Genomic DNA, 72,089 nt, shown 5'->3' with positions numbered 1-72,089 from the left:
CCAGGAAGTATCAGCCAGAGTCAAAAAAGTGGAGCTCATTCTCAATGGTACAAATGCTTTCAAGTCATCCCTTAATCAGTGCCACAACGAACCATCAATAAGGTATAACACCAATAAGTTTTTAGATAGTTATTTACTCAAGCATTAGTGAGCAGGCCCGAAGTATCATTATCCATACTTAAGCCATAGTTGGTCAAAAAGAATTCCAACCAGATGTAGTGAAAAAAATAATAGATTTATCCCAACAACCTAAGTACCAAGCTGAAGGTACCAAATCCGGGTACAACCAATTACTCAAACCAAACCAGATCAGTAACAAGGCTATATCAGATTTTTAAGCAAGTTCTCTTTAAAACCCGATTATGTATAAGTTCAAACCAAAAAAAATCCAAACCATACTCCTAGTAAATGGCAGCAAGCTGCATGTCAAGGTCAGTATGACAAGGTCCAGCAAGGCCAACAAGGAGAAAAAGATCTAAAAACAGCCCAGAGCAGTATAAGCTAGAGCCAATGGTATACCAGTCAAAACCAGAGCCAAATCCAGTTATCTCCAACCATACCCAAATACAGCTAAGATCTAACCAGAGAAAGATCATGACTAAACCAGATATCCAAAAAAGCCAAACCATACTCCTAGTAAATAGCAGCAAGCTGCATGTCAGATTTTTTGCATGTCAAGGTCAGCATGACAAAGTCCAGCAAGGTCAGCAAAGAGAAAAGGAACTTGCTAAAAAATAGCCTAGAGCAAGTATTAGCCAGAGCCAGAGAACTGCAAACAAGACAAAGTCCAGCAAGGTCAGCAAAAAAGAAGTGAAAGGATCTTGCAAAGAAACAACTCCTCAGAGAAGTATTAGCCAGAGCTAGAGAAGTCCCAGCCAGAGCCAGAGCAGGCCAAAACATTTTATGGTAGTAACCCCAAGAGCTAGCTCAATAGAGAAATTGTGCCAAATACCGATAGATAGTCATGGTATTTATCGGTAGCAAAGCCAGAAAAAATAATAACTTTTAAGGCAGCAAGAACTAGTTGTAGTGGAATGTCTATGGTCAAAAAAGCCAAATCTAAGCCAGCCATCCAAGCAACAGACAGTAGGTCAGTGTTGACCTGAGTTTTTTAAGGTCACGAGGCTCCCCGCTTATACCATCATAACCTCATCAAGTAATAGTATTCAGCAATAGGCTAAAGGTTAGTTATTTTGAAGATAAACAGACTTTCCATATCATAATAAAATAAACCAGATAAACAGATGAACCAGTTTATGTATAAAGCCAAAGCAAAAGGCCAACCCTTAATCCTTGTTATTAGTAGCATGATGTGTAAGATTTTATGCAAGTTAAGGTCAACATGACAAAGTCTAGCAGGGTCAATAAAGAAGAAAGGATTTTGCTTAAAAATGGCCAAAGCAGTATTAGCCAGAGCCAAAGATGTACCAGTCAGACCTAGAGCCAGATCCAGCCATTTCCAACCATACCCAAATATAGCCAGTTTTATGATAGTAAGAACTAACCCGAAGCTTAGGACAAATTTTGGCTGTAAAGCACTAAAAAGCAGATCAGAATCCATAGATTTTATGTCAAGCAACAAACCTAGACTATGCATGTATGTATAAGTTTATATACAATTGATGGCAGTACCCCTCAACAGCTAGCTGTAGTTGAAAGAACCAACTTTCATGTCTAAGCGAGAGACCAAAAATGCTAACCAGCAATCAGTAGGATGTAAGTAAGTCAAAGTAAATTAGCATCTAATCCTAGTAGAGAGATTTAAGCCAGTCAATCAAATATAATCATGGTTTTATTTGCAAAGTGTATTTATCAAACCTAGTTTAGAACCTGCAATTCCCAAGCATAGATTCCATCAGTACATCAATGCTTATGGTTTTGTAAAAACTAGTAAGCCGAAATCCTTTCTCAACAAAATCCCAATGTAGCTCACTGTCAGATTAAGAACCACCACATAACCCATCGGAATACTTACTGAAGGAATATGGACCATCACATAATATTCCAGAGTATCCACCACTTTTCAGCATAATCAGAACAATTTCCTTTTATAACACATTTGGGTAGTAAAAACCCCATCAGTAACTTACCTCATTAGAAATAGCAAGTCAAATACCCATTATGGTAATATCTGTGGAAGTATTAGTAACCAGATAAAATTTGCAAATTTACCATTTGAGTGAGTTACTCCCTTAACCAGATTCATCAAAATACCAATCATTCAACCATCATTTACACATAATAAGCACGAGGTTCTATCAAACCTTGATTAGTGGTAAAAAGCCAGTGAGGTAAACAAGAAAGGTACACATTAAGAACAGTGAATAAACCTTTGAAGTGGAAGCCATCCTAATCATCAACACAGTGGTGGTGGACTGCAAAGCCAAGCACCCCTCGGTAATAATTACACAAACCCAAGTCTAAGTGAAGGGAAGAACCCCTCACCTTAATATAGGGGCATGATAGTAGTCGTCACAGCGATCCAGGTAAGGCCACTCCCTGCAAGCCATTCATGGCACGTAATCTTCATCGGGATCGTGTACAAGCCCTAAGGAGGAGGATATTTTATGAAAAAGGAAGAGCAGCAGGCATCGCCGGGCCACCAATCATCATCAGAGGGGGATCGGTGGCGACATGAGGAAAAAATGGAAAGGTGACCCATCACTTGATTCCAATAGGTTAAAATCTTACAGGACTAGTCCCACCAAGACTTTTTGTGGTGCATACTTATGGGTTTAAAGATTTTTTAGGGATTGCTCCTACTGAGCTCATATTCAAAAGATTGGTCCATATTGAACCATGCTAACCAAGACAACTATGTAGGTAATAGTCGGAATCAAGGATCACCTTATGAGGTAGTTACAAGTGTGGCAACAAATATTCATGAATAAAAACCTTGCATTGGTTTATGCCAGGAGGCGCTTATAAGAGGCATTCATATGACCATGCTCACCAATTCAGCATAGTGGGCGAACAACAAGGAGTTCAAATCTTAGTTTTGTGATTATTCTTATGGTGGAGAGCCTTATGCTAAGAGTAGGCTACTTGTAATTGTGCAGCAAAAGGGTTAGTCCACTACCAGAAGTAAGTTGGGACAGCATGAGCTGTATGCATAGTCTAGGTAGCAATACTACTGAGCGTAACTAGAACTAGCCATCATAGTCAGATGCAGTGACCAAGAGTGTGTGTGTGTGTGTGTGTGTGTGTGTGTGTGTGTGTGTGTGTGTGTGTGTGTGTGTGTGTGTGTGTGTGTGTGTGTGTGTGTGTGTGTGTGTGTGTGTGTGTGTGTGTGTGTGTGTGTGTGTGTGTGTGTGTGTGTGTGTGTGTGTGTGAGAGAGAGAGAGAGAGAGAGAGAAAGAGACTCGGTGAGCGCTGGCGACTCTAAGAGTCTGATGAGCAGCTCTTTGTGGAGTCCATGAGAGTGCTTGCTTGAAAAGAACCTAGGTTTAGAGTAATCCCACCAACAAAGTTTGACCTCTACATTTTAAATATGGGAAAATTACCAAAATACCCCTCTAATTTGTGGAGATTCCCAAAATATCCCTCAAATCTCAAAAGTTCCCAAAATACCCCCAACATTTTGTCATAAATTCAAATCGACCCTCAAATTTTCCAAAGTTCCCAAAATACCCCTGGTTGTGAGATTAAATTTCTCCAAAGATAAAACTTGTTTATAGCTTTTTATAAGAAGACTGATTGTCTATCAATACAATATGCTAAAACTAGAATTTGAGTTGGTTATGTAGGCTTTGGAGATGAATTGCTTCATTATTTTTGGACATAATTGCCCCTTGCTGCTTTCGAGCTAGTTCCAAGTCGTGCTCTCTCCCTTGTTGGGTGACTTCCATCTCCCTCTTAGTGAGAATCTCCTGACATGCCCTTGCCTCCTCCCTTTCCAAGCATTGACCCTTGCAGCATCTCCACCTTGTGCACGCAATAGCATGCCTCCATGTTTCCTTGTGTCGCCTGTCCACTCTCGTTACAGAGATACATCGGCTGCGTTTCCTGGTACAGACCATCACGCAGAGTATTGGCTCCAAAATACCTCCATAGATCATGCGCGTTATCACTCCGTGGTTTTGTTCCCATGCTTCATCTGCTAAGCAAAACACACATTCTCTTGCTCCCATTGCAGGCAATCTCCTCTCACTACACCACTACACCATAGTGGAACAGCACAAGAGAGAAAATATATTTCCCTCTCTCTCTCTCTCCCCAGGGATGACGCACTCTTTCTCCACCTTTCCCTCTCCCCTCCACATACTATCGTCTGCTTTTTTGTCCTCAAAACCAACTAAGCATCTCCCTAGATTCCTCTTAATACAACAGCTCAAACAAAATTGGCATGGCCTACTTGCCCTTTTTGCAAGGTAATTTGTGACAAATTACATGCTAAGCACTCAAAAATGGATCTCAATTTTAAAAAAGGAATAAAGATTAGAAAATCTTGAACAATCCAACCAAAATAGATACAAGGGTATTTTGAGATTTTGAAAATTTGAGGGGTATTTTGGTAATTTTCCCTTTAAATATTTTTAGTGAGAAAACCTACAAAATTTAGAACATGGTCATGCAAGGCATAATTATCCGTTAGGTTGTGCCTATGTGTGTGTAAGAGGGAGACACACACACACACACACACACACACACACACACACAAGATGACACACTTGGAGTACGTGTCTATTTGGATGTCAATAGTGTGCAAAAGATAGAGAGAGGGAGAAAGAGAGCGATTGAGAGTCGATGCTTGAAAAAACTTTATTCCAAAAACTTGAAAAACCTACAAATCAGAGATTTTATCCTGGTAGAGTGATTATATTGAAAGATTTTTACAATAATTTCTCTAAATTCTAAAATTTTTCTCAGCTTCAAATATAAAATTAGTAGTATTTTGAGAAGTGCTGGTAGTAGAGAAAGAGGGGGCAAGGACCATGCAGAAAGAGCAAACCAAAGGCATGATTGGGTTGTGCCACTATAGGGGACTATGCCGGTAGTAGTCGAGCAAGGTCGATAGCAAACTCGAGCAGTTTGGACAAGATCGGCAACAAACTTGAGCATTTCTATTGTATCTCCAAATTCCTCGAGAGGAATTTTGACTCTTTTAAAGGAGAGAGACATCTACTATGAAGCAATAAGACTTGAACCTTGTAAAGAGAGTGCTACACTGCATTGTCAAAATTTTCTATCGAGCTTGGTCGTTTATTTGCATTGCACCTCTTGGAATAATTCTGCAAAGAGAATCATTGATCATACCAGACGTTGAGTGGATTGAGGGAGGCATAGAAGATTGGCTCCAACTTGAAGAAACGACAGAGTGGAAGTAGGCAAAGAAGTTCATTCACATTGGTAGGGTGAGATGGATGGATATTGTACCCATCAAGAGATGGGGCATTGCTTTGGTCAACATGTATACCATCATGGAATGTCATTTTTTTGAATGCATTGTTTGTAGGAGATGTCCAGTAAGTAAAGGGTGGGAGTGCATGCAAAGAAGCAATGGGATCTTTTTGACATTTATGAAGTGCAACTTTACCCATATGGGATCACCTATTCTTGCAACTAGAAGGCATGTTGCATTAAGCAAGAAGTTGACAAGGAAAATAATTCATGTTGAGATTGTTAGTTTGCAAAAAAAAATCGTTCTTGGTGTTGCTTTATCTGCACCACGGTGGGAGGACACATGCTAATATTTGTGATGGAGGTGTATAATATGTCTTTGGCTGCCCTATGTCAACATCAGTTTCATGGCTAGGATGTTGACTCTTAAATCACACTTATGACTAATCATGTTGAGGGAAAGAATCTCTATGTTCTTGGTAAAAAAAATGTTGTATTTGTATACTATCAAGAATGCCATCTCTTAAAATGAACACATTTTATGTAGACATGTTGAACAATCTCAAGCATAGAAGTGTGCCAAGAAACAATGGGTTGTTTTCAGCAAATAAGGGTTAGGTTTTTTCATAGATGCAATCACATGGGCTTGCAACTTAAAGGCACGTTACATTGTTCAAGAAGTTGACATGGCCAGATAAATTCATCATGACGTTGTTAATCTAGGGATCTTGAAAGAAAACATCGTGTTTGGCATTGTTTTGTTTATACAAAGGTAGTAGATACATGGTGCTATTTGTGAAAGTGAAGTGCAAAGTGTCTTGGAATTCTTTACTCGCATCAACTTACAATTACATGTTTCTTGGACTACACTTATTGGAGGGTATCTCGAGGGTAATCAAGCTATAGATTGATGCAAAGTGAGGGCTCCTATGTGTGCATCCTAGGTGAGCATATGCATGGTGAGATTATTACCAAAGGTAATTCTTTAATCCACATGTATGTGAGTGTGGTCCATTATTGAAAGCACAAAATCCTTGATGCGCTTCCCATCCACAATATCATCTTTTGGAATGCAAGTATGTCCAGCAAGGGCAGGGATAATGAAGCAAGAATCTGACATGGGGAAACAAATTCTAAATGATTGTTAGTGATTTGGCTTAGCATTGATTTTTCTAACATGTATGCCGAATCTGAGGCACTTTTGAATTTTTTTTTCGACAATCTTGTTGTCCAAGTTCTTCTCCTATCACAATCACCTTTGCTTGCACATGTAGCAACAAGCAAGGTTGATTTCTAGCATAAAAAATCATGTTAATGTGTTTATGCATCTTTTTGCCACAAAAAAAGCAGTGTTTAACTTGCTATACCAAGACATTGGGTCACATACTAGCTTATATTGCCGTATGGCAAGTGGTACATAATTTCAAAAGCTCAAGATTTTATGTTTTTAATGGAGAATTCTATCTCTTGAACTACATTGATAGCAAGATATGCCCAACAAGGGAAAGACCAGGAAGCTCAAGGCTATTTTTCAAGTGATTGTGGAACTTGAGCTTCTCTTTAAAGGTGATCACACAAGGTACAAGTTGATGCAAAGTGAGGAACATTCAAAAGTGAGGAACATTCAAATGCGTGGATCACATACTAGTTTATATTGTCGTATGGCAAGTGGTACATAATTTCAAAAGCTCAAGATTTTATGCTTTTAATGGAGAATACTATCTCTTAAACTACATTGATAGCAAGATATGTCCAACAAGGGCAAGACCAGGAAGCTCAAGGCTATTTTTCAAGTGATTGTGGAACTTGAGCTTCTCTTCAAAATATGCTTCCATTATGAAGGGTGTGGCAACATGCAAGGCCTTGATGTGGCAAACATTTCCATGATGAGATTTTTATTTAGGGCCTATTGAAAAAAGGTACCATGCCCAACATGCATGCCAAGTGTAGTGCACTTTTGAAAGCACAATGAGTTTTTGACAGACTCCTAATGTGGCATGCCACTTTTAGGCTACATTGATTATATGATATGTTGGACAAAAGCGAGGAATCCCTAAGATGCATTTAGTGAATGTGAGGACAGGGGTTCTCTCCAAATACAATCACATATGCTTGAGTGTTTCATGGACATTGCATCATGCAAGACAATGAGGTCAGTAAACAAATCAATGATGGGATCGTTAGTGAGGGGCTGTTGAAAAAAAGAGAGCATTCTTGGAAATTCTTTGGGCCAATATTTACGCCGAGTGTGGTTTGTTTAGCATGAAGACATTTATTAATGTTTCTCTTCTTCGTTCGGAGGAAGCAGTTGATATGGTTGTCTTTTGAGAGTTTCGAGATGTTATCTCTTCCATTCTTCTACTTAAGATGTGACTAGATGCCAAATGGAAAAGCTTACTAGAGCTTAGAAGGATCATTTTATTTGATAATGAAGCATGGATATAATTGTGACAACCTCAAGGATGCATATGTAATGTTTTAAAAAATTATTACCTTATAGGGGAGGCAATCAGAGTTGGGCATTGCTTCCTCTTCGCCACAGCAACGTGCAGGTCACATACTAGTACACTATAAACAAGGCCTTTCTAGGTCTTACGAATTTCATTTTGAATTCGGGAAAGGCAGCTCTATGTCGGGTGCCAAACATAAGGACAATTGCCAGCAAAGAAACCCGATGTTTTGCTTCGTTGCAAGGCGCCCTGGTTCGACATAGGAGTCTCTCTCTCTCTCTCTCTCTCTCTCTCTCTCTCTCTCTCTCTCTCTCTCTCTCTCTCTCTCTCTCTCTCTATGTGCATAGTCGATGTCCGCATGTGACGTCGGGCTGCAATTAACACCTACCAGAGTGAGGAGGTAATGCCATGTGTCCAAGGATAGATAGTATAGATAGATAGCTCTAGCACATGGAGCCGGTGCGGCCAGCGAGCCATCAACGAGGAGGAGAAGGTAGACGGCTGCCTTTGCGTTGATCTTGAGCACAACAAGGCTGCGTGCCGAAGGATCAAAGGTCCAGAAAATGACAGCTAGGAGAGAACGACATGGAAAGAGAGTGCACTACGTGCAAAAAGCCTACCAGGTGCAAGCGATGACATGACAAGCACTTTTTGTGGCCGGACCATGGCTGGCTGGCCGGTGTAGCCCAAGGCTCATGCCTCATTTAGCTAGCTGGCTGGAGCTTATGTGCTCATCTATACTATCTATTAAGCAGATAGACATTCAGGGGCCACGTGGCACAGTTTACCTCATCCGGTAGTGTGGCTCTGCAGCTGATCCGGTAACACTGAGAACAGTGCGAGCGCAGTTAGAGAGAGAGAGAGAGAGAGAGAGAGAGAGACGTGCAGCTATAGAGAGAGAGAAACGTGCAGCTATAACTGCTCTCTCTCTAGGTACTACAATCACCCGTAGCCTCCGCTCAAACATGCGTATCTAGGGTCCTAGCCAGCGTTGGTGACACACACACAGAGAGAGAGAGAGAGAGAGAGAGAGAGAGAGAGAGAGAGAGAGAGAGAGAGAGAGAGAGAGAGAGAGAGAGAGAGAGAGAGAGAGAGAGAGAGAGAGAGAGAGAGAGAGAGAGAGGGAGGGAGGAGGGAGGGCTGGCTAGGCGACAAAGAGAGAGAGAGAGAGGGTCCTAGCCAGCGTTGGCGACACAGAGAGAGAGAGAGAGAGAGAGAGAGAGAGAGAGAGAGAGAGAGAGAGAGAGAGAGAGAGCAGCTCTTAACTCGCCTCTCGACGTCCTCACCAACCCTGGCATTGAGGCCTTCTCAGCACCGCACCCGCTTTGGGGTCTTCTGGGATTGGTTCGCAATTCACTGATCTTGATAAAGGTTTGAGATCAAGCTGGCTTTTGCTTCTTACACTCATCGCCCAAAATTATTGCCGCAGTCGTATCCTGGAGGAGCTTCACATTTGTGACAATGCAAGCGAGGACTATCACGTAGCGGACGGTGCAAAGACTACATTGAATATGGAGGCATCCTTATTTCCAACAACCCTTTGTTATCTCCACATCAGGGGCTACTACTTCCTGCGGCCGCAACCTCTTGCTCTTGCCAAGTGGGGGGAAAGCCCCTTGCTAACCATGCTTGACCACCTTGAGGTAGGCGGCCCACTGTATCACATGGTGATCTGTGTGTGTGTGTGTGTGTGTGTGTGTGTGTGTGTGTGTGTGTGTGTGTGTGTGTGTGTGTGTGTGTGTGAGAGAGAGAGAGAGAGAGAGAGAGAGAGATTGCCATCGTCGAGCTGCCAATTCCCCTCCCCCCTTCATGGTGAAAACACTACAACCTTGCTTTGGTCAACGTTGTGATTGTGATCAAGCTTAACCTTAGACAAGACCCCACATTAATGTAACTCTCTCTCTCTCTCTCTCTCTAACCAACTAAATAACTAACGAAGGGTTGACAGTGACAATTTCTTTTGACAGGCAATTTTCCAAGCCCCCTTTTGTATCCTTTGTGTAATTCAATCAGCTTACATAATTTGTCATATATAGTGTAAGTTTAATTTGTCATATATTGCAATTTCGAGATTCTAGCATGTTAAATCACATTTGAAGCACCTACTCTGAGAGACAAAATAGCCTTTGCGGGAAAAAATAGGTGTTAATTTTAGGCCCTGGCCCCCGTTTTCTCTAGGTTCTTGGACATCATCTTCGAAAAAATGCACACAAAGTCTTGACATGGTTGCATCTAAAAAAGCTAAAGAACAACCTAATAGGCTTTGTGAGTAGAGTAGGTTTCAAAGGGTTCTTTTGAATTGGACAAGAGCAGACCGAGGAAGAGGTCGAAGGAAGGCCTCTCAAGAAATCTCAATTGCACAAGTGGAAAAGGCCTAGAGTGTGGGATGCATTGATTGCAAGATATGCCCAACATGGGCAGAGAGTCGGACAGACAAGGAGCTATGTACCCCCTCAACCCTTTTGAAATTTGGCGCTCAAAACCACGTTGAATTCTGCCATGCAACAACCTTCACAGCGAGTAAGGGTATGGTCACACGAGGCTTAGTTATTAGTTATTAATAACTATGCCAACTATGCAAAGACAAAGCATTAAATGAATAACTAAGCCTCTTGCATGGTCACACGAAGCTTAGTTATTTATTCATCCTCCCAACTATGCCTTGAACTTGACAACTATGCCAAAATTGGCATAGTTACAAAGTGTAGGCTTAGTAACTCATTTAATGCTCCCTTCTGCGTGTGACCAAGAATGAGGCTTAGTTATTTGTTCAAATAACTGATAACTAAGCCTCGCGTGACCATTGCCTAAGATGGTGCCCAACTGCAGAGATTAACATAAAGAACTTGCCATCTATTCCGTCGACCCAGCTTTAAAAGATCTACATAACAAACCCTTTTGTGCCCAAGCAGAGCGTAGACGTCACACGTGATGAGAAAATTCAACCTACACGAACAGATCCCTTCAGCATGGAAACTCCACGGCCAATGAGCTCTTGAGTCCCCGCTGCTACATTTCAGCTTTTTTCACTTTCCCTTTCGAATGTGGTGGTTGCATTCTAGGATCTCTACTTCTCATGCCTCATTGCGGGATATGCCCACCAACTTGGGCAGGGTCAAGGAGCGCCTCTCCGCCATTTTCAGCAGATGCGACGTCATGCTTGGCACTACCTTGGTTGAGATGTATGCCAAATGTGGTTCACTTCATAAAGCACCAAAAGTGCTTGAGGAGCTTACTGTTCGGGATGTCGTCTCTTGGAATGCACTGATTGCAAGATATGTCCAACTTGGGCAGGACCAAGGAGCTTTGGGAATTTTTAGCGGATGCGAAGTGAGCGTATCTATCCAAATGCAATCGCATACATTGTAGGCTGTTTTTAGGTCATGCAGAGAGAGGGCATCTCTCATGATGCAATGTTGTCTCAACGAGTGCACTGATTGCAGGATATGTCCAACTTGGGCAGGGCTAAGGAGCTCTGGGCGTTTTTTAGCGGATGCGAAGCGAGGGTGTTTATCGAAATGCAATCACATACGTCGTAGGCTGTTTTTAGCTGATGCAGAGAGAGGGCATCTCTCAGGACGCAATGTTGTCTCAAGGAATGCATTGATTGCAAGATATGCCCCAACTTGGGCAAGGCCGGGCATTTTTCAGCGGCTGTTAAGCGAGGGTGTCTATCGAAATGCATACGCTCTAGGTTGTTTTGAGCTAATGCAGAGAGAGGGCATCTCTCATGATGCAATGTTATCTCAAGGAGTGCATCGATGCAACAAGGTTAGGTAAGGAAGAGAAATATCTTTTTTTAACGTTTGTAGAGAGAGGGCATCTCTCCAAATGCGATCAGGTACACTTGCACCTTGAAGTCATGTGGCATTACACAAGATGGTAATATGGACAAAAGAATTCGGGATGATATTGTTACTCAGTAGTTGTTGAAACAAAATATCGTGCTTGGCACTACCTTGGTCATCATGCTTTGCACTACCTTGGTCGACATGTATGCCTAATGTGGTGCACTTCATAAAGCACAGAACATACTTTAGGAGCTTCCTGTCCAAGATGTCGTCTATTGACATGCACTAATTGTGGGATATGCCTCAAGGAGTGCATTGATTGTAGGATATGCCCAACTTGGGTAGGGCCAAGGAGCCCTGGGGATTTTTCACTTCTCTCTCTCTCATTGAAGGTAGAGAGAGAAAGGAAAATCCGTATGAAATGTTTGCAAGCATAAATGAAAATGCACAATAACTCGCACGATATCTTCTCCCTCCCCCTCTCTCTCTTTGTCTCTCTCTCTCTTGCACCCAACATGGAGTGGAATAAATCAGCAATTGACATCATGTAATCAAGTATCATTAAATTAATTTAATTCGTGTCATAGTAAGAGCGCCCGCGCGCAAGCTAGTGCTAATAAGGTACCTATAGATATGTGTGCTCACCCTTTGCTCATTGTCAACCAGCAGATGCTCCTCTATTCTCGCCTCTCATGTGCAATTCGTTACCTTTCTCGCTTGGGCCGAGAACCCAATGCACAGGTGGATGCGTCTCTCTGAATGTGTGACGTTTTCTAATTTTGCACACAGCGCAATGACGCTCCCTTCTGTTCCTCTCTCCTTCCCCTGCTCTCGTCTCTCAAACGCTTCTTGCAGCTCCCATGAGCTTAAACACTCAGCTTGACAATGGCGACCATGAAGCCCAACGCTTGGAGCCGCTTGTTCAGCCAGCAATGGAAGATGAGAAAGCGAAGCCCGTCCCTAAGGTTCCCTACTTTCCCACCTTGCCTGGTGCTCGTAACCGCCGCAACTCCCTCTGTGCTCTGCTGCTATCCTTTTCCCTGCTTATCCTTTTACTCCATCGCTGTTGTCTGCGAAGGACCCTGCCAGCTGTTTCGTCTCCTGGTGTGAAGCTCTCCATTCTTCCATTCGAATCCTCCTTCGAAGAGGAAAGCACTGCTTTCTGTTCGGCAGGTCGCATCTATGTCTATGATCTGCCTTCAAGGTTCAATGCAGATCTGCTTATGCAATGCTCTTCACTTGTTCCATGGACGGATCTCTGCCCTGCTCTTGACAACAATGGGGTTGGAATAGCTCTTGATTTACCCTCATGGCTCGGGGCAGGCTTCTGGTACTATACAAGCCAGTTCGGGGGCGAGGTTATCTATCATGCACGCATGCTGGAGCACCCTTGTCGGACTCGTGACCCAGACAAGGCAACTGCTTTCTTTGTGCCTTTCTATGCAGGCTTGGATGTGGCAAGATATTTGTTTGTTCCTTCAACTCCGAAGCAACGCGATGAGCTTAGCCACATGCTGCTAGAATGGCTCACATTGCAAGAGACATGGAAGAGACACAATGGACGAGATCACTTCTTGATGGTAGGGAGGATAACATGGGATTTTCGAAGAGAGGAGAGCTCCATGTGGGATAAACTATGGGGTAGATCAGGGTGGGGAAGTGACTTCTTTCTTACTTCAGAGATGAAGACTCCGCTGCGTCTCATCATAGAAAAGAGTATCTTTGATGGCCAAGAGGTGGCGGTGCCATATCCAACTAGTTTTCATCCCCGCACGGATTCACATTTAGTGCAATGGCAAGCAATAGCAAGATCAGCAAAGCGAAGCCTTCTCTTTAGCTATGCAGGGGGGCCTCGCCCCCAGTTTGTGAATGATTTTAGGAGCTTGCTGCTTGATCAATGCCAGCAAGCAATCAACAGTTGCAGGTCTTTTGATTGCTCTAAGCAACGCTGCGAACATCCCTTGCCTGTAATGGAGCTCTTTGTAGACTCCATTTTCTGCTTGCAGCCTCGAGGCGATAGCTTTACACGGCGCTCCATCTTTGACTCACTCATTGCGGGCTGCATTCCGGTTTTCTTTTGGCACCGTACGGCATACCTACAATATGGCTGGCATCTTCCTGCCAACAGTGAAAGCTACTCTGTTTTTATAGAAAGGAAAGATATAAGAGATGGAAAGCAAATCAAGAGTATATTGCAAGGGTTTTCGCAGCGTCGAATTGAGAAAATGAGAGAGACATTGATAGCTTCAATTCCTCGGTTTGTATACAAGGTACCAGGGAACTCATCAGCAAATTTTAGGGATGCGTTTGATGTAGCTGTCGATGGAGCTCTACGACTTACACAAGAAAGGATCCAAAAGCAGAGGTAGCATTTGCTCCTCTACATACACATTCTGGTAAATATGTGTACTGTCTATCGAAAATTTGTCAGAGTGTATTTACAGAATTTTTATGAAGGTAGAGGTTAGTTCAAATTATGAAATTTTGTTGAATTGCCTATGATGTCTGATTATTTTTAAGGTTTGTTGGCCTACATAAGGCCTTAGAGAAGCAATGGAATTCTTGGGAGCAAATATGATCTGTCGGATAAAGCTTGTCGATAAGTGCCATATGGCAAGTTAATGATGGCAAACATTTTGTCTTTCTATTTCTTTTAAGAGAGGCATCAACTTAGGATTGTCTTTTGTTTGTGTAGGTCACTGTGTGTGTGTGTGTGTGTGTGTGTGTGTGTGAGAGAGAGAGAGAGAGAGAATTTACATACCTTGTATAAAGAGGGACATTGAGTAGTGGGTCACACACTTGTTCATCTTCTTATGGAGGCCACTGTGACTCTTCACCTTGCTTTTTGAAATTGAATTTTACATTGATGAAGATGATGGAATGTACTTAAATACAAAGGCCCTTTGTTGATACTCCAACCTACGTTTTTATCGGAAGAGACTTTACCGTGTCTTCCCATCCAAAATTTTAACCTGGTATCCATCTTCCTAGTAGAGCTCTATTGGTTGGTCAATTTGCGCACAAGTTTGGAGCCCAATGCCTGGCCTTTGGATGTTCTGTTTTCCCTCCCAATTTTACCCTTTTTGGCTCACAGTGAGCTTGCCTGGTCACCCATTTTGGCACAAACTAACTGATATATGCTCATGTTTAGGGAGTATGTCTGATTGTGCTTTGTTAGATATGAATACATAACGTTATTTTGATTGTGGAGAATCGAATATAGCAGTAAATAATGCAATTTGATAGTTGACAGTATTGTAGTTTGAAAATGTTCTCCTATTGTGCTTCCTTGAGAAGGGGTTGGGAGTTGAGAGTATCTATACTATTTGTTGTTCCTACTGTGCTCTTATTGCTATTGATTGCCTTATGAGCTAATTAAGTGTATTGTATTGCCGTAGAAGAAAACTCTATTTAGAAGGTAAAACGGATTCGATCGGTGCGACAACATTGGCAAAATGGTGTTGAGAGTGAAGCTCGTTTGACTAGTAGTCAGTACCTCAAAGCAACAATCTGCCTATATAATGCTCGCACCTCGAGACTTTGAGCTGGCACATTGTGCATGTAATGAATAAGTGCACACTTTTATTTATTCTAATTTCACTTCTAGATATCCAGGATGGCATCCTCTATGCCAATTGGTTGTCAAATGGAATATAATCGCGAAGTGAGAAGATAAACCTTTAACATTTTTTGAATCACAATCACATTAAAAATGCCAATATGGAGTGGTGGAGGCTCCATCTCGTGAGGACGAACAAAAGTTTTAAGCTCTCTGGTATGAGAGCTACAAGCAACTATATGGTGAGCGCCAATGAATGTTTTTTTGGAGGAATCTACTCTTCTACCAAGAAAGGAGATATTGAAATACATACATATATACATGTGTGTACATTTTTGTCAAGATATTGAAATACATGCATATACATGTGTATACGTCTTTGTCAAAGGAAAGGGGAAATTGCAAATTATATTACTATAACAACCCGAGTGGGGGGAGGAGAAGATGCAAATATGTAGTCTGTGAACTTCAATTCAGATGCATTGGAATTAGTATCAAAAGCACATGAATTTTCCCAAAGAACTTATTTAGAGTGCAATTTACAAGACATTGATTTAGGTCACCCTCTAAATTTTACATCACCTTGGAGTGGATAATATACTCTCCGAGCTAAGAAGGATTGTACTCATCACATGTATATGCATTTTCACATATCAAATCAAAACAAAATGGAAACACACACTACCCGCACACCCAATTATTTTTCACTACAATAGGATAGTGGAAATCAAGATCTGGTAATGATCATACAAATAGACAGGTTTATCGTTTTCTCTTCTAAAAATTGATTCACTACAAGATATAGGGTCTACATATAGTTATTAACCACCAACAAAGATTGTGCTTAACATACTCTTGTTTGTATGCATATTGCCATTGAAGTGTTGGTACATGAGTAAGCATTGATGTTAAAAAATGACAGGGATATTGTAAGAACAAAGGGAGAACATAACCTCCATGCCCAACATAGTCGGGCCGTGGTGTTAGGTGCAGCGGAATGAATGTTGTATTTTCTCAAGATTAGTGATCTTTATTAATCAAGGTTCTTTTTAGTTCTTAGGGAAAGAGAGAGTTTTCCGTCTTATGGAGAATGCTATGATCACGAACAAAGTGAGTGGATATTGTGCGTGCAAGTGAATGAGTCTGAGAGAAGGAGAGAGAAGAGATACGACACCCAAGAGGTTGTAAAACCTTCCTCCGAAGGCCCCACTCTCGTCGATGAGAGTGGTCTACTCTTTGATTGCACAAAGGTGTACAATGCGTATGCAATGGACTATGCAACTTGGTCTATGCCGATGACGACGACGGTGACGACGACGATGGCTGAAATCTGAGATCTTCTAATCGCTGAATTTTGGGACTGTTTCGGTGGCTGAAAATAACTGTTTTGGCTGCGTTTTCTTGGCTGAAAAATGAGGTTTCTTAGAGCTGAAAACTGATGGTCTTTACAGGATGAATCTGCTACACTTTAGGTGAATAATGCCGGTCTTAATTTGCTGCTGAAATCCAAAAACGCCAAGGACTGAAATTGGTCCTTCTGTCTCGCCGGGGTTCTGCAAATGCAAAAACGCTAGGCTGATCTGCTGTGTCGTGATGACGTCGGGACTGATCTGCTGTGCATAAATCGCCAAGGCTAATCTGATGCAAAAACGCTAGGTCTTCTGTGGAGAAAACGCCAGAGTAGTCGCGGGGATTGGTCTTGCTAAGAAGTTGTCTGTTGAGCAAGGTGCTCCTGCTGCCTCTTCTGCCAGAAAGTGCTAACTTGGGTTTGCTTATATAGAAACTTAGCAAAATTGCCCTACCTACTTTTGTTGGAAAGTCACTTAAAAATAATAAGTGAAAATAACCAAAAATAGGAAAATAGGCTAAGTGAATTGGAAAATTTCCCTAACTGATGCTAATGGATTCTGATGGGAATTCCGATGATCATGCTGTGTGCAACCGGAGAATATGCATCTATGCTAAGTGACTGGGCATGCACGGTCTACGAATAGACTCACAAAAGTACCAGATCACTGCTAATCTAGACTGACTGAACCCTGTTGTGGTGTAGCTTGTCCACGGACACATAGGGTTGGGATGTGTCACGTGACATCCCCTCCTTTTCAAAGTGAGGTACTGGTACCGAACTGTATGGCGTTGAGGGAGATCGCCGACAGCATCCGCAATCTTGGAAGAGACTCTTCACCGGCCCACTCTGATATGTGGATCGTGCGGTACTTGAACTTCATAAAGGTCTGCAACGCTTGCTTCTTTGGGCCGCGCCGAAAGCGACACAAAGTCTTCTGAATCTCCTTTCTTGCGTCAACTTCGTCTAGAGTCCTGCTTCTTTCATCTTCAAGAATCTCCATGGCTGAAAATTTCTGAAACAATCTCCAACACAAAACCATGAACATACCCATTCCATGTATAGTGAAGGAAAAAAATATTGTCTTCTTTAAAGACTGTGTATGCAATGTAGATGAACATAAAGACTGAGTTACAACCCGTTCACCAAACACATGCAAACAATGAGGTCGAATCTTTTCTGTTTGATCAAAATCAATCAACTGTGGCAAATCACAATGGAAATGCCCATGCTTGGTGCTCATACTATCATGTGCTCTTTCAAAAACTGTGTCATGCCAAGGAAGAGACATGAAACGTGACTTCCTTACATACAAACTTTTCAACTTTTCATGAACAATCCGCATACATTCGTGCTCATCCATGAGAGAAACGTGCTCAACATACAATATGTCATGCCTAGTAAAAGGGATCACATAACGATGCTGACTAAAATACAGGAAACCTTCACGAATGAAACATTCGAACAATGCGTGCGTATCAATCATGCGAACACATAATACTTCTTGTAAGGGCTCTTTGGACCAAGGCTCGAGAGCCAAGATCGCTTCTTCGGGATCTATCGAATCTTCTTGTGGGGGATCGGTGGACCTTGACTCGAAAGCCAAGATTGATTCTTGGTGATTGATCGAATCTACAACGAGGTTAGCTTCGCTAGAAAAAGCATCAACTAACACATCATCCTTGTGAACAATCACATCTTGTTCATGCAACTCATCATGCTTGTGAGAAATCACATCCTGATCATGCAAATCATCATGCTTCTCATTGTCATCCAAATCATTATGCAAATCATTGGCATCCAAATCATCATGCTTATCATTGTGCTTCAAATCATCATGCAAATCATGATCATTCAGTTCATCATGCAATTCCTGTGTGTCATGCTGTGGAGAAGAAGACACGGAGACAGTCTCCTTTTCCCGAATTTCGTGCATCGGTGCCGGTACTTGAGAAAAGAGTTGCAACAAGGCGGCTTTCCTTTCTTTGTACTCATGCTTTATGGCTGCCATTCTTTCTTCGTGTTCACGCTCTCTTTCTACTTTTCTTTCTGCATTTCTTGCTTCTCGTTCTAACTTCTGTTTCATAAAAAATTGCTGCAAAGCCTCCATAGGAGTTAGTGCAATCTTTGTCGTTGATGGGAAAGGGGGAGGATCAGAAAAACCTCCTGATGGGGAAAATTCTTCTTCGCCTCTCTCATGCTCATCACCTCCAAGCGAAGTATCCATTCCGCTTCGAGTGATGATCATCCTGCAATCGTGGGTTCTTGGGTTCTTGCGGGTCTTGAGTCTTGAGGGTCTTGGGTTCTTGAGGTTCTTGAGGTTTTCTTTCGCTTGCAAATCGCGTTAGAGAAGGATCTTCTCTTCACCTGAGTTCTACCCTTTTCTGCGGACGCACCCCTTGGCGGCCTTGCGCTCACACCAAGGTTGCTTTTTCCCACCTCACGTCGATTGGCCGGCCGCTAAATGCATGGTCCGCTCTCAATGAGTGAAAAGAGACACAAGGGGAGGCTGGACAAGCCCTTCTTTCTTGGGATTCCTGTCACTCTTCAACAAAACACGATTAGAAATCGCCACGCCCAAGTAAACTTGGGTTCGTGCGATCGCAACCAGCAAAAAAAATTCTTGTGGTTCTTGTGGTTCTTCCCTTGAGTAATGCAGAACACTTCCAAAGCTCTGATACCAATGTTAGGTGCAGCGGAATGAATGTTGTATTTGATAGATTAGTGATCTTTATTGCTCAAGGTTCTTTTTAGTTCTTAGGGAAAGAGAGAGATTTCCGTCTTATGGAGAATGCTATGATCACGAACAAAGTGAGTGGATATTGTGCGTGCAAGTGAATGAGACTGAGAGAAGGAGAGAGAAGAGATATGACACCCGAGAGGTTGTAAAACCCTCCTCCGAAGGCCCCACTCTCGGCGGCGAGAGTGGTCTACTCTTTGATTGCACAAAGGTGTACAATCCGTATGCAATGGACTATGCAACTTGGTCTATGCCGATGACGACGACGATGACAATGACGACGACGACGATGGCTGAAATCTGAGATCTAATCGCTAAATTTCGGGACTGTTTCGGTGGCTGAAAATGACTGTTTTGGCTGCGTTTTCTTGGCTGAAAAATGAGGTTTCTTAGGGCTGAAAACTGATGGTCTTTACGGGTTGAATCTGCTACACTTTAGGTGAATAATGCCGGTCTTAATTTGCTGCTGAAATCCAAAAACGCCAGGGGCTGAAATTGGTCCTTCTGTCGCCGGGGTTCTACAAATGCAAAAACGCTAGGCTGATCTGCTGTGCACAAATCGCCAAGGCTGATCTGATGCAAAAACGCTAGGTCTTCTGTGGAAAAAACACCAGAGTAGTCGCGGGGGTTGGTCTTGCTGAGAAGTTGCCTGTTGAGCAAGGTGCTCCTGTTGCCTCTTCTGCCAGAAAGTGCTAACTTGGGTTTGCTTATATAGAAACTTAGCAAAATTGCCCTACCTACTTTTGTTGGAAAGTCACTTAAAAATAATAAGTGAAAATAACCAAAAATAGGAAAATAGGCTAAATGCACTGGAAAATTCCCCTAACTGATGCTAATGGATTCTGATGGGAATTTCGATGATCATGCTGTGTGCAACCGGAGGATATGCATCTATGCTAAGTGACTGGGCATGCACGGTCTACGAATAGACTCACAAAAGTGCCAGATCACTGCTAATCTAGACTGATTGAACCCTGTTGTGGTGTAGCTTGTCCACGGACACATAGGGATGTGTCACGTGGCCACTATATATAGGTACCCTTCCATGTGTGCATCCCTAGGGATAGCTGCTCCATATCCTCTTAAGATAGGCCCTAGCCCCTAGGCTCCTAACATCTAGACTCCTAGCCCATGCTTAGCCATCATAGGAGGCACTCCACGACCCGTGTCCTGACATTTACCCCCAATTTTAAAAAATCTTTCATCCTCAAAAAAGAAGAGTTTAAAATCTCACTTGGAGAATACAAGTCTTTTGCAAGTTTTTGGGAATCACTATGAATAGTACTTCCGTCAACATCTTAAGTTGTACACATCATATTCTACAAGTATTATGAGCGTCATGCGGTGAAGATTCTTGGATTGAAAAACCTTAATCATCTTGTATAGAGTGGATCACAAATAAGGCATACCCTACTACCTCTTGTAGAATTAACATTGAGAAGAATTAGGTTAATGAACTGTCTAAATCCACCAAATATGTAAGTTGTTTAAACTTGGGGGAACTATGGCTAGAGCAATTTGTGGAAACCTTGTAATTAAGCACTCAGGGGTAGGAACAATAGTGGGATGGATGACCTCCAGTGAAGTTGTTCCCCCATACCATATCATTGCACATATTAATATTGACCTTCCAAAAAGTTTTTCCCCATGCCATATCATTGGGCACATCTTGAGGCCAATTCCAACAATTGCATGTAGAAAACGTCCTGCATTTTGGGGAACAAAATTGCTCCATGATCCATTTTGTTCAGCAAGAAGCCCCTACCTCCATAATTTTACACCATGGATTATTGTTAGCTCTCCATTGAGACACTCATCATTGTTAAGGCACCATAAAAATTATTATCAAAATTGAATTTGGTTGGCCTCTAAAATGTAAACTAGTGATTTTTTTACAAGTTATAGTTCAAGTGAAAGACGTGCTTGAAAATCAACTACTCTAGACATCTATAAAGAGGTTGAAAATTCAAGAAAAGGAGATATTGGACAACCCACAATGTGACATTTTCTATATGAAAGAGATTGAAATCTTCTTGAAAGCTTGCATGAGGTACAATAACCCTTTAGGGGATAGCAATGTTCAGGAAAAATCATTTTGACAAACATACAAAAATCCCTCCAAGACAAATCCGAACCGGAAATTTTACAATACTAGCAAGTATTTTTGCAAAATTACACTATTTTTCATGTATTTTAAGCAAAATTTCCTCCTTCTTGCCCTTCCCTTTGATTTTGCAACCGATTCAAGGCTAAGTTGAGGCACACTTTTCCCGAACACTGGGGGATAAGTAGATAGCTCTTGAGAAATTAGGATTCACAATTAAAGAGAGACAAAGTGAACACAAAATATTTGGTCAGTTCTCATTAGAAAGTGACGTATCTATACAAGTATGAGTAGCAATCTAAATATGCAATGATGTATGAAACCTACGACCTAAGAGCTTACATCATAGTCTAGCTAGACATAGAGGAGGTTTTCCATAGTGATGTGAGTTTATACCTCAACACCCTCACTCAAACTCAACTATCCAACTTGCTGGTATAAAATGCTACCACCTAATCATGCTAAGTGTAAATAACTACATTGGCACTCCATTAGAGGATGATGCCATGGTGTGCTACTTATTCAGAAACTTTTGAAACATCATTTTCTATTCTCCAAAGTCCCCCCAAAACTATTCCATACCTTAAAAGTGATTTCTCACTCTAGAACCCCTTGTCCAAGCCCTCCTTGGTTGCAGCATCACACTCACTCTCTACTCCAACACTATCTCTCTACTGCCATGTCCATTGTAGTAGCAAGGAAGCTCCTCTCTCCTCCCCTCCCATTGCCAAACCAAGCAAGGGTCATCCACCTTTTCCTATCTCCATTGTAGCACCAACCACGCTCCTCCCCCTCTCTGCCATTACCACCTCCCATTGGCATACCAAGCAAACTCATTCCCTTCTCCCTCTTGCATGGTAGCAACAAGCAAGGTCCTCCTCCTCCTCATTTCCCCTACTTACCCATGGCAAGCTCTACTCCGCAAACGTGCCCAAGGATGAGGTCACAACACTTGTATGCCACAACATAAGAGGTATAGATGGTGAGTGTGGGCCACAAGAGTTCACTAAAGGTGCTTCGGTATACATGCAACCACCTCCTATGGGCCCTCACCGTGTTTGAAACTGTGCAAACTTGGATCATAATTGGAAAGAAAAGCTCCTTGGTTTCAAGAATTGCAAGAACAAGGAGACTATATGGAATTGGAGTTGATCTCTTGAGATAGCTAATTCCAGTGTTAGAAGATTTCAGACAATAGACTGGACAAAAAATCAGAAACTGAACTGGAATTTAGATACTGGAATAAGAACCAAACTATGTTCTGAGAACAACATTCAGATTCAGATTCAGAGTACTAAATATAGAGTAAGTGTAACTAGAATATCTGCCATGATTGGAATTAGAGATGAAAGATTACAGTGAGTATGATGTGATTTACAGATAGAATACAGCCGACAACAACTGCCAATGATTGACAACTCAAGTACAAATGCCGCCAAAATGCTAATCCAAATGCCAACCCCATTACAATGTAATGGGCCCTATTTATATACCTTGGGTTTACCATGGTAATTACCATAGTAATTACTGACTAATTCACTGCCCGTCTCATAAGAGAACGTTCCCACTTAGTGAAATTGTCTCAGCAATCTACATCCTTCCCTTCTTTCTTGAATTTTGGCAAGATTCCAAAAATTTTGAAAAATTCCCCTGTCTGATTCTGATTTGAAGCTGAAAAATCTACCGTCTGCTTCTGATGTTGGGGATTGGACTTGACCAATGATAGAGTGGCCATACAAAGATTATGAGAGGCAGATGAAAAGGCCAAGGTAGAGCTCTCATCGTCTACACAAATTGATATCAACCTTCCAGCTGAGGAAGAAAAGTCGCCACTGAATTCTGAGATGGAACTACACAGTATCCTTCCATTGAATCAGCTTCCGTTTGCCCTTTGACCTGGATGGCGTCTGAGAAGTCCCAATACCAGCATTCTCCTTCTGAATGAGTCGGTAAATGGCCTCCTGCTCAAGCTGATCCCGCCTTTCTGTGGTCATCTCTACTTCATAAGGCGTGAGGGAATGATAGGTTTTGGTGTCAGGATCATAGAGTGTGCAGACGCCTTTGGTGATCCTGGTTCTGGCAAGCTTGTGACAATGCGAAACAGTATGGATCCATCCTTCTGGAAGAGGCTGATTAGTTTTGACGCGAGCTTCAAAAATAATCTCAGCCTTCTCCCTATACTGTGGTGCTAGGCCCGCCTTAGCTGCAATATCCTTTTCAGGCAATTTAGAGGACTCAACAGTAAGTTGCAGCAATTGATTAGTGATCTTGGTCAGGCCCCTGATCTGAATCTTCCACTGACCCATACATATCCGGATCCTCTGCATCTCTTCTTTTAGCTCATGAATATCATTGAGTTGGAGAGCATCATTGAACAATGTTTGCCAAGTTTTCCATTCCACGGTCGATCGCTCATACCAATCTTGGAGCTCATCAATAATCTTGAAGTATGTAAGGCGATCAACTGGTTCTCGATGTTGAAGATAAAGTGCTGGAAAAAATCTTGGTAGTTCCGTCTCTCTTGCTGGAAAGGCATACAAGAGAACTGGAGAATCAGGCACGAATTCTAAAAATTTGAGAACAGCTTGGTTCTCTTGCTGCATCATCTTTCTGGTGATTCTCACTAGCTGAAACAATTTGCGAAGAGCAGTTGCATGTTCTCCAACTGACATTCTAGTATGAGGTCCTTTACTAGTGGCTGTCTGATCTTCAAGAATTACCCTTACTCTTTGATCCAAGACTCCTCTGGCAATCTGCATCTGCAGCAAAACCTCCTTTAACTGTTCCCTAACATCCTTCATACATTTGTAGGTTGGTTTGTTTCCCAGCAGAAGTTCTAATTCAAGAGCAAGAGAGCGACAATCTGCAGTAGACTGTCTTTGCAAATATGGGTTGGTCACTATCTCTTTAGTAGTGATTATCCATTCAGGGACCCTTTCCAGCAACTGGACTGTGCTGGGATGCGCAGGTAAACGGTAAGTTCCTTGATCATGAAAAGCCACTGATTTCCAATGCTCCACCATTTCCCTGGCCCCGACATACAGTCTCTGAAAACGTTCCAAATTAGACAGGAGATCATCATCCTCCAGATATTGTCTGGTTATGGAAGCCTGCTGATGTCTCAATTGCCTGTTAAGGGTGATAAGCTGTAAGAAATGTTGCTGATCAGCTATTAGTCCCTCATCTCTAACTTTGCTTCTTCTTTTAACCTCAATGTGATTTGTTGGCTGATTCCCAGTGTGATTGGGATGTTGTTCTTCTGACACTTTTGATTACCCGACTTCTGCCCTTCATTCTGGCCTGGCTAATCTGGCTGTGACTGACCTCCTTCAGTTGGCCCTATGCCACCAGTACCAGGTCCTAGAGGTGGAGATGGAGGTGGGGCATCATCATCATCATTAGTATGCCCTTCTTCTTGGTCATCCTCCTCCTTATCAGCTCCTTCTTCCTTATCCTCTTCTTCTGCTTTATCTTCTTCCTCTTCATTCAGGGAATTCTGATGCTCAATATAATCCAGAATTGCTTGATGCATCAGATCATTATTATACTTAGTCATTTTGTCCTGCAAATCACTCTGCATAGTCTCCATCAGAGACTTCAAATTTTCCAGATCAAAGACAGTGTTGCTTGCTGGATTTAAAATTTCAGCCAAGCTGTTATAAATATATCTGTCAGTGAGGGAAGCCTTCAGAGCTGTATGGCGAATAATCAAGGAGTTGAAATCAACTCTCTTCATTTTCAGCATTGTTTCAGCCCGATCTGCAGCTCTCTGCGCTTCATTCCTTTCTTCCTTGATGATCAGCATATCAGATTTCTCCTTAGCTAGCTTTTTGTTTAATATCTCAATAGCCCTTTTTGAATGAGCTTCAAGTAGCCTATGGCGCATATTCTGCTCATCTCGTGCTGTCTTGAGCTTCTGCATCTGGTCTTCAGCTTCCTTCAAGTCATCTTTAGCCTTTTGCAGTTCATCTTCTGACCCTGCAGCATCCAATATTTGTCCCATATAGTGGACAATAGTATTCCAGGAAGACTGGATGAGGACTGAACATCCATCCTTAACCGTAGCTGGGTCTCAATCAGTAGGCTCATACACTGTTACTGGAGCCATATAGGGTAAGGCTGCATAATCGGCTTTCTGTAGAAAGAGACGCTCTTTCAATGGATGGGTCTGCATCTGCTGCAACCTGTCCTTCTTTACCAGGTGCAAAGCTTCTTCAGTATTTGAAATAGAGACACCACCCAGTAAAGTTGGAGAAGTTGGACCTTTGCCTTTGTCCACAGCCGACTGCTTTGCTACCTTATCAGAAATTGCTGCTTTTGCCTGATCTTTGCCAGTACCAGTAGCGACTGTATTATGTCCTACTGACTGGTTAACCACAGTATTCTGAGCAGGTTGTTTATCGGCTTGGCTAACTATAGCCTTTTGAGTAGTCACCGTTTTGACCTGACTCTCTATTTGCTTCAAAAAAGCACTACTCTTCGTCAGTGTCATCTTTGGTTTCTTTGAACTGCCAGCCTGATCTTGGGTGGCTTTCCTTTTCAAACCAGTTGGAGTGGTCTGACTGTCTGTGGCTTCTTCATCTGAGGACAGATCAATGTTCTTGGATTCTGGAATTGGCTTCTCACTCCAAGCCATTTTAACCTGGCCATGAGCATCTGGAGTAGTGGCCCAATACAAAAATTTCCAAACATACCAAGCCTTAAAAACACTCTGGGATTTCAGCTTGGCAGTTTGTTGAAGCACAATGTGTGACAGAATCTGACACAGGTTGATAGGGACCTTGGAATCCAATGTCTTGGCCAACAGCATAGCAAAGACTTTCTCAGATACATATGTTGGATTATTTTTCAGACTTACCACTTCTGCCACAAATCTGTAAGTAGTAAAAGCTTCCAGTCCTGCCACTAGAATCCCTTGACCACTGGCCTTGTGCTTGCCCTTAGCCGCTTCATCCTCCTTTAGGACTATACTTATCTGCTCTGGGGTTGCCACAGACGGCTTGGGCTCATTGGGCATCCGGAATGCAAAAGCTATGTCTTCTGGTGTAGCCGTCACCTTTTTACCATACACTATGGCACTACCATCTTTAGCATTGAAAGAATCAAGTACCTACTTTATGATGTCCGCGTCGAAAGCTATTCTTGTGGCTTGCAAAACGATTCGTAGATCCCATAATTGTAGCAAAGCCATAGCTTGGTTGGTGAATACATAGCGTTGAATCTTGTTGTAAGGAATGATGGGAAGGCTTTCCTTTGCAGCAGTGACGATGGCTTGGGTTTCCTCAAGAGATTCCTGCATCTTGTCTAAGCGCTTCTTCCTACCCATACACTGTGAAGGACGAAACATGCGAAGGAGAAGAAGACTTACTTGATGCGTCAAAGCCATACCCAGGTGTCGCTGGCAAAGCTAGTCGACAGTTGACTGTCTCCTCAGAAGATGAAGTGTGCGGCGGTAGCGAAGATACTTCAGAGCTTGGCGATGGCGAATGAATAACGGGAGGAAATCGTCACGCAAGAGACTTGTGAGGAAAAATGCCGACTCTCCTGACTGTTATACGTGTTCGCGCCATAAAAGCTCCACCACTCGCCGCTCCTAGACTTGTGTGTATCGCTGCTGTCGTGGCAGACATGCATTGGACAAGACTCCTACCCATCTTTGAAATGATTACTACTGGCGTGCCATCTGATTGTTGGGCGCTTAAAAATTGAAAAGTGTGTTCCCACTGATACTGGACTGGTTTCCAGTCTGGTTTGATCACACTGGTACTAATTCTAAGATCAGTCTAGTTTGTTTCTATTGGTACTGGTTCTGAAATTGGAACTAGTTGCACATGAAAAAGCCCAAAAATATCCGATTCTGATATCTCTTGATCTGCAGTTCCCAATTCCCTAGTACCTTATTCTTGTCCAGACTCTCTAGCTTCTGAATAGTAAAGCTTGATCTTCGCACCATTATACACTCCTGGCAACAATAATCCAGATAGATCTTTCAGTCTTACTGTACCATTGGAGAAGACCCAGTCTACCTCAAATGGTCCTGCCCAGGCAATCTTGAGGTTTGGCTTCTTTGGACCCACTCTAGACTGATAAAGAAGCACCAAATCTCCTTTCTGAAATTCCCGAACCTTAATTCGGCAATCATGCCAGTGCTTCCTTCGTTGTTAAACAATTTCTTGTTCCAGCATAGCCCGTTGCCTGAGTTCATCTAACTGCATAAGTTCATCTAGGCGCTTTTTCATATTGTGGTTGAAGTATAAGCCATACTTCACAGCCATTCTTAGACTTGGGATAACAAACTCCATAGGAACCACAGCTTGAGTGCCATACACCATTCGGAATGGTGTCAACCCAGTAGTGACCTTGTAAGCTGTCCTATACGCCCATAGAGCAGTCTAGAGTTTCAAGTCCCATTGGTCTGGTTTCTTCTGCACAACCTTAGTGAGAATAATCTTGATTGTCTTGTTACTACTTTCAGTTTGTCCATTGCATCTGGGATAATAAGGAGTACATTTCCGATGCTTGACTGAAAGCATATCCAAGAGAATTTCCATGGTGTCATTGATAAAATGTGTTCCTTGGTCTAACACAATCTCTATCGGACATCCATATCGACAGACAATATTCTCAAAAAAAAACCTTGCAGTTGACTTGGTTGTGTTGTTAGGAAGAGCTTTAGCTTCAACCCACTTAGTGACATAACAAGTAGTCATTACTATGTACTTGTTCTTCCTGGGAGTAGCCTTCTTAAAAGGTCCCATAAAATCTAATCCCCATTTCATGAACACACCCAGTGGTTGTACTGGCGTTAAAGAAGTCATATATGTAGCTGTTGGTCGACCCATTCTTTGGCATATGTCACAAGTTTTACAAAAACTTCTAACATCAGCAATTAGTGTTTGCCACCACAAACCAGCTTGCAGAATCTTCTTGTGGGTTACTTCATTGGAAAAATGTCCAACAGATTCGCTAGTATGTGCTTCTGAAATAACTTGCATTCTCCCTTCCATAGGCAAACAACGCCGGAGTATACCATCAACACCTAATCAATAGAGTGACCCTCCGATGATAGTAAACTTCAAGCTTTTGATGACCAAAGCTTTCTTCTGGTTCTGCTTCCGGTTCTCTGGAAAAGCACCTTGAGAAAGAAACTGATAAACATCATACAGTTCAGGATCAATTGATTCTCCTACTTCCAGCTGAAATAAGTCAGCGTCCACTAGTTCATCCCGCAAGAGTAATTCTGAATAACCTTCTGTACTTCTGGACAGAAAATCAGCTCCACAGTGATTCTTGTCAGGCTTATGAAAAATTCTGAATTCAAACTCCATTAGGAACATCATCCACCGTATCAGTCTGCCTTGAATAATGACTTTATTAATCAAGAACAAAAGAGCCTGATGATCCACATGATGATCCACATAAAAATGGAACAATTCCCCTAACAGGTAATGCGTGAACTTTGTAGCGTTGAAAACCATTCCAAGGGCTTCTCGCTCTGTAGTTGTATATCCTTGTTCAACCTGACTGAATCTACCGACTGGCAAAATAAACAGGATAATCAGTCCGTCCGTCTGGCTGGGCCAATATCGTCCCCATAGCCAATCCTGAAGCGTCTACATGTACATGGAAAATAATATCCCAGTTTGGTTGCCTAAGGACTGGTTTACTGATAATGGCCTTTTTCAGGTTCTGGAAGCTCTCCTCACATTCAGCAGTCCAATTGAACTTACTAGTCTTCTTTGTAAGCTCATATAATGGTACTGCTTGAGAAGCAAACTTATGTACAAACCTTCTATAGAAGTTAACATATCCTAGGAAAGAGCTCAACTCTGAAGCATTTCTGGGTGCTTTAGCTTGCTGAACACACTAAATTTTATCGTTGGCCATTTCTATTCCATTTCGGGAAACTACATGTTCCAGTAACTGTCCCTTCCAGACTGGGAAAACGGATTTAAATGGATTCAAACAAATCTGCTTCTCCTGACAACGTTTGAAAACCATTTCTAGGAATAGTAGGTGTTGTTTCTTATCTGAATATACAATAAAGTCATCCATAAAGATAACGAGGAACCAATGAAGGAACTCATTAAACATTTCCATCATACACCGCTGAATGGTAGCTGGTGCATTGCACGGACTGAAAGGCATCACAAGATACATGAAAGCTCCCCACTCGGTGATGAAAGTGGTCTTCGCCCTATCTTCAGGAGTGATCTGTAACTGGTTATAGCCACTGTAACCATCCATAAAGCTATACATTTCATATCCTACGATCTCATCAAGCAACATGTCAGTAAAAGGCAATGGAAATGGATCTTTGATAGTTTGGGCGTTGAGTTTCATATAGTCGACACAAACTCTCAATTTCCTGTTTTTCTTGGGAACTACAACTATGGGAAATAGCCAATCGCTACTGGCCACCTCTGTGATGAGCCCAGCCTTGAGAAGATTATCAATCTCCTCTTTGACCTTCTTAGCATAGTTGGGGTTCATTCGGTATCTTTGCAGTCGTATTGGCCTAGCATCTGGCTTCAACGGTATCCGGTGCTGACATACTTCAGGATCCACCCCCTTCAGGTCTGTGTGTTCCCAAGAAAATACGTGTTTGTAGTTCTCAAACATCCTGCGTGTCTTTTCCTTCATTACCGGGTTGAGATGCTTGTTGACCTTGATCATCCTAGGACTATCCTCTGAGCCTAGGTTCCATTCTTCCACTTCTTGGTCGTTTGGAAGCAACCAATTAGGCCCACCTCCTTTTCGTTTGGTTGATTCCTCAGCATAATCCCAAGATGGCCCATTCAGTTCTGAATCAGCATTCTGATCCACTGTGTGTTCTTCAAAATGTCCCGGCTCCTCTACCATTCTAGTATCAGCTGATTCCTCCACCCTCCCACTTAACTGAACTGATCTTTCCCCTGTGTTGATTTCAATAAACTGATTCGGGAATTGCTTTTTTTGCTTGTCAGCCTGCTCTTTATTCAGTAAAACTACATTCAAGTCGATCTTTGCTAAAGGAAATATGTTCAGAGCTGCTAACATTCCTTCAATCTTCTTTGTCTTGTACTTCTGGCGTAACTCCTTCGGCCTCAGCTCTTTTCTCCAGCTCCTAGTATTGTTCGTCTGGATATGAATCCTACCGTTGGCCCCTTCTATGGTTAAGGTTTGATTTGCATAGTCATGAACAGCATGTGTCGTTCTCAACCATGGGCGCCCTAGCAGCATCCCATATGTCCCTTGCACATCCAGAACTAAGAAGCTGGTTTTAAATTTTTCCCTGCCTACTCTTATCTGCATATTTTCAATCATGCCCGTAGCTTGTACCACTCTGTGATCTACCATTCGCACTTTAAATGATGTTGGCTTTAGATTCGTGATACCCATTCTCTGCTGCAGATGAACTCCCATTATATTGACTCCTGCTCCTCCATCCAAGATAACACTTGAAAGAGGTTCCCATTGCTTTCTAACCTTGTAGTCCACCTGAATGAGCGGAACTTCATCATCTCGAACGGCCGTCAGGTCCACTGTTCTGGCCTCCGCTTCAGCTTTCCTGCGCTGTCTGATGAAGTTTGCCACTTCAGGCAAGGTTTTTTTGATGTCTTTCAGCTACACAATCAACTTCTGAATTCTATCACAAATTTTAACATGGATTTCTTCTTTCTCTTGGTCAGACTGGTTGTCAAAGCTCGAAGAACTGGTTGTATCTTCACACTGCCATTCCTCTCTTGCAGTGCTTCTATCCTGCCATCAACTCTCAGATCATTAGCCATTCCTTGTACCGTAGCCAGCATGGTCTCGGGTATGCCCGGTATTGACTGATCTTTCTCAGTTGATTGGGCTGGTAACCTCTGAATGACTCGGGCTTCAGAACTTTCTGGCTACTCTGGCAGCTTCTTGGCTAAATCCTCCGTGATTTTAGCCGCTAGTTCCCTCTACTCTTGCCATTCATCTACCACCTTCTCTTTACCCTTGGCCTTCCAAATTTCTCTTTGTTGAGCCCACTTGCTGCTGTTAGTAGTGACTGGTGTCTCTGAAGTATTTGGAATTTCTTCAATTACTACGCCCTTGCTTCTTGTGACTACCCGTACTGGGACTGGCTCTGGTGCCTTAGCCTCAGTAGCAGTAGTTGCAGGTGCGTATGGGCATTGGGCTACGAAATGGCCGTACTTCCCACAAGTGTAGCAATTCATACTCCGACTCTGGAAGTTGCCACGCCCTCTGCCTCGGCCCATACCTGTTTGGCATCGGCCACGTCCTTGACCAGTACCACTGGTACGTGGTCTCTCCTCTTGAGATACTTTGGCGGGTTCTACTTTCACTGGTTCAGTATAGGCTACCACTGACAAGTCTTTGCCTTTCTTAAAGTGATGAATCCTGATACCACAATTATTCCATAAATGACCAAAAGCCTTATAGTAAGTACATTGTGGGCACTCGCTGGAGATATGGTCCTTGGATTTTCATTTCGAACATCAAGTCTCCATCTTCCGAACTGGCTGTCTAGTGTGGCTAATCTCGGCAATCTATCTAGCCATTTCTTCAATCTTCTTGGTCCAAGATCTCTTCTTTGACTTCTCCTTGGACCATTCATTAGAGCTGCTTTCAGAGTTGCTGGACACTTCACTGGAATCAGAACTCTTAGTAGCAGAGCTACTGCTACTGGACCTTCTCTTTTTGTGGCTCTTTTCCTTCTTGGCCTACTGTTCCAGCTTCAGTGCTCGTTGTGCCAGATCATCGAATTTCTTGGTTGGAGCTGGTACCTCCTGCTCCCTAAGCTTTTTGCGTTTGAAACCATTCAGAAACCATGCACGCAACCTCTTCTCGGATGATGGTTCCTGTAACTGCCTGGTTAGCTCCTTGATTTTTTCCACATAACTTCGGACTGATAGATTCCGCTGCTTGATCTTATCCAATTCACAGAGGATATCTTCATCACCTCTGTTGTCGAAATACTCCAGTCTGAAGGCTTTAAGCAATTTGTTGTAGGATCTGAGCTGACAAGCAGGGTAATGGTAATACCATTTCCTCGCTGCCTCCTTCAAGGTTTGCGGAAAATATTCCCCCCAATCATCTTCATCAATACTTTTCAGTTCAGCATACTACTCAAAAGCCTGTATGTGAACGTCTCGATCATCCTTCTTACCTCCCTTGAATATTGGAAAAGAAATTTTCAGAGAAGATGAGTAATCATTCCGATTACCACTGATACTGCCGCTTCTCTTTTTAGATTCAGAACGGTGCTTGGAAGTCTTCTTGAAATTGTCAGTGTCTGCATCCCAATCAATGTTTGTTTCTGTCTCTGTGTCAGTGTTCTCTTTGGCATGTCGGCTAGAAGTGCGGTGACTGCCTTTACTTCCTTTGGTTCCCTCATCCCCCTGCCTGGACCGAGAACTCTTGGCTTTCCGTGCTTCCCTTTCTGCCCGTCTGTGTCGAGAGTGACTGGACTGTTGTCAGACTTGCATCTCATCAGCCTGACTATGCTCCTCCTTAGCCTCAGTGTCAGTCACCTTCTCTTCCTTAGGGTCAGACTCTCTTCCCGACTCCTCAGGAATAGGATCAACACGGATGGTGGATTTCCGGCCACGACTGGGTTTGGGTGCCATTGCTGAAACTTCCAACTGGAAGAAGAGTATTTCACTCAACGAGCTTCAGCTCGAGCCACCGTGATCGCCAAAATGGAATTGGAGTTGATCTCTTGAGATAGCTAATTCTAGTGTTAGAAGATTTCATCTACTAGTGTTAGAAGATTTCAGATAGTAGACTGGACAGAAAATCAGAAACTGGACTGGAATTTAGATATTGTAATAAGAACCAGACTATGTTCTGAGAACAACATTCAGATTCAGATTCAGATTCAGAGTACTGAATATAGAGTAAGTGTAACTGGAATATCTGTCGTGATTGGAATTATAGATGAAAGAGTACAGTGAGTATGATGTGATTTACAGATAGAATACATCCGACAACAACTGCCAATGATTGACAACTCAAGTACAAATGCCACCAAAATGCTAATCCAAATGCCAACCCCATTATAATGTAATGGACCCTATTTATATACCTTGGGTTTACCATGGTAATTACCGTAGTAATTACTGACTAATTCACTGCCCGTCTCATAAGAGAACGTTCCCACTTAGTGAAACTGTCTCAGCCGTCTACACTATAGCCATTGTGCAATATGTTTTCTCAATGTCAAGCATGCAATTGCAACAACCATCTCAATTCCCAACACATTTTAAGTACATGTTTGAGAATACAAAGCTGGGTGTGAAGTCGCAATGAAATGTTTTTATGGCTTCATAATTATGTTTTGGCTTGATTTTACAGTCATATTTTCTATTTACATAGGTGGAGGAGATCAGCCACTTCATAGCCTCTTCGGCACATTCAATGCTATACATGTGGATATTGGAGCAACAATTTTCACACACCTTTGCCCAACCCAAATTGGTTCCAAAAAGAATTTTCTTCTATTCTCACTCCTATATCGTATCTACTTGTACACAAGATTATGCGGAGCTTGAACCCATCAAGGTATCTTCTTATCAAGTATGGAGTGGTCACAATAAGATTTATGGTCAGTAGCATCTTTTAAGAAAAAGATGGTAATCGATGTCCAAAACTCCTTGAAATATTATGAAGCTTCAAGGTCTGTGGGCTTGAGTTGGTGTTTTCCTATTCATTTTTTTGTGCATATCTTTAAAGATTTTGCATTTGCAGAGATAACCATAATGCTTGTATGTAAAGATGTACATTATGAGGATTTAGGGAGGCTTTTAGAAGAGAACTGGGGTTTTGTGGAGGGCATGCACAATGGGGATAGGTATCGTTGTAAGGTTAGAGCATCAGATATTGGGATACGCTTTTGAAATCCCGCACCTCCTTGTACATACAATTTCGCTATGATCATCAGATGTGCAAGCTTGAAGTGTGGAATCCCTTACAGTGTGTAGATGGAGCTAATTCAAGATTTGACATTATAGTGAGGATGCTCAATGATGCTTTGGAAGTTGTCACAAGCATTGGACTCTCAGTAATGTGCGAGAACATTTGGCCATTACAGGTTTTGAGGACCTTCAACAAACTCAATTTCGTCCCCAAGGTCACAAGGTGAGAATCCTTCCGCCAAATTTTCAATTCATCAAAGTTTAACAATCATTGCCTACTTATTGTTGAATGTCTGCAGATTAAAAAAAGAATGAAAGACAAAATGAAGGTCCAAGATGATTGGGGCATGGATGGAACTATGCTATCGATGTTATAGCTTTTAAACTCTTACATTTTTGAAAAAAATCCCCTCTATAATCAATTTGCTTAGGTTTGGCAAACTTTGGACTTTGAATATAATTTTTCATTCTACAATAGCAGTATTGTGTACAACTTGTTTCAGTACCATCTTTACTAAGTTATTGAAATCTACACATCACAATGAGATGAAACTCCATTTTAGAGCTTTTTTTTTAAGTTTATTTTTTTTTTAAAGGCCACCATTATAAAAGGGGGGGCTCAATAACTCATTCTAAATTTTCGCTTTCACAACCCTTGAGCTCTTCCACTTTTTGTCGACATCCAAACTAAACATAGATGCCTCCATAGCCTCTTCTTCTGCACCCACATCCACCCCTTTGTCACACTTCACCCTCTTCCTCAAGGACACCAACTACAAGGGAAAGTTGAAACTTTACACCTTTTTTACTCGTCTCCCTAACCTTGAGACCACAGTTGCCCCCCACATGGACGCATTTTCAGCATTCATGGAGGACCACATCATAAAATATGTGGTGACTATCCCCCCACATGCAAGGATTTGGGTGCCTTGCAATCTCTTGTGGTTGAGACGGTTCCAAGAAATTACCGCCGATGCATGCCATTTCTTTCATCATTTTTGAATCCTCTCGATCGGACGGCTAGGCATATTTTCTAATCATTTCATTGAGTGTGTCTACGTATGTTCTCCACAAAACATATAGTATATCCCCCTCCAATTTGCCTTCACTTTTGAGCTAGCACTTTTACAATCAACAACTTATAGATGGTTGGGTCAAATCATAGAATCAAATCTAAGCAATTCTTCTGAAGAAGAAGTTATAGCCCACATAAACATTGGAGACTTAAGCACTTTTACATAATTTGTACTCTATCTTCTTCCTTGTGGAAGCCAACATTTAGAGTGGTCCTTTGAATTCATACATGAATTTCAAGAAATGCTTATATTTTGGTCCATACTATCATATTTAATTTAATTGCTATGGTTTCTATGATCAGGATTGATAAATAAATGAGCATTGGGCTTACAACTCTATCATCTTCTAAGAATGAAAAAGTAGGCACACTGCACAATACTTAAAAATATAGCTGGAATGTTTCATCACATGACAACTTTGATAATCATGGAAATTACACTACGTCTTTGTCATAGTCACAAATATTAGTTTGAAATACTTTTATCAGTGTAGGTGTCAATATCAGACATAGCACCTACAAACCTCTTTGTTTTAGCCAATTGTTGACCTAGCAATTTACTTTAGTCCTCTTTGAATAACTTCTATAGAACATAGTTTGGTACTCTAGCATAAGGCATTGGGTAACTCTTCAATCGAGTGTTGACTTTAATCCATGGTCAAAATATTACATGGAATGATCAATGGATGTTAAACCCTACTCAACTAAATCAACAACCTTATCTTTACCTTTGAACCTCTTTGGATGTTTACATTGAATAACAACTTTTGACCATTAAAAGAAAATGATTTGCAAATACATCATTTCAAAGAAATTATTTGGATGTTCCATTTCAATGCTAGTGACCTATTGTGTCTTTCAATTGGATGGATGGTTCTTACACATTGAATACAAAAATCCAATAGGTGGGACTTCGACCTAGTAGACCCACTCTAGGCCCCTCCAAGTGCAACAACACAGCTTGGGCAAGGAGTTGAGTTGCATTGAGCCGGGCACATGAGTTGCTACAAACAGAGCACAGAAGGCCCTGCAAAATACATAAAATAGCATGCTACAGACAATAAAACGATAGATCTATATCCTTGACGCATCCACGGCACATAATTGCGTGATACACGAACACAGAGAGATAGAGAGCGAAAGCACACATCCAGACACACCTCCCAGAGCGGAGTGCTACACCAGCACGACGTGAGAGAAGAGAGGAGAGGAGAGGAGAGGAGAGCAACACAAACACTAGGTGCAATCTCCCCCCGTGCAAGAGTGACCATTTCTCTCTTGCATGTATTTGATTTATAGATTTCTTGAATAGTCAAATCGAGTACAAACTGACCGACCGATCATAAATGGCCAAAACTCATAAAGCGCACTTGAAGAATTAAATATACATAAAATATAATATCCTTTTGCAATAGCTTAGTCGGCCAAGCCTTTTCCACCTGTGAGCTGCAATAAATAGTAAAATATCAATTCCATAACATACCTCTCGGTTGGAAACCAATTGTCCTCAGTTGCAAAGATAAGAAATATGAAAACGATACTTGTCAAAAACATTGGTTAGAAATCTGTGTCAAAGAAATAGCATATATTAAAAATAATGAAACTGCACAACATTGCTTATGCCTTCCGTCATCCACATACTACCTATTCTAGTGTCCCATACCACTAGAATAAGCAGTATATGTCATACCCTGATGAATCAGAATATCATTGGTCACACTCATCGTTCAATAATCAATTCTCATCAGTCTCAAGTTCAATTCTATAAATATTATTGTGACATAAAATCATCATATACCCTTTCCAAATCCAAATTCAAATACCTGTCAACATAAATCCAAATCCAAATATCCTTCATTTTGTATACCCGCGTAACAAAATCATACCAGTTGTTGCAGTGATGGCCAAGTGATGGCCAACCACTGCAGCATGATTTTGTGATTGATGTTGCCTAAATCGACAAATTTGCACTAGTGCTGTCTAAATCGACGAATCTGCACTAGGATGAGCATTGACACATTGCCTAAATCGACGAATCTATGTGCATGTGACCAATGGACTAGACATGACATAAAAACACAACATAAAAAAATGTACTACCTTGTTCATACCACACTGGAGTAAGGTTGAGTAACAAAGTACTGACAAATTGTTATGCATTAAATGAAGGCACCTCGGCTCATGTAAATAGTTGCATAACTCAATGTGAAATTATCGCAATAGCAATTTCATGTAATACAAGTATTGGCACCATGCTAGAGAATGAATGTAAGTAAAAGAGCCATATCTTCTTTAAAAAATAGATTATAATCAAGCCTATGAGTATGCCAGATGTGTTCAATTTATGTAACTGTGTTGTTCGCTGTGGAATGTTATTAGTAGATATGTGTAGGACTATGGGTATCATATATAAAATTTGAGAGTGCTATCAACGTATGATTACTTGTGTTTTCAAGAGGCTTTTTTTTTTTTCAAAATCAAAAATGAAAAAATGCGAAGAGAACTTACCTGTTTGCTCTCTGTAAATCATTAGACTTTGGATGATATACTGCATTTGAAGTTGGTGCATGGGAAGAGAGATACAAGTAGGAGATAATTGTAACTAGCAAAAGTCATTTACAATGATGAGCGTTGGATGAACCGGAAAGTGAGATGGAATTAATATATTGTCGATTGTTTTTTGTTTGAATAAATGGAATAGTTCCCTTGATAGCACAAATTGTTCTCTAAAGTGCTTAATATTGAAAAAATTATTATTTATAATTGTTTAAAGGGCATTGGCTAGTGTTTAGTCTTGATATCACGAGCATACTAGTGTTTAGTCATGATATCACGAGCATACATCATGTAAAGGCCATACTATAAACAGTAGATTGGTCCAACAAATATAGTAAACAACGCGAAATTAATTTGACCTTAGCTGCTCTATCTGACATTTCCAGTTAGACGTCAAAGCATGTAAAAGAATATGCATCAATAAAATACCTGGCAAGACCAAAAACTTAAGCTTCTCTTTTAAACGTGTACTAAGTACGTAGTATGAGAGTCTGGAGCATGTACAAGTTACGTAAACTAGGCTAAATAATGCCTTGAAATTCAAATAATGCAAACCACGCGAGGTAGAGCCTTGTTAGTCAAAACGAACGAAATTAAATGTGTAGTTAGTTGGAAGAGAAGATTTAGGATCACACAAGTAGGGATGCCAATTTGCGCATTAACGAGACACTCATACAATAGGTGTGTTTGTGTGGTCACAAGTAATGGCCATAGATAGTGTGCCAAAAATGCAATCAGGATAGATGGGTCGCACTGTCAGCTTACTCAAAATAGCATAGTGGGAATTAATAAGCATATTTTACTAGATATATGATAACCAACTACATAATGACTAATAAACTATATAAACATAATACTTATCTAAGTTCTAACCAATAACATCAAATATATAAAACTATACATAATCATTCTCTTTCTCTAGACACTGTATTTTAATGGTTTTTTTATATAAATAATAAATTCAAATGTTTGATTATGATACTAATATAGTTTATAATTGTTACAAAAAATGTAACACTATTGATTGCAATTACCAAAGCGCAATGGGGGGGTGAAGAGAGAGGGAGAAGTGAATTGTTAGATTAGACTTCGTACAATGGCCTAGGGGACCAAACTAATGCAATGTCTCGATACAAAATTAAAATTGAGTAACGTAAAAGTATATCTTGGCCGCTCCATTGAGCGTTGTTTGAGAAAAAATTGCAGTGGGTGCTGCAAAGCTTTGTTATTGTCGGATTTTGTAAGCAGTCGTACTGGGCAAAGGGAAGAGAGAAAGGAGAGTGGTCGGGAGTTTGTTACAACAAGAGAGAGAGAGAGAGAGAGATGAACTTATATTAACAATTTTCAAAAGGCAAAAATTGTACATGAGGCCAAACGCATACCATCCGTGTGAATTTGATCAACGCCTAGGTACAAAAAAAATGAAGTAAAATGAGAATAAAAATTAAAATTAAAAAATTATTCATCAGCTTCGTCGGCGTCGGGTGTTTGTTGAAGCAACGGGCTCTACAGAGCTTGGTCAATGTCCGCTTCTGTACGCCATCATACTCGAGGAGTCGGGGAAAGGGAGATAGAGCGAGATTTTGATGCGTATACTGAGGCTGTTCTCGACAAAGAGTTGGCTCATCAAGGAGACGTCCTCAGCTCTCCATGACGGGTCAAAGAGAGAGGGAGATCATTGGAGTACTGGAAGAGAGGGAGATAAAGCAAGGTTAGGAGGGGGGGGGGGGGGGGGGGGGGGGGGTGTTTTTTGCAATACTCCGTGCAAAGTTTCGACGGCATATCCGCCTCTATAAGTCATCGGACTAGAAGACAGAGAGATTCTGCAAGGGGTGTTGTTGGTTGGAGGTGTCTGCTAGCCTCTTCGCCTCTTGACAGCACCACCATCTATAGCAATCTCCTATCACCACCACATGCATGCCAAGATCAACTGCTTCACTTCGTAGAAGGAGCGGAAGGCGCCTCCTACCTCAAGGTGTTGGAGCATGTCCGAGGCACGCGCAAGGGTTTCCCTGCACCCATTTGGCAAGAGCCGATCATCTCGATGGCCATCGTCCTATTGGAAACTCAGGGTGAGGATGAGCATGGGCACACACTAGTTGCTGCCATTGGGTGTTCACAGCCGTAAGTCGGACAAGGGTTGCATGGTGGCTGGTGATTTTGGTCGTTCAAAAGCTTGGTTGGTGGGTGAGGATTAATGGCGAATACAACTGTCTGAGTTGTTGGTTGGCAAAAATAGGAGATGATTTTGGCCGTTCAAAAGCTTGGTTGGTGGGTGAGGATTAGTGGCAAATATCAATTGTTTGAGTTGTTGGTTGGCAAAGATAGGAGATGATTTGGCCATTCAAAAGCTTGGCTGGTGGGTGAGGATTATTGGCGAATATCAACTTTGGGAGTTGTTGATTGGCAAAGCTTACTCATATCTGTATGGTGGGTCACAATTGTGTGGCTGCGAGGTTGCATGAAGCAATAGAGAGGGAGGACGACTGCAAGATATGCAATTGCAATCGTAGGCTTGCCAAGCCCCAATTTTGTTGGTTTAAGTAGCGTTGCATTGCCACTTGATATTGTAGGGATGCATGAGGGCATGCTATGTAGGTGCGGCTCATAGGTAGCAAAAAAAAAAAAAAAACTTAAATATAAAGCTGAAGTGTTCGAGTTTGGTGAGATGTTGTTGGTTGATGTATGACGTTAATATTGTTGTTGTGGCCAGACTTGCCATCATGGGTACATATTTCATCATTAATAGTGTCGCTCCTTATACAGATGATAACAGATCGTTAACAATAGGAGTAAAGATGTTGAAGGTCTCTTGGGGTTGCTTCGCACTACACTAAATTATCCTTATGCGTTTCAAATCATATTCGTTGAAAAATTTCTCTCATACGTCCTGGTGATTCAATTATTGACGATCTCCTTTGTCTTCTATCTCTATCTCTATCTTCAAGTATCATTAGGCCCTACACTCTCTCTCTCTCGTGACATTGAACTTAAAGCTAATTTAGAAACACCGTCGATTGCTATCAAATCACTATGATTATCAGTATTATTATTTTTTTTCATTTGTTTGCCCTATTCTGAAAGCTAAAGACACCTATCGAATTCATCATTATATAGAATTTGAAACCTTGTCTAAGGTCATGTTTCTCAGAGTTGCTACACCTAATGTCACTAAATATATTTGCCCCTTGTATTAGCATCAAGCGAGTCCCAGTTAAATCCTTAAATTACACTAAAAATAACAATCCTTTGGTTTAGTTTTCACCTAAATTTTATAGCCGGAGAGAAAAAAAATCAGCTTAAAGAATGCCACTAAATGGCTTGAGAAAAGCACTAATATCAGGTATCAAATCAATTTCTATTGGTGTACTCTACTATGTTAGAGATTAGTAATTAAAAATTATAAGAAAAGAATAAGAAAATGAGTACTTAGCTCTAATTCTCATAACCTTTCATAGTTGTAATGTCTTTGTAAGAACGTACTCTTCGATCTGATACCATTGCTACAAATGGGAGTACAGAAGGCCCTGCAATATACAAAAAATAACATGCTACAGACAATAGAATGATAGATGTACATACCTAACGCATCACGAACACATAATTACGTGATACACGAACAGAGAGATAGAGAGCAAAAGCACACGTGCAGACGCACCTCCCAGAGCGGAGTGCTGCACCAGCACGACGTGAGAGAAGAGCAACGCAAACACTGTGTGCAATCTCCATCCAAGAGTGACCATTTCCCTCTTGCACGTATTTGATTTATAGATTTCTTGAATGGTCAAATTGAGTACAAGCTGACCGACCGATCATAAATGGTCAAAACTCATAAAGAGCACTTGAATAATCAAATATACATAAAATATAATATTCTTTTGTAATAGCCTAGCTTGGCCAATCCTTTTCCATCTGTGAGATGGAATAAATAGTAAAACATCAATTTCATAACATTAGTAATTGTGTGTCGAATCAAAAATTTAGACATATGCACATGCTTGCAAGAGACGAGAGATGCAAGAAGTCAAGGACAACATGAAGGATCTCATATTGAATAAGCACTTGAAAACAACCCCACATCAAGTCAATCATGACTGGATAGGATGATTGAGCATGCTACCTCTTATATACGTCCTGAAGTTGAGAGAGTGTGACGCTAACATCAAGCCAAGAAAATATACAAAACAAGTTGTTACAAAAGTCTAGTCGCGAGGGAATGGATATGAAGTGAGCTTGGTGGAGCAAGCCATTAAGAAAGAAATGAGACATAGAAAGGCCTCTTTATTTGAGAGTCTAAGGAAATGCTTAAAGTTTAAGTCAAGTTTGACCAAGCCCAAAAGAGAGGGCAACAATGTCTATGTTGAGATTTTTAAAAATATCATTTGTATATTTTGAATTTGAGAATAGACTATTTTAACCCAAAAGGCAGGTAGGTAACTAAATTTTAAATTGTCTTTTTCTTATCTCTTCTCTTTCTCTCTATAAGATATAGAACACTCACTTAGTTCTCATTAAACGAAGCACTTTTCAACTCCCCCTCTCAAAAATGCAAATTTTGTATATTCTCTTATTGCATTCTCTCTAAAACATGAGCCAACTCTTTCTCTTTCTCTTTCTCTTTCTCCCCTTCTTTTTTCTCTCTTGTGACTTCTACCTTTCAATCATTAAGAGGACATCCTATGTTTTGCCTATATCTGACAAAAAGTGCAGATCCTCCAAGGTTGCAAATCTACTCTCCCACTCTCTCTCTCTCTCTCTCTCTCTCTCTCTCTCTCAAGCTCTAGGTGAGAGCATTGGAAAACTCCATTACCTGTGTGTGCAACATTTCTCTCTCTAAAGCTCTCATGACCAACATTTTGAATTCAAAGGAAATTGAGCTACACTCCCTCTCTTTCTTCCCTCCACAATATAATCATTTTCTACTATCTCTGAGTACTCTCCACTTTTTTCCCTCTTTAGTTAACTTTCCCTACTTGTAGTAGTCACCATTACACATTCTCTCTTTAATATGTTGGAATAACTAACAAACATGTCATCCAATCGTCCCATTGCAAAACATTACTAATAAGCCAAAATGATATTGATTAAATGTTGATTTGGAGAAGGAGCATGCTACTGTGCGACTTGGCACATTGAATCCCAACGTTGCAGATCAGTTGCAAAGCATTGAGTGCAACACAATCAACTTATGGGTTGATGACCACATTTACCCTGATGATCCAATGACCAATGCACCACTATCCATTTGTAATGTCACTGAGCTTCTACATTTTATTGGAGATGAAAGAGACATACTGTATGGCTATTGCTAAAGATTGTATTCAAGTTTTGTCAATGAAAGAGAAGCAAGTAAACATCTTTTTGTTATCTATTCATCATTGCAAGAGAAGTCCGCGAAAGATCTACAACAAGTTGTGAAGAGAAAGCCAAGAAGAAGAAGAAGCAATTGAACGATGAAATGGCGAATCTCAATGAAAAAGTATAGAAACAAAAAAAAGAGCAAGAGTTGACCAAACAATTAAATTCAACTATATCACACTTCACAGAATATGCATCGACGAATCGATCATCTCACACATTTCCCTAAGCTACCACATTCGTAGGTATAAGAGACAAGCGATGGCCTTGCTATTCTCAAGTAATGGAGCTCAAAAGAATCGTGTCAATCAAACTCAATAAGCATACGAATGCAATATTCTTATTTCCTACATGTTCTGCAAGTTGGTGTAATGCTAATTCAATATGCAAAACCTTGGCTCAAATGATGATGGGAATCGATTGCGATGCTCAAACAACAAGACATGCTCTACTGCAACATATCATCAAGCCAAAGTAGTTGTTGAGCTATTGGATGATCCATCCGCTGCTTGCATTGTCAATGTTTTGCGATAGAAGTATTTCAATGAGCTAAAGAGCATTGTATTACCTCAAGAGATGATGGAGATGTGTGATAGTGCAGAAATAAGTTTCAAAACCTATGAAGCTTTGTAAAGAAGATTCACACTCGATCATTAGACAAAAGGTTCATTTGGGTTTCTAACGCCGCCTTATAGTGTCAGTGCTACAAATAAGTGCGCCAATAATGATGTTGTAAGCTTGTTTGGCGGATTTCATTATGGGGAGGAAGACATGCAATTAGAAGACAAAACATTCTTTCGGTACGAGTTCAACAATGTGTATGTTGACTTGTTATAGCTCCAAGAGTCAATGATAAAATTTTATGGGTTGACACAAGAAGAGTGTGATGACAAAGCGATATTTGTTATGAAGTTTGATGAGTGCCAAGTTGTTAAAGGTCAACGGCTCGAGAGGGTAAGCGTTATGTTGATGGACAGAACCTTAGTGGGTGTCGATGTCGAGCTAAACACCAATGAAAAGGAACATCCAAAAGTGTAATGATTGTGATACTATGTCAAAATAAGTAAATGAAGATGCAATGAAGACGGAGAAAGGCTTCTGATCCGATTAACACCTCAATTCTGAACTGGCTAAATTTTGAGAGAATATCCTAGCACTCGAGAACAATTCTCCACATTGAAAATCCTCCATGAGGTTTCCATCTATAAATAGAGGTCGAGGCAAACAAGGGTTAAAGATAGGAAAAAAAAAAAAGCGAGGATCTACAACCAATTGGTGGAGAAAACATAGAGAAAAAAACAAGCTTCTCTCTGAATAAAGTCCAATATGGCATTAGATTGATCCATTGTGGACTGCTTTTGGGTTCTACTTTTGGCATCCCTTGTAAACTCTATAAGAGCCCCTAGGGCATCACTCTGCAGATATTCAAACACAGAGTCGAAGAGCAAAGGTCCCTCGAGAAGTATGCTTTGCTCAAAGATTAATATTAACAGAAATATTGAAAGGGACGTCAATGTTAGGGGCCAATCTCTCTTGACCCGAAACTACGTCGAGCAATGGCGACTCAATATTTTGTTAAGTATTTAAGTGAATCTCTCTTATATCGCAACAGAACCTAGACTTGGGGTATCCAAGTTTGTTACAATTCAATGATTACGAAGTTTCTGCTCATGTGTTGCTATTGATCTCTCAGATAAAGTGTCCAAGCGTGCTAAAGTAAGGATTGTAATACAAAATAGGGAGATGAGATGCAATGAAAACAAAGAAAGGCCTTCGATTTGGCCAACACCTTGACTCTAATACGACTCAACTTCAAGGAGTAGATCCGTAGCAAGCTCTCTATAGAGAGAGATCAAAGTTAACAAGAGTAAAAGACGAGGAAGACGTAATCGAGGGTCCTCAATCTCCACATGCCCAAATCAGCTCACATTGGACAAAATGCCTAAAAGATGAACATTAAGCTTTCCCATTATCAATCAAGTCCAAAGCAACACGTGATCAATCAACACTCCAATGTCCAAGATGGTCTCGACACCAAGAGTTGTGATACCATGTCACAATGGCCAACAAAAGATGCAATGTAGACAAAGAAAAGCTTTCAGTCCAATGCACATCCCAACCTTGATTTGTCTCAAAGTCATGAGGATTCTCTAGGACTTGAGAGCAGTGCTCCGTATCCTGACTCCTCCACAAGGTTCTTTTTTGAGTAAGATAGTCGAAGTAAACAAGGGTAAAAAATAAGAAAGTCGCGAGCGAAGGTGAGGTCCATAGCTCACATATCCAAATCACCCCACTTGAAGAAAACGCACTTCAAAAAATAGCAAGTTTTTCCTCTAAAGCAAGTCCAAAAACAATTTTGCAAGGTTCTTTCCTTTGATTAATTTCAAAGCAACAACAAATCAACCAACATTTGCACGACCAAGACTATTAAGAATATAGGTTGTGGAAGATGTAATGAAGACAATGATCTAGAAAATAGCTCAATTTTAATTTGCACATTGAGTGGATTGTCTAGCACTCAAGAATAGTTTGGTATATGCTAAATCATCCCAAATGAGGTTTCCTTTCCTAAAAGGAGGTCAAGATAAACAAGGGTAAAAGACAAAATAGTTGTAAACAAGTCCATAGACCCCACATTCAAATCAATCTCGAGTTGAAGAAAATGACCAAATAAAAAAACTAGTCTTCTTCTCAAGTCCAAAATGGCTTCAATATCATGTCACAATAAGCAATGAAAGATGCAATGAAGACAAAGAAATACTTTCGGCCCAATAAACACCTAGACTTCGATTTTGTTGAGGTTTGAAAGATTTTCTAACACTTGGCTCCTCATGATTCATCTCAGTAAAGAGAAGTCAAGGTAAACAAGAGTATAAGACGGACAAGTTATAAGCAAAGGTCCATAGCCTCCATGTATTCAAATTAGCCAAGAATTGAAGAAAACATTTTTTTTTAAATCAAACACGACACCAAATCAGTGTCAAAAATTGTTAAGACACCAAGGATTATAATATCATATCAAGATAAACACCAAAAGAATCCAATGAACACATAGAAAATCCTCCGATTCAAAAATACCTACCTAGACTCAGATTTGGCTCAATGTTGAGAGGATTCTCTAGCTCGAGAACAATGCTTCATAAAATAAAAAAGACGAGTCGTAAGTGAGAATTCTCAACCTCAACTCAAGTACCCAAATTACCACCATACTAGAAAAAGCATCCCAAAAAAATAACGAGCTTCTACTCTCTCAATTGAGTCCAAAATGACACTATGTCAACATTCGAGCTTCCAAAGCTATCAAGACATCAAGGATTGTGGTATCACATGTGAGTAGATCAAAAAATTCAATGAAGAAAAGAAAGGCTTTTAATCCATAAACATCTTGACTGCGATCTTGACCCAAGATTCCTCTAGCACTAAAAAACATTGCATTGTATACTTAATCTTCCACAAAATCCCATTTTATAAAGAGAGGTCAAGGTAAATAAGGATAAAGGTCAAAGAAGTAGTACACGAGGGTCAATAGATTCACTTACCCCAATCAACCTTGCATTGGAAAAACATAGAAAGTTTCTCCTCTCAGTCAAGTCCAAAATGACACCATATCAACTTGCACCCAACCATCCTAGGCTCTCTACACATCAAGGGCTTTGATAACATGCCAAAGTAAATTTCGAGGGATGCTATGACTACCTAAAAGGTTCCCAATCTAATCAGCACCTCAAGTCTACTCTGACACAACTACAAGAGGAGCTTCTAGCTTTTGAGAACACTTCACATTTTGAATCCTCATTTCCTGAAGTTCGGGACTCATTTAGATGAATGGATAATCTGCTCTACATTATGGCAACTAATATACACATGTTTCTGAGTGCATCTTTCTTTCAAAAGGCTTTGCTTACCTTTAGCAAGGTATGAATTGATTGTTTCACATACATTCTGGTCGCATCAGTGAAGCAAGGAGGTTTTTGTATCATCATAACTAAATAGTCAACAAGTTTTGTGAATGTATGAATGTTGTTTTTCATGTTCATTTCTCCAATGGATAACAAATCTGATAACAATCTTACTATTGGGTAGATTCAAAATATCTTTGCTTGGGTCAATCCTCTTTGATGTTCTCTCAAACATCCTCTCAAGCGTCTTATAAGTAACGATGTAAGATGTCGCGATGTGTTGGGAACTTAAGGCAATGTGCACATTTCTGTCTGCGCTTTCCTCAGTGTGCACCACTTCATCCTTCATGAAAAATGTAGCAATTTTTAAATTGACATTTCATTCTAGAAGCAAAGACGCACCCATGTATAGATATCCATGTATTCCCTATGGCTCAATTTAGGGTAGAACTACAAAACAGAAATAACCCCGCATCACATATTACAGCTGACCTGATGAAATATCGCAGAACTGGTAATCGAGGGGGTCCTCTTCAAATGGCGATCTACAGGATCTTCAGGCCGAGACAAGCAGAAACAAATATACGCTGCACCAGAGCAGCAGAAGCCCCATCGATGGAAGCGGTCACTTCCTTCAAACAGCAGAGCGTTATCCATGTACGAAGGGTAACTAAGGAGATAGCCTAGCCAAGTAGGACATATCTCCACTCTTCCCTTCACTTCCAAAATATCCGCAAAAACAAACAGGAGGGTTGATGTACTTCAACAGTGCGAGCGTGCGCGTGTGTGTGTGTGTGTGTGTGTGTGTGTGTGTGTTCGCGTGTGGGGAGCGCGGTAACTGACGAGATCACGGTTATTCACCCGCAGCCATGTAAAGAAGCTCCCGTTTGATGTGAGCTACAGCTCTTCTGCGAGCCAGCAGGTGAGAGCGGGCTCTGTCTTGCTCCCCCACCTCGTACATGTAGCACATCTCTTCTACACTAGCCAATGAGCTCTTTAATTTATGTATGCTCCAAATTAGGGTTTCATCATATCATAACATACAGCATAACCTCAAGGCTCAAAACTAAAGAGACGAGCACGGCGGCCACAAGAAGTTTTGGACAATATTTCCCACATTGTGACTTACCTCAACATCATGAGCTTCTGTGAGAGAGGGGCCGCATACCTAGCTAGGTACGATTGGGGCCAGGGGACCGCCGACTCGATGGGGGGCCCGGGGGTCCCCTGCCCTCGTCCATAAAGCACACGGGGTCAACTCGAGGGATCGACGACGGCAGGAGCGAGATCCACCGTCGATTAAAGCTCCAGGAAAACAAAAATTTAGGGTTCGCAGCCGGTCGTCGCACCTTGAACCCAGGAGCTCCCCCGCCACACTCCGCAACTCTATCCATCCCACCTATCGCGCATCACTGCAAGTAATGCGACTGCAAGTGTACATAAATCCTGCCCCCTCTGCGGAGATCCAGCGGCCCAAATCGCGCGCCCCTGCCATCGATCCCGCGAGTTGGACCCCGTGTCAAATATAAACGAGGGTCCCCTGCCCCCAATCGTACCTAGCTAGGTATGCGGTGCCTCTCGAGCAGAAGCTCATGATGTTATGCATTGTATGAAAAACATTGAGAAAGACTTGGTTTTCCTACATGAGAAAATTTCTAAATCTTCTTGTGGGCAAACTCACGCATAACCTCCACTCTCTACACTCATACGGCATTGCTTTATGTTGTATCAATGCAAAGGACAAAAATTAATAGGTTCTTATTGGCTGAAACAGATCGTGCAACATTCAGCTTAATGCTCTCCGTCTTTTGAGTTGTAAAGCACTCCAACAATGGGGGCCTGGGGGGCCTCGTTACTAAATGACACCTCCTTTTGGGAGGTGGGATCAATGGCTCACAATCACCGGTTGATTGTGACTGTTGGATTGCCTATGGAATGCAAGAGATTTTCACTTTCTCGGATCCAGGACTTGAACCCGCTACCCTCTCCCCCACGGAATTGACTCTAACCACTAGGCTAATGCGCGCTCGTTGAAAGGTGTGTGTGTGGTAAGTTTATAGATCACGGCATCGCGGACAAGTTTACACCTAGTTCACACCGAGTTCGCATTGAGTTCACACCAAATTTGGTGTGGTGTGCAGACCCTCCCCAGTTCACACCGTGTTCAAGTTGAGTTCACACCAAGTTCACACAAAATTTGGTGTGGTGCACATACCTCCGAGTTCACTCTTAGTTCACACCTAGTTCAAATGACGATCGGACGGCCCGGATTGCACCCGCCTCGTGACACCTATTGTGGGCCATTGATCCCACCTCCCTAGGGAGGTGTCAATTAGTGACGGGGGGGGGAGGGGACCCTCACCCAAGTACATGTGGGTCCGCAAAAGAAGCCCCTTCCCATTTAGAGTGGGCTACCGGTGATGCACGCACCTTTCGTCGGAATTCAGCTCGATGCTAAGTCCCAAAATGGACTTTCCTTTCTTCGAACCTTACATGCTTTGGTGAGTAGTTCTTTGTCTCAATGTCACCTCAAAAATCATCCTCACTTATGTATTCAGAGATGTGTTTTGTCTCTATGTAGCCTCAAATATGCCCTCACGTCCCTTCATGCTCTTGTATATCCTCTCTCCCTATCTAGGGCATACAGATGTAACTTTTGCCTTCCTTAATAAATGTTTGTGTTTATAATGGTAGAAAAAACTAAGGCTAGGTTCAAACGAGGGGAGGCAAAGGCAAGGAAATGCTCTACCGATTTGGCAACCTTGGATTTGCAGAGAGCTACACTCAAGGTTTCTCACTCCCATCAGTAAACTTAGAAAACAAAGATTAAGTGGGACAAGGGACCACCTCTGCTGGATGCATCATATGCATTTTGCCCTCATTCCATGATGTAGATCCAACCGTTCCCATTCAATAACCCGTGTCGAGGGCAGGTTACACATCGAAGGAGCGTTGCTATTAATCTTTAGCACGGCCAGTCAAACATCTCTTTCTAGGAAATGGGTACTACTCATCATACACATTGCCAAAGTGAGTGGCATGCCATCTCCTCGCTAACAACTAGCTCATGTGCAGCCCGTGTGACATTCAACCATTGAACAAATAGAAATCACAGATTTTGAACTCATGCAAAGCCACCACTACTTTTCCATGCAAAAATCCGTTGAGAATGAGTTGAACTTGGCTTGTTACATCCAATGGTCATACCAACACACTGGGCAAATCACCAAATGCATCCAAATCTTTGTTGGCACCTCTTATGCATTGAAGCACAAATGGTAATTGAAACCACGAAGATCTATTGGCACCTTGTCTCTGAACTCACCCTAAGAAACATCAAGCCACCCAAGAGGGACGAGGGGTTGGGAGGCGAATCAAGGGTGCACAAGGGGTGCAAGTCCCAAGGCCATTGTCATCGTTCTACATGTCAAGAGGCTAAACATCGCCCGTAGTTATACCTACACACACCCCTAGGCCATGCAACCTTGTATAAAACGCACCTCTTTTTCAAGTGAAGTGGTTATATTGCTTGGCTTCAATGGAGGAGGTGTTAGGTTTAAGGCACCAGGCAAACTCGTCCATTTTGATATTTACGCATGTTTGTGTCGCCGTATTTAGCTTGCCTCAAGATCTCACCCATGAAGCCTCATCATTGATCTGCCTCCCCCCTCCCTCTTAATGAGGGTGTTATTTAGTGCGAGGTCGTCATTAGGCTACTCTCATGGCCCCCAAGATTAATTAATACCTCTCTAGTCAAGTGGGATCAATGATCCCAGATGAGAGGGGACATTGAGTTTCAAATAGTTTATGCTCTTTGGATTGTCACCCCTTTTAATTGAATGCAAAGAGTGGTGCAGAGAAATGCACACTTGGATGGAATTTTCGTAGGAAACACCCACACACTCGTCGCATGCTTCAAATGAATATGTGCCCCACTTTGCTCGTATAAATGGCATGATATTGTGCTAGTTGAGAGCTTCTAAATGGTGTATAGTGTGGGTGTCATCCGTTTTTTTATACATATGGTATGTTATTCTGGGGTTGGAGACAATTTATCTATTATTATGTACAAGTTTATAGAAGAGGATAGGGAAGCATTGATATGCTTTGGCACTCTTCAAACCTAGTGATGGTCAAGCACACTAGTCCAAAGAACAATTTCCATGGATTCATGTAAAGCAAGGCAGAGGAAAATTGGAATGTAGCTAAACACATCATGGTGGAGAATGGTGGAGAAAAATGAGATGGAGTGTAGAAGAAGCTCGTATCTTTGGCACTAGAGGACAACACCTCTTAAACAAAGGTCAATTCAAAGTGGGAGGGCTATTGTTATGCTTGAGGTGTTTGATAAGGGGAACTATCCAATTAAGGATTTGGAAAGAAAGTTGTGTGATGCAAGAGTCAACGGAATTAGGCTTAAGCCTCGTGTGATGAAGCAAGTATGTCCCTACGATTTTAAAAAAATCATAGAAGCTTAGAATCTCAACAGATGCCGCTTTGGCGTGAAATCTGGCCAAGCAAAGAGGAGGTAAAGGCGCAGGCAACCAGGCCTAGACAACAACACAGGGCTCACGAAGGAGGATGGAACACATAGCACAGCAAATCAATGAGGCAGGGAAGTTTATTTTTGTGTAAGTTTGACGAATAGGTGGAATTGCAGCTCAACTAGTTACGACATAGTTATAGGCTTCATGTACTCAGGGACATGTGTTCGATTCCTCTAATCGCCCTTTTACAAGGTGTGGTCTTCATAATGGTGACAGTCTGCATGGAATCTGTGAAGAATTGAATATAATATAAGATGAACCAGTACGTACCAGCAAGTGTATGTACATGAAACACTTAATAGTAGTACATGCTTGTTGGGGAGATTTCATGATGATGATGTGCATCACTCCTTAGGTGTTTGGAGAATTTTTTGTCACATTTTAGAGTCCCACAAATGCATAAGCCAAGCATGTATGGAGCGTACATATGCAATGAAACACAAATGTCGATATACATGGGTGATAGTTGTCTTGTCACATCTCCTTCCTTGTGCTTGGCTTTTCATTGAGAGTAGATATGCTTTTATTTGTGTGTTGCCAACTTGCGCACTTTATTTTCCTATCCCTCTTAAACAAAACCATAGGATTATGCTACATATACTTTCTCATACAACTCACCATTCAAAAATGTGGTCTTATGTATTCATTTAAAGGAGATGGAAGGATTATGCTTACTACTATAGGTGGCAGTGCTTTTACACTTTCGGATGATATGTATGTACATGGGACCAAGAAGAACCTTTTCTTTGTAATTGCACTTGCAAATCTTGGTCTTGTAGTCAAGTTTCAAGATGACATATGCACTCAAGATTATCTCAATGTTGGTGATACCATTGGGGCATATGGCACTTTGTTTCATGAGCTTTACAAAAGTAATGCTTATTAAAATTGTGTGGAAGATCTTGCATGTGAAAATTGTTTTTAGATGCAAAACTTTGACATAGAGATTTTGGTGATCTGAATTTTGTTGGTTTGCTACGTTCGCATAAATGTTGCTTTATTGACCCCTTTTGAGTCGACTTTGAAACATGTATCTAACAATTGTATTTTGGGCAAAATGTAACGTCTGAGTTTTCTAAGGATGGTTCTTGTTGGCTACTTAAAAATTGTAGGTTGTCCTTGATAATGTTTTGTGGTCAGATGCATACTCCATCTTTGGCATACTTTGTGGCTTTTATTGATGATTATCTAGGTATGCATGGGTGTATCCGGCTAAGGCAAGTGCAAACCAATTACTTGCTTTAAGAAATTCTTGCGTATGGATGACAATATATCTACTAGTACTATGGGCCCCCTCTATTTTGATTGGGGGAAGAAGGGATTGATGCATTTCTGGCCAATCATGTGACAAAACAACAATGTGGAGTGCAATATAGTCCTCAACAAAATGGCATTTTTGAGAGAAACTTAGTTTATTTGTGGACAAGGTACTATTTATGGTCAATTCAAAGCGTTTCCGCATGCTTTTTGGCTAAGATTGTCATGTGTGTTGCATAGGCACTAAAGAGGTGTCCCACTAAAGCATTGTAATCTATCACTCCGTGTGAGGCTTAGCATGGAAACAAGCCATTGATTTTTCCCTTGCATGTGTTTGATTGCTTGGCTTATGCTTTGGTGCATGAGAAACAACACAAAAGAATGGATGATTCGGCTATCAAAAGTATTTTTATTGGTTATAATCTAAAAAGAAAATGTAGCATGTTGTACCTCAGCATATCTTGATTAGTTGAGATGATGTTTGTACGGAAGATTTGGTTTAACCCTTCTTAGCATGAAAGAAGAAGACATAAATGAGCCACAATATGTACAAGAGACATTGTTGCCTATGTTTAACGGTGGGAGTATGAATGTAAGTCTTATTGAGGCACATATGCAACATATGCATGTTTCAAATGAAGTTATAGATCTCTGATGTAGATTTATAGGATGTAATTGATGAGGTTAGCCTGCAAATGTGTAGGCTACAGGTATGCAAGAATGGTTGGTGTAAACCTCGCATGATAATAAATTGGGTGCATCCAATGTTAGGAATAAAGGAGTAGTTAAGTAGAGATTAGAGTGGTTTACTTCATGGAGAGAGATAATTATCACACACAAGAGAGATAATAGACGAGAGAGAGAAAGAGAGAGAGAGAGCACACACGATACACGTGGTTCACCCAAGTGTGGCTATGTCCACGAAAAAGCAACCACTTACTGGCTTTGTGCTTCAATCTTGAAGTAGGCTACAAAGGGATAGCAACCCTAATGGAACTCCTTCCTCCTTTTATAGGCCAAAATGGGTTGCCCTCTCTCATGAGAGATAGTCGTGTATAGTCACCCTTATGTAGACAAGTTCAAGTAGAACTCTCCCATGCACCCATGTGTAGCTGCCCTTGGGTAGACAAGTCCGCCTAGAAATTGGCCACCAGTCGTTGAACGCCAACCACCGGCCATTGAATTTCGCCACCCATCATCGACCAACCGGCCATCGACTGATCGTTTCACTATTTGATCGTTGTCTGGCCATAATATTGTGGCGAAAAGGAATATTCTGATAGTTTTTTTACGACCTATTTTTCTCACGCATGTTGGCTTCTCCTTAGAACGGGGCCCTTACAATTGTGCAGTTTATATAATAAAAATTACAAGGTGTGAATCATGCTCCATACTTAACAATCTCCCACTTCGAGACTGATCTCTACACCAAATCTCACTACAAGAGGTTGTGTGCACTTGTGACGTTTTTAGCGACGGAAATACATTGGGTGTTTATACTCCCCGGCGTCGCTAACAGCGTCGCTATGAGAACGTTGCTATATTCGTCTCTATATAGCAACGCATCTCTGCCCTGCCACCCATCAACCATACGAATGTTTCAATAATAGAGTAAACCTAAATGAATCCAAGATAAGCCCAGATTCATCTTTGAAAGAAAGTGCAAGGTATAGACCCGAAGTAGTCACCCACAAGACAATATAACCATTAACTCCATCATCCATAGTATCGTTTGCAAAATAAAGATACAAAACTGACAAAAGTAAATTGATGAAAGTAAATCAATGACAATTGTATACATCATAGGCAAAATCACTTGATTGTTAAGCTTGGCAAATGTAATAGTTACAACATCATTGTCATTGTTGAGAAAATATACATGGTTTTCCAATAGTTACAAAAAGACGTATACGCGTCATCTCATTATACATGCTATGACAAAAGGAAACTAATGCTATCTAGCTACGACTAGATCGACATCGTCTAATCAGACGTCTCATTGCATCCAGGCGGCATATCTGTCGAATTCTGCAAAAAAGAACAACAAGACAGCTTTCTGTAAGTAAACATATAATTAACAAAACAATACAAAAAATAGAAAAGAGTAAACCGTAATACTAACCATGCCGCTGCGTGAACTCAGAATGTCCATTAGGGCGTTTAAGCCCTTTCTGCCTGCGTACTCGTGCTCGTACGGTGTGGAGTCACGTCCTGTCATCGACCACTGTTCAAAACATACAAAGAATCCATTATGTTAGAATTTAAAAGTACAAATAGACGTAACTACCAAATCTAAAGAGCAATGCAAAAACACTTATAAAATCGGCCTCAAATGATGCCCACCCGCCGCTCCCCAAGTGGTGCGAGCTCCCTGCCTCTACTCGCGCTTTGGTTGCCTCCTTTTGTTGCTTCCCCTTGTTAGGATTCTTGCACGCTGCTCGCTTCGCATTCTTCCAATCTTCTTTGGCCAGCCAATCTGGTCTGTTCCACCCATGCTTTAGTGCTTTTTGCACTTTAGAATGCTTGTGGTTGTAGTATTCGCGCATTTGAACCTTCATCAGGTCTTCATTGAAGCGCTCATCGCGTGTTGACACTGGAAACTCATCATGCAGCATGCTAATGACTCTGTCTTTTGATTCACTTGGTACTTCACTCCAGGTGTTTAGTATGTAGTGTCTAAACACCTGAGAGCAAAGACCGCGCATGCGCGAGATCACCTTCTTGCCATCATCATCCAAGATGATGCCGCCGATGAAGTCGACGGAGTACGGCAAGCTCTCTCGCGTATGACGCGTGAACTTGGATGTCTCGGTAGGGGTCTCTAGCGGCGTGTCGATGGGGGCAAGGACGTCAGGTGTCTCCATTGGAGTCTGGGCTCCGAAGCGAGGAGTGTCTGGATGACTCCCGAAGGAGTAGGTAGTGGTGTGTAGCCAGGAACGATCGATAGCCACGCAAAACCTGGCGTAGATGACGATGACGTGACTGGTGTGGGGGCAGGCAAAGAAGGAGAAGGTAAAGATCCTCGTCGAACATGAGACGGTGTCAAAGCATCAGCGGTCGACAGCATCCCCACAACAATTGTCGTCGCCACCACTAGAGCGTCGGTGCCTAGACAAGTATGACGATCGTCTCGTCGACACCGAAGCTTCGGAGCACGTTGAATGCTCCGAAACAGAGGGAGACACTGAAGGACTAGAATGATGTGATGGTGCTCTAGAGCGATGATGCTCCTCATACCACCTCCACTACTGGGGTGACAAAGAAGAAAGAAACTCATCATCATCCATACCTGCATTAAACACACGAACATTTAATCTTAATATTGAATGAATGGAGAAGAAAACATGGACAAGTAGAGAGAGAGAGAGATAGAGAGAGAGAGAGGACTCATAAAGGGGGAGGGATTCCTGTCTAGAGAGATTTCGTTGAAGTTCTTATGAATTTGTAAAAGCACTGCGCTCTGGGTGTGATGGAAACTGAAGTTGCAATCGCGAAGGAGGTGATCCGTCTCTTCTCATAGATGCTACTTGTCCCACCACTAGATCTAGTTGATCGGGTGAAAGAGACGCTAAGAAGCAGCATCTATGAGTAGAGGAGGTGATAGTGCTTCTTAGCGTCTCTTTCACACGATCAACTAGATCTAGTGGTGGGACGAGTAGCATCTATGAGCAGAGACAGATCACCTCCTTCGCGATTGTAGCTTCAGTCTCCATCGCACTCGGAGCGCAGTGCTCATCGTCCCTGCTTGTGAGAACATACATGGAGCATACATACCTGGAGTGGACGCAATGAAGATTAAATACAATGACGCAATGACGATTAAATACAATGACGCAATGATGCATATAGACAGAAACGGATAAAAAGCCACGTGAATACAATATATATTATAAAACGGAGCAAAATTGTTTAAGTACAATATTTATGGCTTTAAGAGGTCTCTCTCTCATTCTCGCATAGCTCTGCATAACTTCCTATATCTATATAAAGCTCTCCGTTTAGACAGATGTCCTCCGTTTCATTTTGTAGATCCTTTACATGCACCCCATAGAGAGTAGCAGCTTGATGCTCGTCCAGCACCACCTCAGCGGCTTTTGACTGAGCATCTTCTTCGATCTCCTCCATTGATGCCACTGTGATTGGCACATGGTAGCCCTCATACGTCCGTGCACAACGAGGGGCTACCTCTATGACGTACCACCATTTTGATGCAGACTTTGTATGATGAAATATCACCTATCAGAGCCACATAACTTACATGAGAGCTTCCAAGCACATAACTTCTAAAATTGGATGTTAACTATTTACGTACTTACTTGTTCACAATGCTCGGGTAGTATAAAAGTGTCTCTTAGGTCAGTCCATTTATTAGATGAATCCACCTCAAGGAAACCAGACTCTCCTCTATGCACAATAGCGTTGCAACCCTCCATGATTATCTTGAACCATTGCACGTTGAACAAGTCGACAAAAAATCCTCTATAATTGATCCTCAAAATCTCTTGTAGCGTGCCGAAGTAAGTGAGTTCCGCCACCACAGGATCTGCATCAGAGGACCGTCGTCGACTAGATTGTTCAAATTTTGCCATGATTCCACAATCTTGAGAAAAACGCTTTTTGTCGATCCGTTTCACCCTAAAATGTCGACCTTTACACCATGTTGTTGTGTATGACTTATACTACAACCAACAAAGATTATGACTGGCCGTTCAAACATCTAGAAAGTCACTAGTCGTACATTGCAAACTTACCTTGGTCGTGCAACCCCGAGAGTACTCCCACTCCTCCTTAGTCACTTCTTCACCGCACTGTTGTGCGCTTTTCAATTGGTTGTGCAACCATCTTAAGCTCATGAATGTTGGTATGCTCTGTAGATGTAGACCCGCCGGATAATGCATTGGTAGTCGTCTTTCTCGCCTCCACTCGATCTGTGCCCTTTGTCGCTCTTGCTTTGCATCCTCGTAGTGTGAAATCCACTTTTGCATCACTAGATTGTGAAGCATGCAAAATCGATTGATTTTAGCCTCTAGATCTTCCGTCATCTTCTTCTCAACACCGAGATTGCACATGACAATCCCAGATATGCGCTCATCATCTATGGTTTGCTATAGCGTGTCTCGGGCTTTATCAAATCCGTCTAGCCACTCTCCAATGTAAATTAGGGACTCTGATACCAACCAACCTTTTGCCATGCTACCCTCCGGACGTGCCTTCTAACGCACATATCCCTTAAGTGTTCTCATGAAACGTTCTAAAAAGAACATCCATCTGGATTGTATTGTGCCGGCTATTTCCACCTCATCAAGTATGTGAACAAGAAGATGCACCTGAATGGTTAGCATGGTAGTAGGAAAGTGTTTCTCAAACATGCACACAACCTCTGCAGTGTTTAGTTTGGCAAATGGTATGGAGTCTACATTGATCTTCTTTTGTGAGATCCATTGCACCAACTTCATAAGTTTGTAGATTGTGTTACGGACATCAAGAGACAAACATCCCTCAATGGCCCACTGGTATAATAAACTGCAAAATACGTCTAGCAATTATATTAAAGTCCACAGACAAATTTGTTACACAATTCTGAATATGATATATTCCACTTCAAACATACCTGACACATTTTATGCCAGTCGTGTGACTTCAAACCGGTAAGCTTTCCTTCTTTAGTAAAACACGTTCGGAGCAAGTGCATTACGCCAGTGGGGGTCCGCGCAGATCGAATGGTCTCTTTTACTTTGCGTTCTTGGGCTCCTGTCAAAATCCATGGCGCTTTAGGGAGTTTTATCGATCCATTGGGTACTGTCTGTGGACAATATTGCTCCATACGATCCACATTTCTAAGGTCAACCTTGGCTCCCAAAATATATTTCTTGTCAGTCAGATGGTCCCATAGCAGATTACCTACATTCTTGAATATGTGCATTGGATCAAGCAAGTGATTGATCATGAGTCGGGGCCGATATGGAAAATTGTACCATAGAGAGAGTCTCTTCATCCCTGGGGGCAAACTGTCATCACACATCTCCTTCTGCTCTAACCATGCTTGTGAGGACATCCTCGGTGGCTCTCTTCCAAAAAGCCATCGCGTAACACATGATTCTCTGGAAGATACGCTTGATGACCTTCGTAGATTGGCTTCTTCAATGAGGGCGCCCGACGTGCATTCAGTCTAGGTCCACATGTGACACATGCTTTGTATCTGCTTGTTTGAAGCCCTGCATGTATACACATGACAATAGATAAGCTTGAGAAAAACCAAGATTTACAGTGTTTGATTTTGAGTGTAAATCACCTGAGCATTCTATTAGTCCGGGATAGTCATGCATGGTCCACATTAGAATGCCTCTGATCAAAGCATTGCATCGACCTGTGTATCGGCTTATATGCACCACTTCTATGCCAATCCACAATTGTTGTAGCTCTTCCAATAGTGGATGAAGATACATATCCATATTCTTCACTTTATACCACCCTGACACAATCAAGCTTAGCCACAGGTGCCCCTTCTTGGTAGTCAACCACGGGGGAATGTTGTAGTTGACGATGACAACAGGCCATACACTGTAAGATGTTGATCTCTCACCAAATGGATTTACGCCATCCATAGCCAGGCCTAGGCGCAAATTTTGAGCTTCCCTGGCAAAATCTGGCCATGTTTCGTTTATATGTTTCCAGGCTGCGCAATCTGCAAGAATCCGTAGCACACCATCCAAAGATTTATTCTCCTCTTGCCATGATGTTAGGGCGGCCATGGACTTAGATTCGAAGAAATGTTTGATGCAAGAAAGCATTTTGTGGAATTTTTGTCCGTGGAGATCTACTCGATATCTCTCGGAATCACATTCGGACACTTCTCCATGTCTATGTATTCCCCTCTGAAAAGACTGCAGTCGTTAGGACAAGCGTGAATCGAATTGTAATCCATCCCCAAGTTTTGCAAGATCTTTCTTGCTTCCTCTCTGGAATCTGGCATCACATTATCAGCTGGCAGTATGTGCTCTTTCAGCAATCTACACAGTGAAAAAAATGCGGTACACTTGTGTAAGTAATCTAGCAGATCATTATACATCTAGAGTTTTTTTATTAAAGTAAACACATTGTAATAGATCGCCTGAAAAACGCTGTGACGCTAGTGTCACTCCATCCAAACTTTGCCTGCATGTTGAGAAGAACCAGGCGCGCCTTCAATCTAGACACACGTGCTCCATCATACAATGGCGTATCGGATTCACTTTTCATATCATCATAGATGAGCCTTTCTGAATCCATGATCGTCTCGATCATTTCATCGATCTCGGGCTCAAATATTGCCTCGTTGGGAATGTGGTTTGCATGATCATCCTCTGAGCTGTCAGAGGCTACATCTTGTGGCCTCACGTATGCTGCTTGACCAAAGCACGTGCGAACACGTCTATTGGGTTGCAAGATCACCGTTCGCCTAACTCTAATTTTTTTTACCGTAATCCCGAATGTAGACTTTAATATAAAAACTAAATCCAAAATCTAATCTTAAATCTAACCTCATTGAACATGTGGTGATTCGCGGCTAATTGAATACGTTTAGTGTGTGAGTTAATAGGTGTCAGATTCTGATGGGAATATGGCATATTGTTGTGTAACTAGTGTTTGCTCTTTGGGCAAAGCACGCCTTCATTGACATGCACTAAAATCTAATTTAATCTTAAATCGAACATAAATCTATATCTAATTTAATCTTAAACTCAAAATAAACGTAAATCTAATCTAATCTTAAACTCAAAATAAACTTAAATCTAATCTAATCTTAACTCTAACCTAAACCTAAATGTAATTTAACTTAAATCTAAATTTAATCTAGTTAATCTTAAATCTAAATCTAATATAATCTTAAACTCAACATAAAATCAAATCTAATCCATTCTTAAATCCTAAACCTAAATGTAATCTAACTTAGATCTAACATAGCTAGCTAATCTTAAATCTTGTTCTAATTTTAAATCTAACCTAATCTTAATCTAATATAAATCTAAATCTAACATAATCTTAAACTCACCATAAACATAAATCTAGATGTAATCTAACATAATCTTAAATCTAATTTAAATTAACATAATCTCTCTCTCTTTGTTTTTTTCCCTTACCTCTCTCTTTCGTCTTCTCCCCCTCCCTCTCTCTCTTTCTATTTCTCTTTGTTTTCTCCTCTCTCTCTCTCTCTCTCTCTCTCTCTCTCTCTCTCTCTCTCTCTTTCAAAAACACAATGTGTGTGTGTGTGTGTGTGCAAGAGAGAGAGAGGGAGAGAGAGAAAGAGGGGAAGGGAACATGAGAGAGAGGAGAGGGAAGGAGCATACCTGGCTCTCCTTCCTCTCCTCGTGTGTGTGTGTGTGTGTGTGTGTGGGAAGAAAGAAAGAGAGAGAGAGAGAGAGAGAGAGAGAGAGAGAGAGAGGGTTACCTCTTTCGTTTGAGCACCGAAAACTTAGATTTTAGATCTGAGTTTCTGACGCTCTTGGTTTATTTTTTACCCCGGTTGGCGTCGCTATGCAACAAATAGAATAGCGACGCCATGGATTTTCATTTTTGAGCGTTGCTAATACCTCTTGTAGTGTTTGTGACTGCTTTCCGTTCTGGCTTCTTATCCTCGGATGACGATTGAAGATGATATCTCCATAATTAAGCATACCCTTGCAAGAAAATGTCAGTGTCTCCAAAACATAAAGCATTTATTGTTGTCCCTTTAATATCCATTTCACAGCTTGCCAATGCTCTTTATCTAAATTATCCATGAATCTACTCACAACTCCCACTCCATGTGCAGTATTTGGTCTTGTCTAGCCCTAGAATACATTAGAGAACCTACCAATGCATCATATAAACTATCTCTTCTCATGTCTTTGGACACATATCCTTGGTTATTTTAAAGTGACTAGCCAAAGGTGTAGAAATTGGTTTTACATCTTGCATCGCAAACCTTTCTAGTACCTTCTTAATGTAATCATGTTGAGATAGATGTAGTGTCTTCTTCACCCTACCCCTTGATATCTTCATACAAAGTATCCGCTTTGCAACACCTAAATCTTTCATTGAAAAGGATTTAGATAACTCTTCTTTCAGGTCTCTGATATCGTGCATGTTAGCACTTACAATCAACATGTCATTAACATACAACATCAAGAAGATATATTTTCCATCTCTCAAATTCTTTGTGTACACACAATGATCTGAGTTGCATTTTCTAAATCCATGATCCAATATCCATCGATCAAGCTTTAGGTACCACTATCTTGATGCTTGCTTTTTAACTTGCAAATCATTTTCTTCTTACCCTTTTCTTCATACCCCTTTGGTTGAAGCATGTAAATCTCCTCCTCCAAATCACCATGCGGAAACAACATATTTACATCCATTTGCTCAAGATTCAAGTCATGAGCAGTCACAAGGCTTAAGACAAGCCTAAAGGAAGTTTTTACAATAGCAGAAAATTTTTCATTAAATTCAATACCTTTCTTTTGAGAAAACCCCTTTATCACAAGGCAGGACTTGTACCTCTTCTTTCCACCTTCTTCCTTCAGCTTCTATACCCATTTGTCTTGCAATGCTAGTTTACCTTTAGGCAAATCAACCAAATTCCATATTCGATTGCAATGTAATGAGTCCATCTTTGCTTGCATGCTCTTCATCCACTCCTCTTTGGATTTGTGTTGCATGGCTTCTGTGTATGACTCTGACTCTCGAGAATTTGAGATCAAGAGATTGTTGAAGGAAGGAATGAACTTCTTTGGAGGCCTACTTACTCTCGTAGATCTTTGATGCATAGGTTGAGGTTCCTCATCTGGTTGACGTTGTTGCAAGTTGTCACCTCTTACACTTCTTGAGTCTTCACTGTCCTCAAGATCCATGTACTCATCACCTATACTTTTTGTTTGTTTTCTTTCCGAGTAACCTTTATACATATTTTGCCTGTTGAAAATTACATACCTACTCCTAAATATTTTACCATCTTTAGAATCCCATAGGTAATACACAAAGTGCACTTCTCCATAGGCAATGAAGAAACACTTCTTGGACCTTGCATCGGCCTTAGACTTCTATCTATGTGCATAAAAGCCTCCATCCAAACACTTTCAAAAATGCATAAATCACCGGTTTACTATCCACGTCTCTTGTGATTTTCCTCCATCCAGTACCATTGAGGATGATCGATTAATAAAGTGCACAGATGTACATACTATTTTCGTATAGAGATCAAGCAACAAGCATGCATGTAGCCTCATCCTCCTTTCTTGCTCCATGATTGTCATGTTCATCGTTTCCGAAACTCCATATTGTTGAGGTGTCCTTGGGGTCTTCTTCTGCCTCCAAATGCCATTGCTAGCACAAAAGCTTTCAAAAACTTGGGTGCAATACTCACCTCCATTGGCAAATCTAAGGCATTTAAGCTTGGTACCTGCTTCATTTTCCACAAAGGCTTTGCTTTTTTTTAATATAAAAAACACTTTAGATTTAATCTTCATTGCATTAACCAATAGTTTTTAAATTGTATCATCTATGAATGTTATATAGTACAATGAGCCACCAAGGGATGGTGAACGTGTAGAACCCCAGACATCAGAATGAACCAACTCAAGTATTTTACTTTTTCTTTTATTTTCTACTTTTAGGAATTCTATTCCCTTTTGTTTACCATAAACACAGTTCTCAAAGAACTCCATGTCCACTTCTTTTAAACCTGGTAGAAGTTTCTTAGATTGAAGGATTGCATTCCTTTGGCACTCATATGTCCAAGGAAATAGTGCCACACCACACCGTTAACTTTTGTAGATGTTGCACAAATTGAAGATTTTGCACTAACCGTACAGATGTATAGTGTGCCCACCTTATCTCCTTTTGCAACCACCAAAGATCCTTTTGAGACCTTTCGCTATTTGTTTTCGAATGCAACATTGTGACCTTCATTGTCCAATTGACTCGTAGAAATTAGGTTTCCACGAAGAGAGGAAACATGCCTAACATCTTTTAGCTTCTATTCATTTCCATTTGCCTTTGGTGATATCTTGGAAAAACTACTTGTGGGGTGTCCATGAAATGAAGCTCCAAAGTCTACTATCCAAGAATTGGACACATTGTCTAGTAAAATAATTAGAGTGTCTAGATCCACTTATCCTACCACATTGGCCTCCAATGTTGGCTTGTTGTCTTGAAAATTCAACTCCTTCTTCTTTCAGAACTAGCAATCCTTCTTGACGTAGTTCCAACACTTAAGAACTCACTTTGTGTGTGACTTGCTCCACCTTGAGTGATCACAACTTCTTTGGTTCTTGAACCTCTCCTTTAGCCTTTCTCTCGTTTCTACTTACAGTGTAGCTCTTCATGATTCGCACATGCTTCTTCTTTACATTTCCTTGACTAAGAGAACACCCGCAACATCATCAAACTTGAGAGTATTTGAATTAGAGATTGAGTTACTTACATCCATCACAAGGTTGTCCCAACTATCCGTCGACAAAGACAATAGTGTTAGGAGAGCTCGCACTTCATTGTCAAGGTTGACCTTCATTGATCAAAGCTAACTTACATTGGTGTCATAATATCTAATATCTAACTAACCAAAATGATTTTTATCATATTAAATTGATCTTTAATATGGAAGAATAAAAGAGAACAAGAGTTAGAATATAGACATGTGCTTATAGATCTATCTCAACACGGGGCCAAAGTCATTGGGTCCAAATGAGAGATGGTCTGTCAAAGAGCAATGTTAACTAATGGAACTTAAATACCTTAGGGTTAGCTTCATTAAAGACCTCCAAAGGTTAGTGTTAAAAGTCCTTAGACCTTAGGCAAGCTAGGGTTGTACTTGAGGTGGGAACCCGACCCAAGCTTGAGGTGCTTGTCGTGCTTGCTAACTAAGGTGCTTGTCGTGCTTGATGACTAAGGTGCTTGAGGTGCTTCATGAATAAGGTGCTTGAGGAGCTTAAGGTGTTCCAAAAGTCAACAAGGATCTCTACATATGGGGGGACGAGCCCTACTTGTAGGAGCATGGGAGAGAACATACACACCCTCACTCAAGGCAAGCCTAGTCTAAAGAGGCAACAAGGATACATGTCAAGCTCCTCTCCATGTTTCCCTCATACGGTGCCTAAAAAAAAAAAGCCTATTGGTTGGCCTTTAAAGGGGTCCAATAAGCTTTTAACTGATTAAATTAATTATTTAAGCATTTATTAAGTCCTCTCTCTCAAAGAGAAAAGGAGGACACTTGTCCAAAGGCTACCTCTATTGCTAGTTGTGACCAAGGCTTGTGATTGGCTAGGCTTGAGAGAGCCAACGAGCCACAAGCATGAGATAGAAGAGGGGGTCGACCATGCAAGTAGAGGGCTTGCTTGAGGGGTATACTCTGTGTGTGTGTGTGTGTGTGTGTGTGTGTGTGTGTGTGTGTGTGTGTGTGTCTCTCTCTCTCTCTCTCTCTCACACACACACACATGGTGTGAAGTGCCGAGTGCAAGAGCTTCATCTTCTTCTCCAAGCTTATTGAGAAGTTGAGAGCCTACACCAACACTCTTGGCTATGGAATGCAAATCCAACCAAGAGCCATGCTCCAATGCTAAAGCTTGTTATCTTCTCTATCTTCATTACTATGCTATTATGCTATGTTGAGCAAGAAGAGTGATGATAAGTGAGGAACTATTTCTTTCTCATAAGAATGTTTCTTCTTCCTCTTCCCTACCCTCATTCCCTGCTAGCTCTCTCCACCTTCAAAGGTGTTTGAGGTATTGGGACTGAGTTCGGGGAAAAGTTAACGCTTTCATTTAGCTAAGTTACAGGCATAATTGTGGTGCATGAAGCTCTCTATCTTCATTGCACCATTAAGGTCTTAGGAACACAAAGCTTGTAGGTATCAAGTCTCTCTTTATGAGAGAAATTATAATACAAAAGCCTTTTGGAGGGGGTACCGGCTCCACATAAGTCCGGTCCTCAATTGTTGTCAAGTTCTCTAATTCTCTCTCTTGCAAAGTATTATTCATGCCAAGTTAATTAAGTATAATGGTTATGTTGCTACTGCTAACTAAGTTCTTCCTTTATTTTCTCAAAGTAGTCTCATAAAAATGCTCACTACAGTTCTCTTGATTCCGCTATTCTCAATGTTCATAGGCCATTTCCATTACATTGGTATCAGAGCTATTGGTTCCTCTTTTCTTGCTTAAGAAAATAGGTCCTTAAGATGTCCATGAAAGGTTGGATGCGTTCATTGCAATAGGGTAACTGGGACATGGATCTATTATCTTGGTTGAAAAGGACTTAATTTGAGGTACACCGTTGGGAACTATAGTCTTAATAATGGAGTCTCTCGGGGCTTGGCTTTGGCTTAACCATTATCGATCTACTAGCAAGCTCAAGATGAACCATAATTAGCCGAGCAATGTTAGACCCTCTCCACTATTCTTTGCAATCAACTATCTCTAAACCACGGGTGTGGCTGCATGAGAACTAGTTTTTAAAGGTAAAGAAGAGTAGCAATAAGGTTTTTGAGGGTACTAAATCACAAAGTATTTTATACATCAATTTAATTAGCATGACTGACAATAATCAAGAGAGTAGAATGAATATTGACAACTTTGATTTTGCACATGAAGGTGCCATTGATGATGTGCCAATGTTTGTTAACTATCTTGCTACTAGGTTGCAACAAGCTATGGGCAACCCTACTTTGCAAGCTGAAGTTACCCAACAACTTGTGCTTGTGGGATTTCCCTTCCTCTCCAAGAAGAGAGTGAGCTTAGGAAGCCTGTTTTTGAGACTCCCAAAAGAAGAATCTCTCCAATAAGAAAAGAGGACGAATCCAATGAACAAGAAATAAGTGAATCTTTGAACTCCTATGAAGATGTAGCTCCACGAAGACGACGGTCTCGACGATCCCCAACTCCTCCCAAGAGGAAAAGATCATCCTAGAGTCATTCTCCTTGTCACTTCAAAAGGAAGAGAGGAAACAAAGGAAGAAAAAGGCAAGAAAGAGGTCACCTTCTTCTCCTTCTTCTCCTTCTTCTTCACCTTCCTCCTTTCTTGACAAAAGCAACGGTTATTCTCCTATAAGATACAAGAGGAGAGGATACCGAAAATCCTATCCTGCTTGGAAAAGGTTCCAAAAGCTAAAGAAGTTCAAAGAGGGAGGAAAGAGTATCTCTTTTCTCACCTATGATGGCACCTTTGGTGCTACCGACAAAGTCTTGGCCTTTATCCAACAATTTTATGCAGCCTTTGGAGATGAGGGTTTCACAGAGTCCTCCAAGCAACGCCATGTAGCTATGCACTTCCAAAAATTTGCTCATCAATGGTGGGCTAGCTTTCGTGGCAACGACGAAGCCCCAAAGAGATGGAAAGCTCTATGAGTTTGCATCATGAAGCAATTACTTGCAAGCAATGCAAAGGACAAAGTGCTTACCGAATGGTGGAGTTTGAAGTTTCTTTCCAACGAGTCTATCCATAAATATGTTGACAAGTTTTGGGATTTACATCTCAAGACCAATGTCTTTCAAAAAATAGACTTCGCCGAGCAAAAGCAACAATTTTGTGTAGGATTACCTGAGGAAATGGCCGAGTATGTCAACTCGCAATGGCTTGCTACTATCACCGAAGTAATCCACCACACTATGGTTGCTTCATGCATCAATTTTACAAGGGGCAAAAAGGAATGCCAAGCCCATGGAAAACAAAGATCAAAATGATGCAAAGGGGAAGAACAATGTCCAAAACTCTTCCCAGGGCAATTCCAACAACAATCGGTCCAAGGAGAAGGGAGTTTACAAAGGTAAAAATAAACTCTCTCCTAAAGATCTAGAGGCTTTTCGTAAGGACCACAAATGCTTTAAGTGTGGAGAGCAAGTACATGGCTATCGTTCTTGACCCAAAAGAAATGCTCGCAATGAGACTCCTAGAGCTTCCACGGTCGAAGCTTCAAAACAAGATGCTCATTGCAAAGGACCACCTCTCTCCTATGCTTGGGGAAAGATAAGGGATCATGATGCCCCTTCATCCTATTTGACCCTGGCTCTACTCACAATTTCATGTCAATGGAGTTGGCCACTAAGTTAGGCATTCAAGCTCATGAGATGGGAGATGTTGTTGTAGCCGATGGGGCCTTCAAGGGGCAAGAAGCCACAGTTACTCCCTTGATTAGAAAATTGAGGCTTCATGTCCAAGGCTATGTTGACAAAGAAGATTTCTTCATCTCTCCTTTTAAACATGAAGATGTCATCCTAGGGGCTGTATGGCTGTTAATGTAAAATTCCCTGAAAGAAGGCTGTATTTCAAGTACAAGAAAAAGAACATGTACATAGATGCCATACGTAGCACCCAAAAATGGATGGCCATACATAGGTACAAGATTTGAATTTCTCTTCGGCCTATCACCCACAAACGGATGGCCATACATAGGTACAAGATTTGAATTTCTCTTCGGCCTATCACCCACAAACGGATGGCCAAAGTGAGATAGCCAATTTAATGATTCTCGATCTCCTAAAGTCTTATGTTACAAAAGTAGATCAACGCTCACGATGGGAGAAGTATTTACCCCTTGTAGAGTATGCATACAATAATATTGTCCATATTGCTACGAGAAAGGCAACTTTTGAGATCATAGAGGGAAGACCTAAAAGTCCCTTGCTACTTAAAGTACATGGGAAGATCTTCGTTGCCGATGAGTATAGCCGCCGCCTACAATAATCTTTCCAAATGATTAATGAGTCTATATCCATCTCTCAACAAAGGCAAAAAGTTGTTGCTGATAAGCATAGAAGGGCCTTAATGTTCATAGAAAATGATTGGGTCTTGCTCAAGTTTTCCAAGGCTCGATTGAGACAAACGACGGGCAAAAATCCCACGGGCCACCAAAGGTATTATGCTAAACTAGCAAAAAGATACTATGGTCCTTTTCAAATCTTGAAGCCAATCAATGACATGGATTATCAACTCAAGTTTCCCAACCATTGGCTCATACACAATGCTTTTCATGTGAGCCTAATCAAACCTTACAAAGGAGATCCATCAACAAACCCAATTATTGGAGACCCCCCAAAAATCTAAGACAAAGAAGAGGTGCTACAACCTGAAGCTATCCTTTGGCATGAGGACAAGGTGCTACGGCATGGTAAGATTATCCGATGATATCTTATTAAATTCAAAAATTATCCTTTTGAAGATGCTAGATGGATGCAAGGAATACAACTTAAGGATAGTATGAACCTTGTCAATGCTTACAATGCTACATTAGAGTAAGAAAAGGTAAATATATTTTTTAAATGATCAATGTTTTTGTATTATAAGTTTAATTCTCTTTTTATTGTGCACAAATTTAAGTAGTATGCATGCTTAGAATCATATTTGTGATGACGACATCTCTCAAACACCAAGTAGAATTTGTCACTCTATTTTGGGAGAATGAATTTGACTCGAGAGCAGGCATGCTTGTTGCAGCTAAGTCTCCCAAGGCCCAAATGGATTAGTCATCCATCTTGCAATAATGTCGTAGAGTAAAAAGGGATCCTCTACCCGCTAAGAAACATCGATTAATGACCACGGATATATCTCTTCTACCTCATAGTCGAGGACGACTATGATTTCAAGAGAGAGGTAATGACATAAAAATCTGATATCTAACTAACCCAAATGATTTTCATATATTAAATTGATCATTTAATGTAGGAGAATAAACGAGAAAAGACCTAGAATATAGACATGTACTTATGAATCTATCTCAACACGGAGCCAAAGTCAATGGGTCCAAATGAGAGATGGTATGTCAAAGGGCAATGCTAGCTAATGGAGCTTAAAGACGTTAGGGTTAGCTTCATTAAAGACCTCCACAGGTTAGTGTTAAAAGTCCTTAGGCAAGCTAGGGTTGTACTTGAGGTGGGAACTCGACCCAAGCTTGAGGTGCTTGTTGTGCTTGCTGACTAAGCTGCTTGAGGTGCTTATCATGCTTGATGACTAAGGTGCTTGAGGTGCTTCATAACTAAGGTGCTTGAGGGGGTTAAGGTGTTCCAAAATTCAACAAGGATCCCTACATATGGGGAGCGAGCCCTAGTTGTAGGAGCATGAGAGAGAACACACACACCCTCACTCAAGGCAAGCCTAGTCTAAAGAGGCAACAAGGACACATGTCAAGCTCCTCTCCATGTTTCCCTCATACGGTGCCTTAAAAAAAAATCCTATTGGTTGGCCTTTAAAGGGGTCCAATAATATTTTAGCTAATTAAATTAATTGTTTAAGCATTTATCAAGTCCTCTCTCTCAAAGGGAAAATGAGGACACTTGTCCAAAGGCTACCTCTATTGGTAGTTGTGACCAAGGCTTGTGATTGGCTAGGCTTGAGAGAGCCAATGAGCCACAAGCATGATCTAGAAGAGGGGGTCGACCATGCAAGTAGAGGGCTTGCTTGAGGGGTATACTCTCTCTCTTACACGCGCACGCACACACACACACTCTCTCTCTCATTGTGTGAAGTGCCAAGTGCAAGAGCTTCATCTCCTTCTCCAAGCTTGTAAAGAAGTTGAGAGCCTACACCAACACTCTTGGCTATGGAATGCAAATCCAACCAAGAGCCATGCTCCAATGCTAAAGCTTGTTATCTTCTCTATCTTCATTACTATGCTATTATGCTATGTTGAGCAAGAAGAGTGATGATAAGTGAGAACTATTTCTTTCTCATAAGAATGTTTCTTTTTCCTCTTCCCTACCCTCATTCCCTGCTAGCTCTCTCCACCTTCGAAGGTGTTTGAGGTATTGGGACTGAGGTCGGGGACAAGTTAATGCTTTCATTTAGCTAAGTTACGAGCATAATTGTGGTGCATGAAGCTCTCTATCTTCATTGCACCATCAAGGTCTCAAGGAACACAAAGCTTGTATTGTATCAAGTCTCTCTTTATGGGATAAATTATAATACAAAAGCCTTTTGGAGGGGGTACCGGCTCCACATAAATCCGGTCCTCAACTATTGTCAAGTTCTCTAATTCTCTCTCTTGCAAAGTATTGATCATGCCAAGTTAATTAAGTATAATGGTTATGTTGCTACTGCCAATTAAGTTCTTCCTCTATTTTCTCAAAGTAGTCTCATAAAAATGCTCACTAGGGTTCTCTTAATTCCGCTATTCTCAATGTTCATATGCCATTTCCACTACATGTTGGTGTTGAATTCATGTAGGTGTTCTACAACCGAACTACTATTTTTCATTTTTATATTAAAATGTAGGTGTTGAATTCATGTAGGTGTTCTACAACCGAACCACTCTCTGTCATTTTTATATTGAAAAATTGCTTCTTTCCACTAAAAGCATCCAAGAAAACCCTCGTGAATGTTGTAAGGAATTCAGCAAACACACTATGTACTACTTTTTGAAATGCTGCTGAAGCATTTTTCAAGCCAAATGTCATCACATTGCTACCATAAACTCCCCATTCATTCACAAAAGCTATTTTTTCCCTACCTCCAAGTTCCATTGAAATTTGGTTGTAACCACTAAAACCATCCAGGAAACTATAAATCTCATGTCCAGCTACTGCATCCACTAGTGTATCACAAAAAGGTAAAGGAAATGGATTAGTTACTGTAGCAGCATTTAGTTTCCTATAGTCCGCACACCCTGGTCTTTCCATTCTTCTTTGGAGCTACAACAATTGGTGACAACCAAGTAACTTCATCCAAAGGATAAATGAAACCTACAGCCAACAATTTGTCAATATATTCTTTAATCTGTTTTGCATAATTAGGATTCATCATGTACCTTTGTTGTACAAAAGGAACTGCATTTGCTTCCAAATTAACTTTGTGTTGACAAAGGTAGCATCTACTCCTTTCATATCAGTGTATTTTCATGCAAAAACATCTTTGAATTCTAACAAGAATTTCTTCAGTTTTAGTTTAAATTCCTCATCCATATCTGCTGATATCTTCACTGTCTGTGGTTCCTCATGAGTGTTCAGGTTCAGTTCTTGCAGTTCATCTTGAGTCACCCTAGCAATTCTTGCTATCTAATGTTCAAAGGCTCTCTCTGCTTGCAAGCCTCACTGCCTCAATGGCTTCCACTTCTTCTTTATTTTCAATCTGTAGATTTTTCCACAGCTCATTACCCATCTTGTTAGTTGATTATTTACTCTCCTGAGCAATCACTGGTATCTGAGTTATTGACTGTATCCCATCATCTTCTAGCT

General features: G+C 41.2%; 1 protein-coding gene and 1 pseudogene across 2 annotated transcripts; one reads left to right on the top strand and one right to left on the bottom strand.

Moving 5' to 3' along the window:
* Positions 1-12,230: 12,230 nt before the first annotated feature.
* Positions 12,231-14,131, top strand: LOC147459137 (xyloglucan galactosyltransferase XLT2 pseudogene; annotated as a pseudogene).
* Positions 14,132-36,157: 22,026 nt separating this feature from the next.
* LOC147459136 (uncharacterized) lies at positions 36,158-48,133 on the bottom strand. Of its 2 annotated transcripts, none has more exons than XM_086510476.1 (2): positions 47,603-48,133; positions 36,158-36,743 (listed from the first exon to the last, which is right to left on the bottom strand). In XM_086510476.1, exons 1-2 carry the CDS (start codon positions 47,765-47,767, stop codon positions 36,714-36,716), a joined length of 195 nt encoding a protein of 64 aa, XP_086366602.1. In that variant the 5' UTR covers positions 47,768-48,133; the 3' UTR covers positions 36,158-36,713. The 2 variants fall into 2 exon arrangements, with proteins under 2 accessions (XP_086366602.1, XP_086366601.1); XM_086510475.1 differs by lacking the exon at positions 36,158-36,743 and adding an exon at positions 42,827-47,453 and having other exon boundaries at positions 47,603-48,130.
* Positions 48,134-72,089: the final 23,956 nt, after the last annotated feature.

The sequence above is a fragment of the Adiantum capillus-veneris genome, chromosome 4 (genome assembly GCF_014529385.1).
Source record: "Adiantum capillus-veneris isolate H3 chromosome 4, ASM1452938v2, whole genome shotgun sequence".
In the NCBI taxonomy this organism is placed as follows: Eukaryota; Viridiplantae; Streptophyta; class Polypodiopsida; order Polypodiales; family Pteridaceae; genus Adiantum; species Adiantum capillus-veneris.
The sequence above is the reverse complement of the archived record's forward strand: the minus strand, read 5'-3'. Positions and strand labels throughout refer to the sequence as shown.

Coding starts and splice junctions, on each gene's coding strand:
- LOC147459136 (XM_086510475.1), bottom strand. CDS start 47,767: ATGGATAACGCTCTGCTGTTTGAAGGAAGTGACCGCTTCCATCGATGG. Junction 47,454..47,602: donor GTTCTGCGATATTTCATCAG/GTCAGCTGTAAT, acceptor TTTTTCATGAAG/GATGAAGTGGTGCACACTGA.